Source organism: Saccopteryx bilineata, chromosome 3 (genome assembly GCF_036850765.1).
Source record: "Saccopteryx bilineata isolate mSacBil1 chromosome 3, mSacBil1_pri_phased_curated, whole genome shotgun sequence".
NCBI classification, from domain to species: Eukaryota; Metazoa; Chordata; class Mammalia; order Chiroptera; family Emballonuridae; genus Saccopteryx; species Saccopteryx bilineata.
Window position 1 is genome coordinate 158,312,990 of NC_089492.1, and position 72,089 is coordinate 158,385,078.

The 72,089-nt window shown below is 36.4% G+C and overlaps 1 protein-coding gene across 1 annotated transcript; it reads right to left on the minus strand.

Moving 5' to 3' along the window:
• Window positions 1-3,813: 3,813 nt before the first annotated feature.
• Window positions 3,814-58,576, minus strand: TMEM182 (transmembrane protein 182). Its single transcript, XM_066264865.1, has 5 exons — window positions 58,299-58,576; window positions 57,965-58,064; window positions 56,231-56,329; window positions 28,916-29,053; window positions 3,814-4,201 (listed from the first exon to the last, which is right to left on the minus strand). The coding sequence occupies exons 1-5, from the start codon at window positions 58,428-58,430 to the stop codon at window positions 3,981-3,983; spliced, it is 690 nt and encodes a 229-aa protein (XP_066120962.1). The 5' UTR covers window positions 58,431-58,576; the 3' UTR covers window positions 3,814-3,980.
• Window positions 58,577-72,089: the final 13,513 nt, after the last annotated feature.

A 72,089-nucleotide genomic window follows, 5' to 3' on the forward strand; every position in this document is an offset into this window, starting at 1 on the left:
CACTGAGGTTGCTGGTTCAAACCCCTGCACTTGTCCAGTCAAGGCGCATCTGAAAGTTGATGCTTCCTGCTCTTCCCCCCTTTCTCTCTCTCTCTGTCTCTCTCTGTCTCTCTCTCTCCTCTCCAAAATGAATAAATAAAAATGAAGTTTTTAAAAAAAATCTAATCATCTCAAATAAATTAATTTCCATCATTTACTTTCTATCTTTCTATCGGAACAACTTACAATTGTAAGACACACACACGCTAATACACATGTGTATTGATGATCGATGAAAAATAGATAAGTAGACAGATAATTACCAAACATTGACAACTCCTCCATACCATATACTCTTATAAATAGATTTAATCTTCAAATTTAATAAATATATTTCATAGATTAGTCATAAAAGTGATTAAATGAGCAGTAAGAGGAAACTTAATAGTATTTTTAAGTCTCATAACCCATCATTCAGTTTCTCAGTGTGGTGTTTTCAGCCAGTTTGAATGCATGTATGACCTGCTTCCCAACCAAACTAAATCCACTGAACATTTAAATACCATGTAGAAAGATCACAGCTGTCACCAAAGCCAAAGGCTTGATTCACGCCCTCTTGTTTCACTTCTACGATGGTTAAAAAAAATCTTATTTTTTAAATTAAAAATTTATGATGCAAAATTTACTCTCTTAAGGTTTAACACTTTGTTTGGAATCTTCTTAAAATTAATAAATACATCCAATACAGAAATAAAAAGAAACACACTATTCCAAATCAGATATAAGACTGTTATAAGAATATACTATTATGTTAAGTGAAATAAGCCAAGCAGAGAAAGAAAAATACCATATGACCTCACTCATTTGAGGAATCCAATGAACAATATGAACTGAAGAACAGAAGTGGGATCAAAGGGACCAGAGGGAAAGCGGTCAGAGGGAAAGGGGATGAGAGGATAAGATCAGAGAAGGGAAAGAGATTGGTGAAATTATATACACATAAAACAGTGTTATAGAGAGCAGAAAAGCTATTCGTGGAGGAAAAGGGGGGGGTGTTGGGGGGGCAAAGGAGATGTGGAGGGAACACAGGGGAGGGGAGATGCATTTGGGGGGACACTTGAATTTATATAAAAACAATAAATTTAAATCAATGAAAAAAGAATATACCATATGTATCTGCTATTTTTAAGTATACTTTACTCATGACAGCAAACACAACTCACTTTTCTTCCTTCCATGATTGCTGGTGGTAGATCAGGAGATGCACTGGATTTAATGTGACTGACACATTACAACCACAAAATACTTCCACAGTGTATATCTGTGTAAAAGTGTCATGCACATGAGATATTCAGCCAATTACCTTGTGATAAATAGACAGTAGCCATATAAGTACATTAGAAAGCGAGGGTAACCATTTGGAATTCATAAATATTCAAATCTTTACTGAAAGCAGCTTGTATGTGAAATTTAAATGACATATAATATACCAGAAAAAGGCTTCATTTCAAACTTCTACAAAAAAAGAAACTGAATTTACAGATGACATGAACTAATCAAATACATCTATCATTGTCTAGATAACTTAATGGTGTGCCATAATTTAATATCATACTCTATATGCATAGCAGAATTGTTATTTTTCTAATCATCATGCCAAAAGTAAAATACTGAATGAAACAATACAAAAATGAAACAAAAAAAACATGAAATTACCACAAAATTGTTTACAATATGACTTGAGAAACCAATTAAACCCCTGAAACTGTTGTATTTTTGTTGTTTTCTATTTTTACTACACGCAAGTCCTAACTGTCCTAAATGGCACTAAAATGCCATTCATGATTCTATAGATACTTCAGACCCTTGTTATTCCTCTAGGAATCCCTCCCATTGAAACAAGCTTGATTGAAAATAGAAAATATGTGGAGAAGACTTGGACAATTTCTCCATCTTCATCACGGGACAGCTGGGTGTAAAGCACAGTCACGCTATTCCACAGCCTCTGCTCAGTGGTCACTCAAGTCTCCTTCAGTCTTGTCTCTGTATCCACAACAGCTGGCTGTGGAGTAGAATGCTGTCCCTGGGAAAAAAAGTTCACTACCATGCTCAGAGGTGGATTTAATGGCAGGCGTCCTGGGCCCTGACTTCTGAAGGGCTCCGCAAAACCTCAACTTTACACTTTTTTCTAAAGTAAGGGGCCCAATATTTTCTTCTGTACCTGAGACCTCAATGAACTTTAATCTGCCTCTGACCATGCTGTCCTCTGTTCCTTCATAAACACAAACTCCTCCCTCGTGGAGGTTTCAAAAATGCAAATATGATCTAGGCTTCTCTGATGTTTTGATTTCAATTAAAATTAGTGCCAAACAAACATCTTTGATATGCAAAATGTCTAAGCTAGTAAATAATGCAGAATTATTTCACTTCCCCACCTTTTGCAAAAACAAGCAAAAGTTTTCTTCAACCAGATTAAAGAAGATAGACAATCTGTAAATGCTAAAATACCTGTTGTAAAGATAAGGAAATTGAGGGACAATAATTAAGGGAAGCAAATGATCAGAAGAACTACATACAGCCCATGAAATCTTGCAAAACTTAATATTTCATAGTCTTTAATAAAGCGAAGCTGTTATATGGAAGTATTTTGTGCATGTTAAAAGCACATTTCAATAAGTTTTTATAAACTAAAAAATATTAGTAATATAATTTTAAATGGAAATTTTAAAATATCAAATATAATTATGCAGTAGGCTGATTCTTGGTTTTTACATATTTTTAACTATATTAAATATATAATTAACCCACTTCAAGTCTAAAAATTCAATCTACACTATATGTATTTGGTGTACAGATCTGCCATTTGTAAATATAGTTCAAGGTTTATATAAGCTGCACAATTAAGTGAATAAAATTAGAGAATCAAACTACTGTTGATAAGAAAGTAGAAAAGTGTATATTCTAGGCTTTGTTATTTTAACTGATAAGTTTGTGTGGCTCCTGCTACAATAAAAACTGCTATCTATTTTTAAATGAATAATTCGCTCACAGGAGTCAGTGAATGTAGATGTGGGTATGTAAGTGTGTAAAGAAGAAATGGAGTAAATTCTTTGCCATTTGTTTTCCATTCTTAATTATTCTCCAAAGATTATTTTATTTTATTTTTTCTAAAGATTTTATTTATTGATTTTAGAGAGAGGAGAGAGAGAGAGAAAGCAAAGAAGAGGAGTGGGAAGCATCAACTCATTGCTTCCTATGTGCCTTGACCAGGAAATCCCAGGATTTCAAATTGGCGACCTCAGCACTCCAGGTCGATGCTCCATCCACTGTGCCACCACATTTCAGGCTCCAAAGATTATTTTAAAGTTACAACAGAAGACTGCCAAGAAGGGGGCTTCAAATCAAATCTTGTATTGTTCCAGCTGATAGTATTATGCTATTATTATACCTCTCTCTATATATATTTACAGCCTGCAGGAACTCTAACAAGTGCAATGAAAGAGAGGCCATGTTACCTGCTCCCTAAAGAACTAGATTTTTTTTTTTTAAATTAGTTTTTTTTTTTTTTTAAGCTTGGTTGTTTTTTTGTTTTTGTTTTTGTTTTTATTTATTTATTCATTTTAGAGAGGAGAGGAAGAGACAGAGAGAGAGAAGGGAGGGAGGAGCTGGAAGCATCAACTCCCATATGTGCCTTGACCAGGCAAGCTCAGGGTTTTGAACCGGCGACCTCAGCACTTCCAGGTCAATGCTTTATCCCGCTGCGCCACCACAGGTCAGGCAAGAACTAGATTTTTTTATAGCACTTAAATAGATAGAAACATGTTTGTGTCTGGAGATATTCTAGAACCTTTTTATTAGAGAAAATCACAAGTAAAATAGTGAGTTCAAATAGCAACTGAAGAGTTATATCAATTAATTCCACACTAGGATCCCTCAAACACATATAAATAAAATATGATGTTTTAAAATCTCTCAAGAAAACCCTGGTGGCAACAATGTAATTAGTGATGTATCTGAATATGCCTTCCAACAACTAGAAATAGCAATCCAGAGAACAAAGAGAAAAATATTCCTGCTGGGGCCAGAAAAAATGACCAGCCATACAGAACAGAAGGTGTGAAATCCAAGCAGTCTTTCATTTTCATGGTTTTGTAGCTCTCCATGTCAGCCACCACCTGGACCCAAATGACATACAGCATCACCACCAGTGAGAACAGGATGCCTGAGAAGGACAAAACAAAAGACCTTTAGCCTTTCTGAAAATGTTTTCCCAAGAACTCTTACCAACCATTTAATGTCTCAAATTATAATTCTAGCTAAATCCCCTACTTTGTGTCAGATCCTTCATTCTGTACCTCATATGCACATCATTTGTGTTTAATTTTCAAAGCATTGAGATGAGGGTTATAGCAGCCTAAGAACCATGACAAGGCAACAGTTGATATATATTTATTGAGTACTTACTGTATGCCAGGCACTGTATTACAAGTTTACAAACACTACGAGTCAAAAATCCTGGCCTAGTGGAATTTATTTTAACATTTATTCATTTCTACTGATGCCTGGTTTGGGATGAGCACTGTAATTCATCATTTCTTTTGTTATGTATAATACAATGGCAAAATAGGTACGATTAATCCCAGTTTTAAATATGTGCAAACATAGCTAATAGTTTTCAGAGCTGATTTTCAGCTCAGGTCTTTCTATTCTTATATTATTATGACACAGGTAATTAGTGCTACAGTTAAATACGGCCATGAAAATAAAAGCCAAGACAAGAAAGAGATGAGAGCACTAAACTAATGTAAAAGAATATAAATAAATCTTTAAAATTTAAATACATATGTTGAAGATTGATTACAAGATAAATAAACACTGCCTTGAAAGAATGAGGGAGAGGACTGGGGAAAAAAATCTGTGGAACATAGAACCATAGGTTAAAGATTAATAACTTATTAAACAAAGAGAAGGATAAGTGAAGCAAAGAAGAAGGAAGGAAGGAAGGAAGGAAGGAAGGAAGGAAGGAAGGAAGGAAGGAAGGAAGGAAGGAAGGGAGGGAGGGAGGGAGGGAGGGAGGGAGGGAGGGAGGAAGGAAGGAAGGAAGGAAGGAAGGAAGGAAGGAAGGAAGGAAGGAAGGAAGGAAGGAAAAGAGGAAGGCAGGGAGGGAGAGAGGGAGGGAAAGAGAAAGAGGAAGGGGGAAGAAAGGAAGGGAGAGGAGGAAGAGGGGAAGAAGAGGGGAAGAAAGGGAGGGAGAGAGGAAGAAGGGAGGGAGAGAGGGAAGGAGGGAAGAAGGGAGAGGGGAAGTAAGGAAGGAAAATGCTTAATCATTAACTAGAAGACAACATCACAATTTATCAACAATTTTAATGTAACTGTAATCCACCTCTTTAAAATGTTGAAATTTTAAGAATAGAGAAAATATTTTAGTATTGGACAGTGGATTGTAACAAGAAGTATGACAGAAAATCTTCATACATGCTAAAATTTGAGAATAGCACTAAGCATATACTTTTCCATGTGACAGTGACTGTAATAACAGAAAGTAGCAACAGGACCATGCTGAGTTGCAAACTCAGGAGCATCAGCTAAGCTGATTTCACTTGTGAGTGAGCGACATGTCCCACACACTAACCATAAGTCCTGAAGCATTTGATTATGTCCTAAAGCAAAATACACTTAAAGTCACTTACTATTTGTCCAAAAGTTCAATCAAGACATGTCAAAGATGGTTTATTCTTTGATTTAAGGAACTGATCCACCAGGTATAAAAACTCCATACTCTAAATGCAACTCTGTGACTAGGAGCCGAGACTGAGGCATATTGGGCAAGAGAGGGTCATTTTGAAGAGCCTAGCCATCAATCGTCCCTCTTGAGCTAATTGTGTGCTTAAAGTATTCAAGATGTCTTTTCTCTCTGGGGCCATCAATTTCATAAACAACCTTAACAAGTAAACGTGAAAGAATAAGGGCTCATAAATATGAGAAGGTGTGTCCATATCGAAACTTAAACTTTCTCACAACCATGATTCAAGCTATAGAGCAATGTGGAATCAACATAGATGCGTCACTAACAAGAAACATTCTTCACAATGTTGTCTGTAATATAAATGCAAATACTAGAGAGCAGAATAGAGCAATTTAACCACTGAACAACAACTATATCACGGGGAAATATTAAAGTCATAGCCTGCGAGCAAGCTCCTAAAAGCCGTAGCTCAGATTTTGACAACAATATGGCAATGTCGTGTGTTGTCTAGCAACTTTGCCTTTCAATCCTTTTTTTTATTCGCAAATATGTAGACAGTGTTCTTTGCTAATGTAAGGGTTTGACTTAGTGATTTGCATACTATTTGCAATACAAGCACATTGCAAACTTTGTTATTAGTTGTTAATATGTTTTTTTTAATCTTCCTTGCATGATGTGAATCTCTTATGCTTGCAGATATTTTTATTAAAAAATTAATAAAATTGCTTCTGTAAAAACTGGTAGTCTGATAAACATTTTTTTTTCAAAAGTTGCAAAACCTACTTCAGAATTTAGAGTATTTAAAATATGTTTTGTTGCTAATCAAGTAGATGTTAGTTAATAAGGAAGAATGAACTGATATTTAAATGTTGGTGTTATTTGAAGAGCAATTACATCTTGTAAGTAAGAAATAATAGGCATTTTATCACTATAATAGTTAACTTGTTCACTAATTGAAGATATAGTCCATTTGATTCATTTCTGATCAGTTTATGAGTGTAGCTTACCCATGGATTAAAATAGTGTTTCCCTGTTTATTAAATTGCCAATGTTTTATATGTATGTGTGTGTGTGCATGCACAGACAGAGATGGAGAGAAGGAAAATGAACTTACAAATACAGGGAAATATTTATAATAAAGGCAAATAGTTTCACTGATGGAGCAGCAGCAAAAATTCATGACAGGGTCCTGCATAAAGAATGTGGTCAAAACAACAGTCAGGAAACTGTAAAGTACTGGTGGACTGATCAAATAAATAATTATATAGAGGTTAATTGAAGCCATGTTCTTCACTTCCTGAAAGGTAGTTACAAATTTGTTTTTGTTTTTGTTTGTCTTTTTAGAGAGACAGAGAGAGGGATAGATAGGGACAGACAGGGATGGAGAGAGATGAGAAGCAACAATCATCAGTTTTTTGTTGTGACACCTTAGTTGTTCATTGATTACTTTCTCATATGTGCCTTGACCATGGGGCTACAGCAGACTGAGTGACCCCTTGCTCAAGCCAGCGACCTTGGGTCCAAGCTGGTGAGCTTTTGCTCAAACCAGATGAGCCCGTGCTCAAGCTGGCGACCTTGGGGTCTTGAACCTGGATCCTCCACACCCCAGTCCGATGCTCTATCCACTGCGCCACCACCTGGTCAGGCAGTAGTTACAAATTTAAAATGAAGAAAGCGAGAATGAACTGCATGATGTTTGTTTGTAATTGGATGTATCAGTGTGAATTTATGGAGAGAGAGAAAAAAGTAAAAGTATGTGTGTGTGTGTGTGTGTCTGTGTGTTAAAATATACCTGTATGTATATGCATAGATATACTTCCTAACTCTGTTTCTCAAGAAGATTTGGGATCAACAACATCCTGGTAGCATGGTGCACATTAAATGTCTATCTCTTGGCTTCTAAATAGCAAGAACCAGGGCATCTCAAAGAAATAGATGAATTCAGATTGAAACAAAGTACAAGATGAGTGTGGAAAGTCTTGTTATACCAAAAATTAAGATGGGCTCAAAGAATGATGGAGTTACTTCAAAAGACTGATTGATAGGGCTTCTCCTAGCCAATTCTGAGACATCTGATTATAAAGTAAATAATGATACTGGCAAATTATTTATCATTGAATAAAATAGAAATCCATGTGTTCACAATGATATAAATAAAAGAGTGAATAAATAAGTAGGAGAAGGGAAAGCTTTTTAAAAATGAAATGCTAACTTATAAATGTAGAAAGAATAATTGACTAAGAAATCACCATTTGGCATTCATTTAAGCAATAATTCAGGCAACAAACTAAAATGGATACTAAAAGTGGTGGATGAAATTTAGATGAGTAACAAATATTTACACAGGGTCCAAGTTCCTTTCCACAAAACACTTAATAATTGTAAAGAAAAAAACAGTAACTTTATACTAAAGAAATGTAGCAAATACCACTCAGTCAAGTAATAAAAGTTATCATCACCAGTGACATAAGAACTTGATGTCATTTAACACCCTATAAGATGCAATTTGAACATAATATTGCTGATATGAGCATGGTACAATATTCGTAAATCAATCAATGTGATTCATCACATAAACAAAAAGGAGAAAAACCATATGATAATTTCAATAGATGCAGAAAAAGCATTTGATAAAATCCAGCACCCATTCATGATAAAAACTCTCAGCAAAGTGGGAATATAGGGAACATACCTCAACATGATAAAAGCCATCTATGAGAAACCCACAGCCAACATCATACTCAATGGGCAAAAATTAAAAGCAATACCCTTAAGATCAGGAATAAGATCAGGGTGCCCCCTTTCACCACTCTTATCTAACATGGTCCTGGAAGTCCTAGCCACAGCAATCAGACAAGAAGAAGAAATAAAAGGAATTCAAGTTGGAAAAGAAGAAGTAAAACTATCATTATTTGCAGATGATATGATTTGTATACAGAAAACCCCAAAGTCTCAGTCAAAAAACTACTGGACCTGATAAATGAATTCAGCAAAGTGGCAGGATATAAAATCAATACTCAGAAATCAGAGGCATTTTTATACACCAACAATGAACAGTCAGAAAGAGAAATTAAGGAAACAATCCCCTTCACAATTACAACCAAAAAAATAAAGTACCTAGGAATAAACTTAACCAAGGAGACTAAAGACTTGTACTCGGAAAATTACAAAGCATTGATAAAAGAAATCAAGGAAGATACAAACAAGTGGAAGCATATACCATGCTCATGGTTAGGAAGAATAAACATCATTAAAATGTCTATATTACCCAAAGCAATCTATAAATTCAATGCAATACCAATTAAAATACCAATGACATACTTCAAAGATATAGAACACATATTCCAAAAATTTATATGGAACCAAAAGAGGACACGAATAGCCTCAGCAATCTTAAAAAAGAAGAATAAAGTGGGAGGTATCACACTTCCTGATATCAAGTTATACTACAAGGCCGTTGTACTCAAAACAGCCTGGTACTGGCATAAGAACAGGCATATAGATCAATGGAATAGAACAGAGAACCCAGAAATAAACCCACAGTTCTATGGACAACTGATATTTGACAAAGGAGGCAAGGAAATACAATGGAGTAAAGACAGCCTCTTTAACAAATGGTGTTGGGAAAATTGGACAGCTACCTGCAAAAAAATGAAACTAGATCACCAGCTTACACCACTCACAAAAATAATCTCAAAATGGACAAAAGACTTAAATGTAGGCCGTGAAACCATAAGCATCTTAGAAGAAAACATAGGCAGTAAGCTCTCAGACATCTCTCGGAGCAATATATTTGCTGATTTATCTCCACAGGGAAGTGAAATAAAAGACAGGATAAACAAATGGGACTATATCAAACTAAAAAGCTTTTGCACAGCTAAAGACAAGAACAGAATAAAAATAGAAACTACACAATGGGAGAACATATTTGACAATACGTCTGATAAGGGGTTAATAACCAAAATTTATAAAGAACTCATAAATCTCAACACCAGGAAGACAAACAATCCAATCCAAAAATTGGCAAAAGAGATGAATAGACACTTCTCCAAAGAGGACATACAGATGGCCAACAGGCATATGAAAAAATGCTCAACATCACTAATCATTAGAGAAATGCAAATTAAAACCACAATGAGATATCACCTTACACCAGTCAGAATGGCGCTCATCAACAAAACAACACAGAATAAGTGCTGGCAAGGATGTGAAGAAAAAGGAACCATCCTGCACTGCTGGTGGGAATGCAGACTGGTGCAGCCTCTGTGGAAAACAGTATGGAGATTCCTCAAAAAATTGAAAATCGAACTGCCTTTTGACCCAGCCATCCCACTTTTAGGAATATACCCCAAGGACACCATAGAAGGGTTCCAGAAGGAGAAATGCACCCCCATGTTTATAGCAGCATTGTTCACAATAGCGAAGATCTGGAAACAGCCCAAGTGTCCGTCAGAGGACGAGTGGATTAAAAAGCTTTGGTACATATATACTACTCAGCCATAAGAAATGATGATATCGGATCATTTACAATGACATGGATGGACCTTGATAACATTATACAGAGTGAAATAAGTAAATCAGAAAAAAAAACTAAGAACTATATGAATCCATACATAGAAGGGACATAAAAATGAGACTCAGAGACAAGAACAGGGGTGGAGGGTGGAGGGAGGCGGGATAGGGTGAAGGAGAGAGGGGTTGGGGGAGGGGAGGGGCACAAAGAAAACCAGATAGAAGGTGACAGAAGACAATTTAACTTTGGGGGAGGGGTATACAGCACAATCAAATGTCAAAATAATCTAGAGATGTTCTCTCTCAACATATGTACCCTGATTTATCAATGTCACTGCATTAAATTTAATAAATAAATTAAAAAATATATTGCTGATATGACACTACAACTAAAACAAAGAATCTAAATTCAACCACAAGGAAGTATTAGACAAATTAATTCAAGAACATTTGAGAAAATCACAGGCTTCTACTTTTCAGAAGAGTCAAGATCATGAAGGTCAAAGAAGGACTTATACTGGTCTGATGGAGAACCAAATGACACAACTAAATGCAATTCATGTTCCAGTGCTGGATCCTTTTGTGATAAAAGACATTGTTGGGACAGCTAGTGAAACAAATGAGTTTAGGTAAAGAGACTTGCAACTTCTATGCAATTAGAAAATATTTCCAAAAAACAAAACACAACTCAATAAATAAGTAAACTAATGAAAAATAAATAAATAAGGCCCTGGCCGATTGGCTCGGTGGTAGAGTGTCGGCCTGGCATGCAAGAGTCCTGGGTTCGATTCCCAGCCAGGGCACACAGGAGAAGTGCCCATCTGCTTCTCCACCCCTCCCCCTCTCCTTCCTCTCTGTCTCTCTCTTCCCCTCCTGCAGCCAAGGCTCCATTGGAGCAAAGTTGGCCTGGGCACTGAGGATGGCTCTATGGCCTCTACTTCAGGCACTAGAATGGCTCTGGTTGCAACAGAGCAATGGCTCAGAAGGGCAGAGCATCGCCCCCTGGTGGGCATGCCGGGTGGATCCCGGTCATGCGCATGCGAGAGTCTGTCTGTCTGCCTCCCGGTTTCCAACTTCAGAAAAATATAAATAAATAAATAAATAAACAAACAAACAAACAAACAAATAAGTGTGGCATATGTTGGGGAACGGGAAGAAATCCTGTGTGTTCCTAATCTAGAAAGATGCAACTTCTTTTGGTGGAATATTGTGACTACTAATGAACACTAATATTATTGATTTTGGCCCACCTGCCAGATGTAGAGTCTCTTCTGAGGCAACTTAATACTATGAAAAATATTAATTTATTATTATCCCAATAAATCTTCACAAGATAGATCACTGAAGACATAATCAAAATGTGGCCTCAAATCCCATGAAGACCTGTGATCACTAAAAAGCCACAGAGATATGGGTAAGCCACACAAAGAGAGTGCTAGGGCTTTTCTTATCAGCAGTGTGGAAAAGCCACTCAAAACTTGTAACTGTACATGGATTTTCATACAGAGTTTAAAACTTTTCCCTCTGAATATCATGCATTCAATTTGGAAGTCATTTTCTTTTCTGAAACAAGGTGATGTAAAACTCATTCACAAATGGCCATTAGGAATGCAATTGTTAAAGATAAACAATATAGAAAAAATCACAATATGAAAACGAAAAGAATATAACTTCTTCAATGCCAAATCAGACTGAGGAATAAAACTGCATGGCCTCAACATTTTATAGAACAAGAATGGGAAAAGAAGGTACTATATAAATCCTTTATACTTTAGTTTAAAAGAACAAATTTAAAAATGTGTTCCTAGGGAAAGCTTCAGAAATGAAAATTTTCTTCAAAAATAGAGTCAAATATCAAATATATTCTTGCCTAAAAGTATATATACACCTGTATTAAAAATCAAAAACTTTTGAAGTTACTGAAAAGCAATAAACTGGATCTTTAATTGCTTAGAAGTAAATGAATTGCCTTTGAAATATACTTTACAACTTGAATCATGGCCAGTTACTAGGAAATGACCCTAAATTCAAGAGGATTCATCAGTCTATCTTAGTCATGCTTTCACAGAAATTCAGAGGAAACTCATTTCAGCTTTCAGTGGGTGTAGAAAAGGCCAAAGAATTCTATAATAAAAAAATGCATTATGAAGGAAGTTAAAGTGCATAGAAATTAGAATCAGAAAAAAATTGTCTTTTCTTTCTCTGGAGGAAACACATACTGCAGAGATAGGGCGCTTCAGAAACAGCATGTAGATAGAACTAGAAAGTGAGACTCATAAACTTTTAGGGATGATAGTATCAGCTTACTCATGTGTCTATTTCCAGAAGAAGAAAATGAGACCTGCAGGAGTTTGTCTATCAAGGTCAAAAGATTTAGACATAACTCAAACTAAAACTCTGATAACAGGTGTAACATATTAGACCTGAAGACATTCAAAAACATCTTACAACAGAGAAAATATGCCAAAGAGGTGGTAGGAGACTAGTTTGCTTCTCCAGGTGGAGCTTCCCGGAAGGCAAGGGGAGAACTCATGCTAACTGTAGAAATAAAGACCAAGTCTGGAGCTAGAATAAGAATGCCAAAGATGGTGGCACTAATGAAATGGCAAGCTTATATCTGATGTGCCAAAAGAAAGAACAGAAAAGAAACTTGATAAACTATTTACTATTATTTTCTTTTAAAAAAATTGCAATTCCTCAAGAAATACGTAATTATTTTCTTTTGCAGATCTGCACATGAACACTGAAGAGCGAAACTGACAACATCCCCTCAAGAGGCTTTTGCAGAAGATACAAAAATAGTCTTCAAAATCTTTTTACAAAATATAATTGTATATCAAACTGATAACGTGGTGCTGCGCCTGCCAGTGCCATGGAAGTGACCTGAGACACAGCTCCTCAAGCTAACCTCTGACACTTATGCAGCCTTACTAAAGCATAGTTAATTAAATAAAATATTAAAAACTGCCTTATATTATCTTCCTCACACATCAATTTGTCCAAAAAACTTCTAACAGCCTTTCAATAGTGCTCACTGAGCAATTAAATTCTCCAGGTGCTTAGGGCATAAGGATTTCTTGTGATTGCTTATTTTTAATAGCAAGACTATGCCCCTTGACAGGAAGAAGAAACTATAGAGGCTAAGACCTCAATCCATTTACCTTTGTAAGATTACCAAGGTACAGAGTTTTGAAGGAGAGAATTATTACTGGAGACAGAGAGCAATGGGGAGTCTCTGCCATTGGTCAACATGGGGAGGTTCTTACACCGAGTGTGACAAAAGCTAGCAATATAACTGGGTAGAATAAAATAAAAAAATATAAAATGCCCTCCATTTCCTATCCCTATTATAACTGCAGGTGTGAGCAAGAAGGGGAAATGGTCTTTGACAGGACAGTCCACTATTCTCCTAGGTCACGTCACGAAACCTGAATATACCTCTTTTCTTTTGCACCAGCACCTGACTCGCAGTTTTGACTTTTGTTGAGATAGGCAGCCAGCTGCACCTGTGTTTGCATATTTGGTACAACTACAATAAAACATTGTTTTACCCATAGAGCTTTAAATAAGTGAAATCATAGCAGCATCCTGTCTTTCTCTGGCTGCGTTTACTCAACATGACTGAGAAATCGTCCACATTGTAGCATATGCGAAGTAACAGTACTCCTTTTCGCCCCTGAGCAGTATTTCATTGTATGAATATACCACAATCTGTTTATCTATTTGTTTGTGAACATTTGGGCTCTTTCTAGGTTTTGGCTGTTATGAATTAAGCTACTATGAATAGTTTTGTTTGTAATTTTCTAACTCAAATATAGAGTCTGGAAATTATACTTTTCCTTAGAAAAATGCTTTTGAAAAAAATGGCAACAAAATCTTTTTACAAAATATAATTGTATATCAAACTGATAATGTGGTGCTGCGCTTGCCAGTGCCATGGAAATGACCTGAGACACAGCTCCTCAAGCTAACCTCTGACACTTATGCAGCCTTACTAAAGCATAGTTAATTAAATAAAATATAAACTGCCTTATATTATCTTCCTCACACATCAATTTGTCCAAAAAACTGACAGCCATTCAGTAATGCTCACTGAGCAATTAAATTCTCCCACGTGCTTAGGGCATAAGGATTTTTTGTGACTGCTTATTTTTAATTCTTTAATCATTTTTTCAAACTTTATTATGTATTATTTGAAGCACCTAAAATATGACATATAAATGAATGTTATGAACTCTTATGAAATGAACCCCCAACCTAAGAACCAGAATTCAACCCTGGACCCAGTTTCTTTTTGTAATTCCTTTAGAAAGAGAGTTGTCCCTCAGATATTCAGGAAGCATCTCTAAGCTCTGAATTATAGCACAAAATTTAGGGGCCTAAATGAGCTAGACTCTTTCTGAGAATTAGCAAGAGATCTGACATCTTGATATGGAATGAATGATACTCCCCCTCAAGTTATGGATTACATTGGAGTTCATTAGAACTATTTGATTTGAGCCCTGAATTCATACAAGACTTTGGAAAATATCTGCAAATTAAGTTATCTATAGGGTCATTACCTTCATGTAGTAGTTTTAAAACACAGAACATTAATGTATTAAATGGAAACACTTGAAAGTGCCACAATATTTACAAACAGTTTTGACATGTATTAACTTTTAATATAATAAGAATCTTAAAAATGGCAGTATTTGAGATGTTTCTCAACTTCAAAGGAGCCTTGTGTGTCATGCCAGAGGGGGAGCATGAGCATAGTGCAGGATGGATTCCCACAGGTCTGTTTCAGAAGCTAAAATATATAAGAGGGAGAAAGAAAAATTTGTCAATTCTACATTTTCTAAAGAATAACATTTGTCATTATATTGTAATGTACTTTCAAGGTAGCCTTATTTCTTTCATTAAAAATTAGTTTCTCTGGGAAAATAAGCCAGAACATCTTAAAGATAAAATTGTGTTTTTGTAATAGTTCTTTCTTCTTTAAATTAATAAGCTTTTGCTTTTTATTATAATTAAATTATGCTCAGTTTTATGTATCATATTTCAGAAATTGTAAAACTAATGCGTAATGATAACCATAAGAATTCTCAGTTTATCTCCACTCTTCATTTTACCCGAATCTCTTTTCTACTAATTTCCCCCCAATTTTCTTAAGATAGCCTGAGTAGTTTATATAGTTATAATTTCATGACTGTATGTTATCTTTACATCTATCTGATTCTCAAAAATCCACTGCTGCCCATACTTTGTCATACTACTTTTCCCATACACCAAATATCTCTTCCCTTTCATTTTCTGGTTTCATGTTTTTAGTCACCAAACATGTGTAATGTTTATCGGATTTCTCAAATATTCATTATTTTCATACAATGGTGTAATAATTTTAGATGTAAAATATCGTATTTATAGAGAATGATCACGAGGGTTTATCCATTTCTACAAATAATTAGGGATTTAATCTGAAAAGCAGGGTTTTGTTAATGCCAAGAGTTTACTCACAACAACTGCATTTCAGAAAGTAGGAACCTGTTGGAGATAACAGGCCTGGATTTTGACCGCCCTGCTTATAGGTTCACTGTCTAGAAAGCTTGACACTACTAGCTAAACAACCTTAAGCAAATTTTTTACTTCTATCTCAGCTTTTTCATTGGAAAGTAGAGGTAATGCGGTGCCTATGACAAAAAGCAGTCCTGAGGAATTAATGGAGGTAAAGCACTTCCCAGGTCTTTGGAATCTGGCGAGCATATGATAAACATTGGCTTGTATTATTATCATGGTTATTATTAAGCTTTGGCATAAGATCCTGCTAATGGCTTGCAAATAGAATTCCCTAAAATATTTTAAAGCATTAGAGCTTCTCACTTGAATGGCTTATTTCAGGACTGGCCTACTGGTAAGAGAATAAACTTGGCACTCTGTCTTCCAGTTCTGAGATTTCGAAAGGGAAATAAGGGGAAATATGCTTCAACAGCTTCTGCATTGTCTTATTGGAGTTCTCCACCAGGTGGCACCAGTCGCCTCACAGTCTCTTTACTGAACAAGCGGGAAGGGATAACATCAGGTGAATCCAGAGTTGTGCTTATTTATGACAGGGACATTTTTTTGCAAATCTCCTGCCCCTCCCCAACAGCCCTTTAGTTGTAGGGAGTACACATTCTTTCTGGGGATCAGCATATGTTCGTTTGATAATTCAGATGAATCTATACCTATGTGTTTCTCTTTCTACACAAGAGAATGTAAAGAAAAAAAAGTCCTAAGAAACGGCATAACAAAATTTAGTAGGGAAACTAATATGCTTTAGCCACTCACTGATAACCATTTTTGTGCAAAGCAATTATTTGGAGGAAAGGTGTGGAATGAAATAGATTATTTACAAAGAAATGAAATCAATAGTAGCTATTAATGATACACATACTTTGGAAAAGGAAAATTAAGTAAATAGAAACTTATTCTGCCTTTCTACTAGGGACAAACCTAATCCCAAACCAGAGATCCCATTCATAGGTCAGGAAGAATTTGTGACCCAACACACCTGAAAACTCCATAATAAAATGGCACTTGAGTAAAAAACATTCATTTGCCAGGCCTGTCACTATAGTTCTCAAAAGAACAGCACAGATACATTTTTTCAAGAGAGAGTAGTAGGGAGCATTCAAGAGGAAATTCAAGTTTTTCCAGAGAAGTTCCACCAGAGCTGTTACTGAGCTGGCTTCTCACTCGCTAGATCTATCAAGGCAGGAGCTAGACAGTAACTCCAGAACACCTTCAGCAATGACACGTGAGCCAAGCTCAGGCAAGGTGGAGACTTAGAAGCAGGCAGCAGCTCTCTCCAGAGAAATTGCTCTGGGTCTCCTCATTCTTTCTTCAAATCTCCCTCCCTTTCAAAGCCTTCATCTGGCTGGGATGCTGGAGACTCAAAGAACAGAGTTGAAGTGCTCTCTTTTCATTATTCCTCTGAGTCCTATCTCCTCATTTTAGCATCATGCCTTTGCCATATTGGTGCCCCAGTCAAAACCAAGTCAAAATAGGCTTGAGTCTAACACATTTCAACTGATAAGCATTATGAGGAAAAATAAACTTACAAAGATGTATCTGATTAAGAAAAATTAGGGAATATTTTATTGCTTCATATGCATTTTGAAATATCCCCTAATTTTTGTGAGCTATATTGCTTTAAAATATATCTGTGAATAAAAACTCTTTACAGTTTCTTCCTATTTAATATTAACCAAGGTCGACTTATTCTACACTTGAATTTCAGGTGAGGGATATTAAGATCCCACATCAAAAGCTGAAGGAAGGCCTTCCCACATAATAATTGAACAGCATGCAAAACAATAATTTTCCAAAACAAATTCCCAAATATGACAGTGAAGGCACAAAGTAAGGGTGCAAGGCAGGCAGTTTAGAAACACAATAGTGGCTTACTCCCTTAGTCCTGCTTAGAGAGCAGACCTAGTATATTTCAAAGCCTCTTGATTGAGCAAAAGGGACATCCAAGCCACTATTCTACAGCTCACAAAATCAGAGACACTAGTTCTGCTACAAGAAGTATATCTGCTGATATATAACTACCCATAGTTTTTTATTAATCACTGTTTTCTTTCCATTTCCCATCTCTAACAAGCTAGAGCTTTGAATAAAATATTCAGTCCTGGACTTTGGGGAAATGTTCTGCTTCATACTGGGAAATTATGCTTGAGATGTTCTCAGGAAAACCTACTTCCTGCACACAAAGAAAGACACAGAAGTTTTAGAAAAGCCATTCTGGCAAAAATGCTACTGGTCATCTTGGCCTATTGTCCTTTTCCAAACGGGTAAGTGGCTGTTTATGGCCAGGGTCTTTCACTATATCAACAGGGAGACAGCAGGTGCGAGCAGGGAGTTGTGTGGGCCTGTAAGTTTAGAACCCCTGCCTCTCCATCAGCAGTTCTTTCCTAACCCCTTCCTGCTCTGGGCCTGTGTTTCCTGTGCACACTTTTCCCTGGCTCCCACTGCTGGATGTTCTGTATTATCTGGAGGGAGATGTGAGGAGCTAGGCATGACCTGGAGCACCTCCTGTGAGCCATGTGCTCATTCTTGGCAAGAGGAAGATGAAGGTCTGAAAGATGTATTTCTCTATAGCCGGGGGATGGGGTGAGGAGTGGTCTCTTTTGGAATGCATCCATCCTTTCTGTCTTATCTTGTGCAGAAATAAATGTGGTTTACTGATGAGCTGCTACAAATTTCATGAATCTTTTGAATAAGAAAGGAAAACAAGCCACAAATTTGATTGACTTCTGAGTCAGCATTACCTGTTAGATATGAGAATTTTATTTTATTTTATTTTTTTATTTTTCTGAAGTTGGAAACGGGGAGGCAGTCAGACAGACTCCCTCATGCACCCGACCAGGATCCATCTGGCATGCCCACCAGCAGGCGATGCTCTGCCCATCTGGGGCATTGCCCTATTGCAACCAGGGCCATTCTAGCACCTGAGGCAGAGGCCATGGAGCCATCCTCAGCACCCGGGCCAACTTTGCTCCAATGGAGCCTTAGCTGCGGGAGGGGAAGAGAGAGACAGAGAGGAAGGAGAGGGAGAGGGGTGAAGAAGCAGATGTGTGCCCTGGCCGGGAATCAAACCCGGGACTCCTGCATGCCAGGCCGATGCTCTACCACTGAGCCAACCAGCCAGGGCTGGAGATATGAGAATTTTATATGCCTTTCAGAGCCATTCGCCTTTCCTACATGACTTTTTTATGAAGGTTCATGTCTTTTTTTTTTTTTTTTAATAAATTTTTATTAATGGTAATGGGATGACATTAATAAATCAGGGTACATATATTCAAAGAAAACATGTCTAGGTTATTTTGTCATCAAATTATGTTGCAAACCCCTCGCCCAAAGTCAGATTGTCCTCCGTCACCCTCTATCTAGTTCTCTGTGCCCCTCCCCCTCCCCCTAACTCTCTCCCTCCCTCCCTCCCATGTCCTCCCTCCCCCCCCACCCTTGGTAACCACCACACTCTTGTCCATGTCTCTTAGTCTCATTTTTATGTTCCACCAATGTATGGAATCATGTAGTTCTTGTTTTTTTCTGATTTACTTATTTCACTCCTTATAATGTTATCAAGATCCCACCATTTTGCTGTAAATGATCTGATGTCATCATTTCTTATGGCTGAGTAGTATTCCATAGAGTATATGTGCCACATCTTCTTTATCCAGTCTTCTATTGAAGGGCTTTTTGGTTGTTTCCATGTCTTGGCCACTGTGAACAGTGCTGCAATGAACATGGGGCTACATGTGTCTTCACGTATCAATGTTTCTGAGGTTTTGGGGTATATACCCAGTAGAGGGATTGCTGGGTCATAAGGTAGTTCTATTTGCAGTTTTTTGAGGAACCACCATACTTTCCTCCATAATGGTTGTACTACTTTACAGTCCCACCAACAGTGAATGAGGGTTCCTTTTTCTCCACAGCCTCTCCAACATTTGCTATTACCCGTCTTGTTGATAATAGCTAATCTAACAGGAGTGAGGTGGTATCTCATTGTAGTTTTGATTTGCATTTCTCTAATAACTAATGAAGCTGAGCATCTTTTCATATATCTGTTGGCCATTTGTATCTCTTCCTGGGAGAAGTGTCTGTTCATGTCCTCTTCCCATTTTTTTATTGGATTGTTTGTTTGTTTGTTGTTGAGTTTTATGAGTTCTTTGTAAATTTTGGATATTATGCCCTTATCTGAGCTGTCATTTGAAAATATCAGTTCCCATATAGTTGGCTGTCTGTTTATTTTGATATCAGTTTCTCTTGCTGAGCAAAAACTTTTAATTCTGATGTAGTCCCATTCATTTATCTTTGCCTTCACTTCTCTTGCCATTGGAGTCAAGTTCATAAAATGTTCTTTAAAACCCAGGTCCATGATTTTAGTACCTATGTCTTCTTCTATGTACTTTATTGTTTCAGGTCTTATATTTAGGTCTTTGATCCATTTTGAATTAATTTTAGTACACGGGGACAGGCTGTAGTCGAGTTTCATTCTTTTGCATGTGGCTTTCCAGTTTTCCCAACACCATTTGTTGAAGAGGTTTTCTTTTCTCCATTGTGTGTTGTTGGCCCCTTTATCAAAGATTATTTGACCATATATATGTGGTTTTATTTCTGGGCTTTCTATTCTGTTCCATTGGTCTGAGTGTCTATTTTTTTGCCAATACCATGCTGTTTTGATTATCGTGGCCCTATAATATAGTTTAAAGTCAGGTATTGTAATGCCCCCAGCTTCATTCTTTTTCCTTAGGATTGTTTTGGCTATTCGGGGTTTTTTATAGTTCCATATAAATCTGATGATTTTTTGTTCCATTTCTTTAAAAAATCTCATAGGGATTTTGATGGGAATTGCATTAAATTTGTATATTGCTTTGGGTAATATGGCCATTTTGATTATATTTATTCTTCCTATCCAAGAACAAGGAATATTTTTCCATCTCATTGTATCTTTTTCGATTTCCCTTAACAATGCTTTGTAATTTTCATTATATAGGTCCTTTACGTTCTTTGTTATATTTATTCCTAGGTATTTTATTTTTTTTGTTGCAATCGTGAAGGGGATTATTTTTTTGAGTTCGTTTTCTAATATTTCATTGTTGGCATAGAGAAAGGCTATGGACTTTTGTATGTTAATTTTGTATCCTGCGACCTTACTGTATTGGTTTATTGTTTCTAATAATCTTTTTGTGGAGTCCTTCGGGTTTTCGATGTATAGGATCATATCATCAGCAAAAAGTGATAACTTTACTTCTTCTTTTCCGATATGGATGCCTTTTATTTCTTTGTCTTGTCTGATTGCTCTGGCCAGAACTTCTAGCACCACGTTGAATAAGAATGGAGAGAGTGGACAACCCTGTCTTGTTCCTGATTTAAGGTAGAAAGTCCTCAGTTTTATGCCGTTTAATATGATGTTGGCTGATGGTTTATCATATATGGCCTTTATCATGTTGAGATATTTTCCTTCTATACCCATTTTGTTGAGAGTCTTAAACATAAAATTGTGTTGTATTTTATCAAAAGCCTTTTCTGCATCTATTGATAAGATCATGTGGTTTTTGTTCTTTGTTTTGTTGATATATTGTATTACATTAACCGTTTTGCGTATGTTGAACCATCCTTGAGATTCTGGGATGAATCCCACTTGATCATGATGTATTATTTTTTTAATATGTTGTTGTATTCGGTTTGCTAGTATTTTGTTTAGTATTTTAGCATCTGTATTCATTAGAGATATTGGTCTGTAGTTTTCTTTCTTTGTGCCATCCTTGCCAGGTTTTGGTATGAGGGTTATGTTGGCCTCATAAAATGTGTTTGGAAGTATTGCTTCTTCTTCAATTTTTTGGAAGACTTTGAGTAGAATAGGAACCAAGTCTTCTTTGAATGTTTGATAGAATTCACTAGTATAACCGTCTGGGTCTGGACTTTTATTTTTGGGGAGATTTTTAATAGTTTTTTCTATTTCCTCCCTGCTGATTGGTCTGTTTAGGCTTTCTGCTTCTTCATGACTCAGTCTAGGAAGGTTGTATTGTTCTAGGAATTTATCCATTTCTTCTGGATTGTTGTATTTGGTGGCATATAATTTTTCATAGTATTCTACAATAATTCTTTGTATTTCTATGATGTCTGTGGTGATCTCTCCTCTTTCATTTTGGATTTTATTTATTTGAGTCCTGTGTCTTTTTTCCTTGGTGAGTCTTGCCAAGGGTTTGTCAATTTTGTTGATCTTTTCAAAGAACCAGCTCCTTGTTTTATTGATTTTTTCTATAGTTTTTCTGTTCTGTATTTCATTTATTTCTGCTCTGATTTTTATTATCTCCTTTCTTCGGCTGGTTTTGGGTTGTCTTTGTTCTTCTTTTTCTAGTTCCTTAAGGTGTGAAGTTAAGTGGTTTACTTCGGCTCTCTCTTGTTTGTTCATATAGGCCTGAAGTGATATGAACTTTCCTCTTATTACTGCTTTTGCTGCATCCCAGAGATTCTGATATGTCGTATTTTCATTTTCATTTGTCTGTATATATCTTTTGATCTCTGCGCTTATTTCTTCTTTGACCCATTCATTTTTTAGAAGTATGTTGTTTAGTTTCCACATTTTTGTGGGTTTTTCCCCCTCTTTTTTGCAGTTGAATTCTAGTTTCAAGGCTTTATGATCAGAAAATATGCTTGGTACAATTTCAATTTTTCTAAATTTGCTGATATTGTCTTTGTGGCCCAACATATGGTCAATTCTTGAGAATGTTCCATGTACACTAGAGAAAAATGTATACTCTGTCGCTTTGGGATGAAGTGTCCTGTAGATGTCTATCATATCCAGGTGTTCTAGTATTTCGTTTAAGGCCACTATATCTTTATTGTTTCTCTGTTTGGATGACCGATCTAGAGCCGTCAGTGGTGTATTGAGGTCTCCAAGTATGATTGTATTTTTGTTAGTTTTTGTTTTAAGGTCAATAAGTAGCTGTCTTATATATTTTGGTGCTCCTTGGTTTGGTGCATATATATTAAGGATTGTTATGTCTTCTTGATTCAACTTCCCCTTAATCATTATGAAATGACCATTTTTGTCTCTGAGTACTTTTTCTGTCTTGTAGTCAGCATTATTAGATATGAGTATTGCTACACCTGCTTTTTTTTGGGTGTTGTTTGCTTGGAGTATTGTTTTCCAGCCTTTCACTTTGAATTTGTTTTTATCCTTGTTGCTTAGATGTGTTTCTTGTAGGCAGCATATAGTTGGATTTTCTTTTTTAATCCATTCTGCTACTCTGTGTCTTTTTATTGGTAAGTTTAATCCATTTACATTTAGTGTAATTATTGACACTTGTGGGTTCCCTACTGCCATTTTATAAATTGCTTTCTGTTAGTTTTGTATCTAGTTTGATTCTTCTCTTTTGTTTTTCTATCATTTGTTTTTGTTTGTTTGTGTTCCATACTTCTTTCCTCTGTTGCTAGAAGGTTCATGTATTTACACATTTACAAAGCACTGTCCTCCAGGCCAGAAGGAAGCAGCAGTAGCCATAGAAGGATGTGTTTCAGGCTGTTTGTCCCACATGGAGAGGACTACACTATTCACCCTGCACACTCATATCATGTCCCTGGTGACCCACAATAGCTTGGGAAACAGCTGTCAGGCAAGGAGCACACACCCTACAGGCACAGATGGCCTGAGTCAAATCACAACTTTGCCTCCACTGCATTCCAAAGGACTGATTCACCACAGATTCCTTTCCTCCCACTCATGCACCTTGGGCCTGGAATAAGGGCTGCGGTGTTCCCTGACTTACAAGATGTTTAGGCAGCCTCACCAACTTGAAGCAAGGGATTCAGCCTAAGTTCAGGCACCTCTTTCCAGATGAGACTCTGTTAAGCTCTACATTCAGCAGAAAAGTATAATTCCAGTTTGCCATTCAGGAAAACATGATTTCAGTTGTGGGACAAAAATCTTCCTACCTTGATATGCTGATAAAATAACAATTTCTAGTGTTTGTGGCTTATCACCAATGCCAGTGTTCCAAGCATCCAGATCAGGTCATAATTCTTTCTTGAACACTTAGAAGACTTAATGATAAATAGCAATTTCTACATTGATGCCTCTTTGCAAAGGCATTATAAATATTCAACTTTATAATAATTTTCTCCACATACCTCTCTTTGTAGTGCCATGCCTACCCACTCTATTTCTGCATATTTCCTATCACCTCCAATATCGCAGGGTTAGGAGAAGATAAGAGTCACCCCCTTTGTACCTGAGAGTTATCCGGAAGTCCACATTAAAATAAATTTCAGGGTAAAGGGGAAATAAATGGAGATGAAAAAATACTTGACTTGAGGTAGTGAACACAAAATATACAGAAGATGCAGAATTTAAAAACATTACAAATGCAAACACAGTTGACCAATTGATTAGGTATTGTGGAGGTGTGTGGTAAGACTGACTGAAAGGCATATTTAGCATATGTCGGAATGCCCTGACAATCGTCACCCTCTTGGTCCAGAACTGAACTTCCCTGAGGAACACATGGCCTAGCCTGCCTGGAAGGTATCTGCCCAGGTGCAGGGAGTGGCCACACACACCGTCCAAGCCTTGTTCTGAGCTGTTGCTAGAACAAGAGAAATACCATGGACGCCACCCCTTACAGCAGGGGTCCCCAAACTACGGCCCCCAGGCTGCATGCAGCCCCTTGAGACCATTTATCCGGCCCCCGCCACACTTCCAGAAGGGGCACCTCTTTCATTGGTGGTCAGTGAGAGGAGCATAGTTCCCATTGAAATACTGGTCAGTTTGTTGATTTAAATTTACTTGTTCTTTATTTTAAATATTGTATTTGTTCCTGTTTTGTTTTTTTACTTTAAAATAAGATATGTACAGTGTGCGTAGGGATTTGCTCATAGTTTTTTTTATAGTCCAGCCCTCCAACGGTTTGAGGGACAGTGAACTGGCCCCCTGTGTAAAAAGTTTGGAGACCCCTGCCTTACAGCAACCGCAATAACACAGCATGTCCAACCATGCATGGAATGCCCCAAAACAATGTGTTTGCTGATGCCAAAGAGTTGTTCTCTGTGTGCACACTCATCAATGGTCATTTGGAATTTGGTTTTCCCTGTCTTCAGGCCATCTGTCTAAATAAAGAGGGAGTGCCCAATCTTGTTTGTGGCGTTGATAAAGGAGCCACAGCAATCGTGGCCCAAGCTGCGCCTGATTCCAACTGCCTCTTAGAGCACAGCGGTCAACACAGGGAAGCATGGGAAACTCAGTTAGAAATGATGGAATAAGGTCAAAAACCAAAGAAATTTTGGAAGACTAGGTTCATGGAATGAAGCCTCTTTATTTTTAAAATATAAAATCTGACCAAAGAGAGCATTATAAATGATTTTAACTCAGTAAATGACTATATACATGTTTCTGTATTAAATGTGGTACAGACACAACTTGGCTGAGCAACAAACCTAGTGTTTATTTCATATTTTCCTCACCTTTGTGTAGCATAAAATTTAAGTTTCCTTCTTCAACTTCAAAAACATAAGTTGCCTATTCATGTTATCTGGGAATGTTAATTATAGAGAATTGAACGATTCTAAAAAGTCTTCTGTCAACAATTATTCAAGTTTAAGGATGAATTCTTGGCCCCATTATTGCTTAAAAGATTGTGTTTCATGGTGGAAATTGCTACTAGACAGTAAACTTTAGTTATTCCTGAGAACATCATTTTTCCTGCCTGAACTGATAAGATAAACAGTAATATTTTATCTTGTTCAACAGAATACTTCTCTGTTCCTGGGAAACAAATAGTCCGAAATAAGCAATAAAGAATTGTGCCATAAAGGAAATTAAGTCAAATTTTAAAGAAAAGTGTCTTCATAATTATCTAGTCCGATGGCTTTCAGAATGGGCTCCCAGAACACCTTCGACACCTCTCACCTCCCAGGGTCTTTTCTATAAAGAGTTGAACAAGGAGGTTCTCAGCCCTATACCCACATGCAATGAAAGATTCGCTGAAAAAAGAAAACTTCACTTGTCACAGGCAGATGAGTATGTATCAAATGCTTTATCATTCTACAAGGTTCTTGTCCAAATTTAATTCTTTTAAAAAAATTTTTATTAAAATAATTTGGCACACAATATTACATTAGTTACAGATGTAAAATATAGTGATTCAACATTTACATACCTTATAAAGTGACACCCTAAAATGTCTAGTTGGATATATTAATTTCTCACACATTATAAAATGATTACATTTTTTCCAAGGCACTGAACATAAACACACACACACACACACACACACACACACACACCCTGAAGACCAAACTCAAGATCAAAATGTCTGAGTTTAAATCAATTGTGCTGCTCATGATACGTTAGTGCTAAACTACTCATATTACACATTACCTTTATTGACACAGATTTAAAAACAAAATTAAGAAGTGAGAAAAAACAAACATTTATTTATTTTAGCAGGGAGCTATTATTTCTGGGAAGACCAGCATAAAATACCTTTGAATAAAATGAATGTAGAATATGGTTTGGGGGAGAAAGAATACACAGTAAAAAACATGCTCAGTTTTAAGTCATGAGGAGTTCGGTCTTATGAAATTAAAAATTAAAGAAAAGAGATGATAAATTATGAGATCCAAGTTTTGGGGTTAGATTGGTACATAAAGACACATGCACCCCTATGTTCATCACAGCATTATTCACAGTGGCCAAGACATGAAAACAACCACAGTGTCCCTCTGTAGAGTATTGGATAAAGAAAATGTGGTAGCCTAACTAGGCGGTAGCACAGTGGATAGAGCATAGGACTGGGATGCAGAGGACCCAAGTTCAAAACCCCGAGGTTGTTGGCTTGAGCGCGGGCTCATCTGGTTTGAGCAAAACTCACCAGCTTGAACCCAAGATAGCTGGCTTGAGCAAGGGATTACTTGCTCTTCTGTATCTCCCCCCCCCAATCAAGGCACATATAAGAAAGAAATCAATGAACAACTAAAGTGCCACAACAAAGAATTGATGCTTCTCATCTCTCTCCCTTCCTGTCTGTCCCTATCTGTCCATCTCTCTGTCTCTCTCTCTCTCTCTGTGCATCACACACACACAAAAGAAGATGTGGTACATATATGCAATAGAATACTACTCAGCCATAAGAAAAGAGGAAATACTGCCATTTGTGATAATATGGGTAGATCTTGAGAACGTTATACTGAATGAACTAAGTAAATCAGAAAAAGCTAAGAACTCTATGATTTCACACATAGGTGGAATATAAAACTGAGACTCATGGACGTACATAAAAAGTGAAATGGTTTCCAGGGGGAAGGGGATGAGGGGAAGGAAAGGGTGCAGGGAAGGGTGCACAGAGGGACAAATATAAGGTGATGAAAAATGATTTGACTTTGGGAGATGGATACACAACATAATCAACAGTTCAAATGGTATAGAAATGTTTACCTGAAACCTATGTACTCTTATTGATCAATGTCACCCTGTTAGTTTTCTAAATAAAAATTAAAAATAAACTATGAGATCCAAGTGAAAGAAACTAATCACAAAAGGCTACATATTGTGAATCCATTTACATGAAATATTCAGAAATAGCAAATCTATATAGACAAAAAGTAGACCAGTGAGTCCTGGGCATTGGGAGCAGCAGAGGAGAGGATGAGGTGATAAAAAATACCCCTGAATAAGATACTGATGATATTTGAGCCACTTTGTAAAATACCAAATACACTACATTGTACACTTAATTTTTTTATTTTTGATTGATTGGTTTTAGAAAGAGAAGAAGGGAAAGAGAGAGAAACGCTGATTTCTTCTTCTGCATTCATTGGTTGATTCTTGTTTGCACCCTGACCAGGGATCAAACCCACAACCTTGGTGTGTTGGGATGATGCTTCAACCAACTGAGCTACCTGGCCAGAGCTGTACTATACACTTTAAAATGGTGAATTTTGCAGTATGTGAATTATATCTTAATTTTTATAATGTTATTTTAACACTTTTTTTTTTAAAAAAATAGGAGCTCAAATGTATAAATGTGGGCTCTTGATAAAAACCTTTGAAAACCCAGAGAAGAAAAGAGTTAAAATAAAAGACAAAGGACAAAATAAGTTAAACAGGAATCTTGTTCTCAGAGCATTTTTTTTAGCTCCATAAACCGAGTATCTGTATCTGATTATTCTTTTTATTTCTGCTGTAGAATTAAGCACAATAATATGTAAAATGTGTACTTAAAGAAACTATTTGTTAACTAGCTACTTATTAACATTAACTCATGCTGGCAACATCTTGAGCTGTGTTTGCAGTGGTGATAAAGTTGTCCATGCTATTCGTTCTGTTCCTGCCCTTTGCTGCCACTACTATCCCATGCAGAAATGCTTTGTCCTTCTGATCTGATGATACAATACAGCATAGTCATGTGAAATTTTGTCTGAGTCAAACTGAAGTTTGTCTAATTTTTCAGAATTGTTATCTTTACAAATAATCTTAGGCTTATGTTTTCAAGCAAGTTAGTGTTCTGGCCTTTACTTCCCAATGAAATGGAAAGACTTAAAATTCACCAGACTCACCTGTTCAGTTAATTTTTATTTGTACTATGGTCATTTTAGTAAGACTTAGAAATACAAGTTAGAAAACTGGCTTAAATAACTTTAGATTTTATAATAAATAGAACGTATTTAGATAATTCATGTGAACCACAATTATGGAAACTAAATGTAGGAAGAATGTGTTTTACCGATAGGTAAACAAATTATGAGAGTTTTTAGCATTAATCATAAGGCTATCCTTTTCAGAACACACAGAAAAGTTCACCTATAATGGGATGTAACAGAGAGACATCTTATGATCCTATTTCATATACAGAAAAATAATAGAGTAGGAGATGTGAAAAGACCCTCCGAGCAGAGATTTTCCCTCCAGTGTCCTCTTTCATATAATGTGGATACAATGAGCAAAAACTGTTGTAGTGATTGTGTTAGCACATGCAAAATTCAAAGTCCCTGGAAAAGTGCCTGAAGTATAATTAACATTCAAGAAATATTATACATGAATATAATTGTATTTGTACTGCTAGAAGCTTGATACTTGAAACTATAAATGAAAAGTATAATGATAAGGAAAATATCCATGGCTAGCAAGCACACCCTTAGCATTGTACATACCTGCAGCAATATATGAGCTTCCTCCGGCTTTATAGAGAATATGGCTGGCAAAAGGGGCTGCACAGATTATCAAAAAGCTCGCAGTCACCACAGCGACCACTCCCAGGAGCATCAAGACTACCCAGAAGCCACGGTAAACTGGAGACCCGAGGGTAAAAAAAAAGAAAAGAAAAACACACTTAGATTGTGAACACAACAGATTGTAAACAGTGAGTTTCTTTTCTCTTCAGTTTTCCAATTTCATCCATAGCACTGCCAAGTGGAATCCCAGGCTATGGGTCTTGCCTTATTTTTAAATGAAAACCTTACCAGATGACTTCAGTTCATGCTCAGTACTGGCACCATGCACTTGTTTAATATACTTTGGGAGTTCAGTTTTTCTGACCAGAATTCCATTTTAGAAGTGCGAACAACTACAGTGTTAAAAGAAAGATTTCTCTTGAGTAAGTACCCATGGGGTCACATATAGATGTTTCATACAAAATGTGCAAAAGATATGAAAGAAGTTTACATTTACAAACATTGTTAATTACTTCCTGCAAAGATAATGTTTATAATAAAAATGGCAAGCAAAGTAAAAAAGGAAATGTTTGTAATCAGACTGAGATTTTAAATTAGATATATCTAAGGTTAATTGCTTTCTATTAATATTTGTTATTTAAAAGATTCAGAATGAGAAGTAATCTCTTATTTAAATTAATAGATGCAACTGGTGATAAACAGATGTGGGTTTAGTGTGATGTTCATAGTAACCAAATAATGATCAATGTTGAACAGTATAATCACCAATATATTAAACAAATTTATCATTTCCCAAAGGCTAAAACACTAAACTAAATTTCTTTTGGTTTAAACAAGGGAAAGCTTAGTGAACCAAATTAAAATTATACTTTTTATGTAAATATAAAAACTTTATAATAAAGCAAAGAATATTTTTTCTCAACACGCCCACTTAGCAAAGAAAAAGTATGTCACTCTATTGGTATCTGAGAGAAAAAGGAATGAGAAGATGGGAATTTGAAGAGTCACTGCAGTTGAATGGGGAAGGAAGACTGGGATTTGTGCATGATTAACTCAATTTTGAAGACAGGACTAAAAGGTCAGCATTTACCTCACATACCAATGCTGCTGATTTTCAGTAACTTCATTTACTTCATTGTCTATCACTTGACAGTTTCTATGGGAAGTGCAGAGAGTAAAAATATTAACAAGAGGCAGCCCAGGGAGTAAGGAGCCCATTCTGCCACTTTCTTGATCACACCAAAACTGGACAAATATCCCCAACAACTGGCTGAGGACTCAGTAAAGTAAACAATAACAACAAATGGATTAAGGAGATGGTGGTGGAGGGAGAGTTGACTTGGGGTGGTGAACACACAGTGCAACACACAGATGATGTATGATAGAATTATGCAACTGAAACCTGTATAATTTTATTAACCAAAGTCCCCTCAATAAATTCAACATTTTTTTTCTTTAAATAGGATCAACTCAGCTACAAAGACTTCTGAGTTTTTTCCTTTTTTTCTCCCCCTGGTTTTGACCTGAAGGCAAGCCATGTAGGAAACTTTGTAAAAGGTGCAAGTAGGAAAAAACAAAACAAAACACAAGATTTAGTTAAGGCATCATTCTGCTCATAGAGAAGATAAAGAGCCCTCCAAGCCAATGTATGGGGAAAAGCCCTGAGTTTACTTTTCCCTTTTTATTCTCTCAGTCCTGTCTCAAGGCTAACTTTAAAAGCAGGTAGACCTGTGCTGCCATCTCAGTTGAGGCATGGACATTTATTATCTTAAATGATGAGTCGGTCTTTTGGGTAGGAGAATTTGACCCCTGTTGTGTGGCTTTGCACTGCAGTGTAATCGCATGGAACTGTGCCACAACAAAGAAAAGCAAAACTCTGAAAAAAGCCCAAACCATCTTAACAGAAACACTGGGTTAAGGCATGGATCTTAGAAGCCAGAGAATGTGGGGGAAATCCCATAGACAAGAGAGAGCTGGAGAAGAGAATCTCTAACTTTGAGTTCTAACCTACACAAGTAATGAGGTTACTCCTCAAGTTGCTCACGAGGAGAAAATATCCAAAGAAGTATAACAAAAGCTTTAAGAACTGAATTACAGTTTTGGGCTGAAAAAAATCACCTAAATACCAGAGCAAACCTTGAGTGGTGTGTACTCCAACAGACCCAAATAGCATAGAATCTACTGAAAATTGAACTGCCACAGAAGAACAGATCATATAGATTGATTACCTGTTCAAACAACAAATTAATATTTGCTAGAGAATTTTAACAGTATGCAGAGTCTGATAGTGTAATCTTCAAAATGTCCAAAATACAATCCAAAATTAATTGATGTACTAGCAGTCATGAAAATCTGACCAATCCTCAGAGGAAGAAGCAATCAATAGATGTCAGCTCAAAGTTTCAGATGTGTGAATTAGTAAACAGACTTTAAAAGCAGCTATTAGAACCACTTTCCATAAACTAAGGTGAACACTCTTGAAATGAACAGAAATTCTTAGCAGAGAAATAGAGTCTACAAAAAAAAAAAGAACTAAATTGAATTTTAGAGTTGAAAACTATAATATCTGAAATTAAAAATCCATTAGACCAGCTCATTGGCAGAATGGATATGGCAGAGGAAAAAGCAAATGAACTTGAAGAATGAGTATCTTCCAAGGGATATTGGAAAAGGCCCCTGCTAGCTTGCTTGTGAATGGGCACATTGCTGACCACCAGAAGCCATTTAATTTAGCAAATGTATCTTGATATCATTCTAGGTGCCAGGCACCAAAAACTGCTACAGTAAGACATCATTTTTTCCCTCATAAGTTCAGTCCAGCCAGGGGAAAGCAATTATAAACCACAAAAGCACTCTAACCCTAACAGAGGATCATGGAGCCCAATGGCTGTTGCACAGAGGCCACTACTTCAGGGCAGAAGGGGAGGGACAAGAGCTGGATCTTAGTGTCCGCCTAGTATTTAATTGGACAGAAGTAAGGAAGAAGGTCATTTCAATCAGAGGAATGAGTTCTATGGTTGGGGGAAAAACAGTAGCTCCCCACAACTGTTACCCAGGTAGATGAGGAGAAGAGAAAATGAGGAACCTAAAAAGGTAGTCAAGGCCTTTTATGCCACACTCTTATCATTCAAGTCCTCTGGATATCTTGAAGGTCAATAATCAGAAATTATAGCCAAACCAATCATAGCCACATTTGTATCAGAATATCAGTCTTGCACCTGTAGAGAGAATGAACTGGCAGGAACAAGGACAGATGAAGGAAAATGAGTTAGGTAGTTACTATGACATCCACTTGGAGCCTGTAGCTAAGCAGTCCAGAGAGAGGTGAAATAACTTTTGGTGAATTCAGCAAGAATAAAGGCTGTCTTGGTAGGTTTTCATTTGTACAACAAACAGTTTGTTCTGTTAAGATATGAACAAATCTCTTAATTTCATAATATTATACAATAAACCCTCTTTCACGGAGAGTATAGTGGGGAAAAATTCAACCCACATGATCACAATTTCAAATTTATAGTTTTTTGATAAATTATTTTTTGTATATATAAAATGTAAATATTGTATTTGTGGTTTAAAGAAAAACCTGTTATTCATTTTTCAAAACTTGCTACCTTGCCTCAGACACCGCACAAAACTAGTTCATAGAGCCATTTCTATGTTTAAACACATCCTCAAGCACATACAGTGTGAAGTGCTATAAAATGTTCTAAATAAAGCCAAAATAAAACTCACCACCCTCTCGGCACCCTCACCACAAGTGAGAGCCTGATCATACGCTGCTTTAGCTTTATGAGAGATGCTCTTCATATAGGCCTCTCCATACAGTGCTTGTCTTGGCAGAGCTGGGCAGGTCTAAAAATATGGTCATGCCAAACCAAAGCAGAAGGAAAGGCTGTACAGTGTGTCCGTGTCTGAGCTCATGACGTGAACCTGCCAAGTCGGGTCACGTGCTCCTCAGAGTCCGCTGATTTTTCGGGATGAAAATAATATGGAGAAACAGGATGGCATTTATTTATCCCCTACTATCAACACCAGCAGTGAAAGCAGTAACTGAGACAGAGGAGGTGCCTTGGGGCAGCGGCAGAGCCTTCAACTTTCCCTGCTGGCTGTGACCTTGGGAAAGTCCCTGGAGCAGGGAAGGAGGGGTTTCTTTAGGAGGGTAGAGTTTTCCGGGTGTAGGAGGAAATGCACGGTCATTATCTCATTTGCTCCACCTTATAATTTTGAAGGCTGGGAAGGGAGGCTCGCCAGTGCTGGGCAGGTGTCCTCCCAGTACCAGAGGCAGAAGAGGTGGCCGCTGCCCTGCTGGTTGTCACAGCTGGACAGCAGCAACAGCCACCACACCCTCGTGGCCACAGCAGTGAGGCAAACAGGTCCTTAGAGTGAAATGAGGTTGGTCAGAATATGCCGATCCAACACATGCCACTGTAGCATAAGAAATTCTTTAATCCACTACAAAAATAATTATAGCAAATCAGAGTCAACACATCAAGAAAGAAACCTTCTAGGAGTTTTCCTTAACTAAGCAAAAGCAGAAACATCTGAGAAGCGAGGACTGTCATAAATTTCCTCTATCAGAGGAGTTTATAGCCATCCAGAAAACCAAGTTGGGTCTGCAAATAAACAAATTTTACTAAAATAACCCTTATCATATATTACTTTCCCTATATATTCCTTAGTCAGCTTCTCATAATTTACCACTCCTAAACCAAACTTCTTTTCCCTTTGTCCTGTCACATCTCCACGTTTATAGCTTTTTTGTGGGGTTTCTGTTGTTAAAAAACATGTAAAAAAACCCCTCAGGCCTATCTGCTTTCTTGAGTCTTTACTTTCCCATGAAGTCCTCCGGATGTACAAGTAATAATAAATTTTTGTACGTTAATATGTCTTTTTATAGTCTAATCTTCAGGGCCCCAGGCACTTGAATCTAAAAGGGCAGAGGAAAAAGTACTTCCTTCCTTACAGGGGTTTACAAAGCTATTCAGATCCAGACCCATTGGGCATGGTGAGCACCTAGCTTTTAACCTCCAGCTGCTAGGTCTCCCCATAACTCCTGCTGCCTCCGAGGGTCTGGACTGCTGGCTGCTCCCTCTGTCAACCTCAGATACACTTGAAGGGCTTTAACACCACACTCAAACCAGGATTGCAAACCAGGCCATCTGAGTGAGAATCTCTGGGAGTGGGCACAACAACCATACTGTTTATTTCCCTCTGAGAGAGTGCAAGGGGCAGCCAGGTCAAGAACCATTGCACCTTTGGGTCTCCCCGGAGTTCCCGATTTTATTGAGAAGGTGCCATACCTGTGTAGCACTTCAGCCTTCACAGGGACTCTGTCCTTTGCCTTCACAGCAACCCCTCACATGTATTTCACAAATGAGGCAGAGACAGGTTCCATTCCAAATATTAAACACTCAGTAAATGGCAAGGGCAAAATTTGAACTCAGGGCTGTCTGTACTCAGTCTCAGACACCATTAATGTCTATGTTTTGCTGTGATTTTCAAATACATTTTTACTGCTCCATCTAATCCCCTCTTGTTCCTTTTACATCATCCTTCAGAAATGCTGAAATTATGCTGAGATGTCCTAAGAGGAATGCTATCATCTTGTTTCTAGCCTTTTTGCAGTACTGTTTCCCCTAGTGGAATAAACAGCCTTCTTACTTGTGCTTCGAAGTCCAATCAAGTATACTTTCCTCCTTGAAGGGACATAGTTCAGCTACCTCCTCATTGCCACCAAAAGGCAGCAGAGAGTAGAATCAGTAGGAAAATGTACTCAAGAGCTAGAATACTTCTTACCAGGTATGTGAACTTTGGTGAGTTACTTAGCTATCCATGCCTCACTTTAACCTTCCTTAAAATATGATAATAATACCTATCTTATAGTGTCAAGAGGATCAAAAGAGTTAATGCAGGTCAGCACTGAGCAGAGTACCCGGTCTTCAGACTCAATCAGTGTTCCTAACACATGTTAGCCACTGGTTCTAACACACTGTATTGTCTTTCCTTCCTTACATAGCTACTTCCACTTCTTGACTTGAATTTTTTTTTGACAGAGACAGAGAGAGAATCAGAGAGAGGGACAGATAGGGACAGACAGGGAGAGAGAGAGATGAGAAACATCAATTTTTTGTTGCGGCACCTTAGTTGTTCATTGATTGCTTTCTCATATGTGCCTTGGCCGTGATGCTAGAGCAGACCGAGTAACCCCTTGCTCAAGTCAGTGACCTTGAGATCCAGCTGGTGAGCTTTGCTCAAACCAGATGAACCCGTGTTCAAGCTGGGGACCTCTTGAACCTGGGTCCTGCACATCCCAGTCCAACGGTCTATTCACTGCACCACCACCTGCTCAGATTTGACTTGAATTTCTTAAGGTAATGACTCAATCTCATTCATCTGTCTAAACCCAAAAGAATTTTATGCCGGGCATGTAATAGATGCTCAATAAAGTGCAAATGAGTGAATAATCAATAATTTATCATTCAGTTCTCACTGAAATCTCAAGGTAGATAGCCACAGTTGGTGGAATATTTAATAGTCATGGAGCAAAATGAAGCTAACTCATTCAAAACAGAAATTAATTCATGGTCTTGACTTTATTATCATAATAGCTAGAGAGTCTTTACCACTTAAATCCCTACTAGGAGAAAGTAGGCCTCAGAAGAGAGAAGGTGAGGAATTAAATGATGGATGTACTAAGTAAGAGCATTAAGGACTGCCCATGCTCTGAATACCAGTGCATTAAAATGAATCAAGAGTTTCTGTAAGTATTTATGCCCAACTCTAAAAATGCCAGAAGAGAGAAATATTTCTTCACTTACCAAGTCCCTCTTTGTAAGAAAAAAAATCATTTTGAGAACCACTTTATTCATATATTTCTTTAATATTAAAGTTGAACCTGCTTATCCAAATCTTTTTTATAGACCGTTGAAAATAATTATAGCAAAATCTTGCTCTCTTAGTTGTAAGTGTTCTATTGCAAGTATTCAAGGTCCCTGAGTCTTCATTTTTGTATCATTCAAATTATTTGTCTTTATAAATTTCTAATACCCTAGAAATCACATTTCTCTAGGTAATTTCATAGTGTTTTATGGCAATTACACATCCAGGAGCCTCCCTAGGAACAGGACCAAAAGTAGTTTCTACTGTTTATGTATCAGAAGAGTTAGTTTAGGAATTCCACAGCACTGAAAAGATTTGGTATTTCCCCCTCTATTTATCATAAAATACCCAACAAAAGAATGATTAACAATTAAGTTGAATTCTAATCTTTCATCCAGTGATGCTCAAATTGGCAGTTGATTGAAAATAATCTACCTGTGCCATACATTCTGCTAGGTGAGCACTAACAGGTGACATGACATGGAAAAAGTACAATGTACACCATCAAACAGTCTAATAGAAGAGAAGTAAATACACAACCAGATGACTATCCACTATGTCAAGTGCAAGAAGAAACATCTATCATACATTACACAAGTATAGAGAAAGGGTATTTAACCCAATCCTGGCATACTACAAAAGGCTTTTTGGAGGAAGTGATTTTTTTAAGTAAGAGGAGAGGAGATAGATACAGACTCCCGTATGCACCCTCACTGGGATCAGCCAGCAACCCCATCTGTGGTCAACACTCGGACCAATTGAGCCAGTGGCTGTGAGAAGGGAAGAGAAAGGGAAGAGGTAGAGGGAAAGGGAGAGAAATAGATGGTTGTGTCTCTTGTACGTCCTGACTGGGGATTGCACTTGGAATGTCCGCATTCCGGGCCAACTTTCTATCCACTGAGCCAACTGCTCAGGGCCAGGAAGAAGTGACTCTTAACAGAAAGAGCAGAAATGCAGGAAATGGAGGCAGAGAGTAGAAAGCACAGCACAGGAAACCAAGGAGGGAAGCAGGTGTATGCAGTAGTTTAGTGTGAAGACACAGAGAGTGAAAGCTTTAATGTTAAAGGAAGCAGTGAGAGAGAAGACAGGAATCAGAGCATGATGGAATTGTAGATTGTTTCCTATTGGAACATCTCACCTACATTGTATGAAACTTTCCCTATAAATTATATGAAAAAAATCACCGAACAACTTAAGTTAATATTGACTTTATATTCACATTGAGCATCAATCTATCAATAGTCAAATGATTGACAAAGTGCAGTGTAGTTTTTGGGAGGGGAGAGTATTTTCAATGAAAAAAAAATAGAGATAAAAAGCAGAAAAATACATATTTCTTTTTCTCTTGTAAAAATTTTATTTTCTTAATATATTTTTTAAGGCATAAAATATTATGAGATAAAGCCAGCAAAAAAAATCTGACAGCACTTCACAGTAATTAGCCTTACTTGTAGGGAAAGTGAAATGGAAGAAAACATTATCAAAGACTTGGAATAAAAAAGAAAGGGACCAAAAAAGTTTCTAGAAGGTAAATAAAGGTTTAAAGATGAAAGTAGCCATTGGTTTCTAGGGTGAGAGGTTTATACAGACGAGTAATGGCCTGTCCCTGAGGACAAATGCCTTAGGCTTAGAAGAATACTTGGGACTCAGAATAAGGACCTGCGTAATCTGGGATGTGAACTATGCACACAAGGAGGACCAGCACAGCGGGTGTAAAATGAGTGCCTGTGGGGACAGACAAGGGAGCTGGAACCCAGCTGGCATCTGACAGGGCAAGCATGCTTCGTTGACTCCACAACAAACATTCGCACTTTGCTTATTCACAAACACATTGAGAATCACATTTTCCTGCTTAGCAGGAAACGTGATCTTTGGTGTTCAAATTCAGTGTTCACTAAATACAGTGCCTAGACCCTTCTTGGGCATTTTCTATTAACGTGGCCTCTTCCAGGAATCAATCTGAAAAAAAGAGGTGGCCAAAATGCCTTCTAGCAGCCTTGAGTTTTCACTGACCTTCCAACAATTTGTGTGTGTTCTCTAAAAACAAATCATTTAAATAACCTCCCTGGTTTTCTGTTTGTTTCATAGTAATAATAATAATAATAATAATAATAATAAAAGTAACTGCTAATTCTTCTGATTACATTCACAGCAGTGGATGGTCAATATTTCCCTTTGATAATGAACTAAATTTCCAAGTTTCTAATCAAAAGGACCAGCCTTCTAACATTGCCCATTTTAAGCAGAAAAATCATTGGAAAGGTCAAATATAGCATCCCCATGCTTGCTGTGTACATGGTCTAGTGGGTGATTTGTTTTTATTTATTTATTTGCAGTGATAGAATACCTCTTTGGAAGACTTCCCTTTCTAACTACTCAACATAACAAGGCGTTACTGCAAATACCTGCTACATATTGCATAACAACAGTTGTTGCTCTGGAAAAAGCTAACACTTTGCTTTCCATAAAATGTTTCACAATACTTAACCAATACTTTACTAATGTGAATATAGCTTTGGTCACTCAAAGACTTGAAGCAATAAATTTAAGTACTAGAAAAAAAACACTATAAAATTTTATCATACTGTATTTTAAAATAACTATATTTAAAAGTCACTTTAATTTTATTTCTATACCTTGAAGCTTGTTTGTAAATAGTAATCAATAGTGAAAGAAAAATTGATATTGACTAATCTTACCAAAACTAAAAAGTAAAACAATAGAGTTTACAAATTCTTCCCTACTTAATAAAGGGATTTTGTTTTAAAGTATATATTGTTTGCTAGGTACGTGGAACAATTTTCCATATAGTATTATTCAAAAGATATTATGGAAATGCAGATAACTCACTGCAGAACATGATCTTAGTATTGAGAAACCTAAACAAGCTCAAATTCATTGGCTTTGAAATGGCAGCAATAAATTCTACCTCACAGTGCTGTCTACAGAATCCAAGGAGGTCATCCATGCAAAGTATAGTATAGTAGGTGAGCCAGTACAATGACAGCACAAAATAAGAGCCTCACATATGTTCTTATCAATACATTTTATTTGTAATAAGAAATGAAATAAGCCACTTTGTTGTGATATTAGTGATTTTGTAAGATAAAAAGTAAAATGTCTCTTTATTATACATTTGCCAATAGATTAGTAGGTTTCAATAGCATAAATAATTATATAATCAATAGCTTTGAGGAAATTGTGATGGTGCCTCTGAGCAATTTATGGCTCCAATTATTGATGAATTTACTGGTTTTAATTTCTCATGTAATTTACCAGGCAGTACTTCTATTTATCATTAGATATTATCATTTACAGATGTAAAAAAAAATGAGATTACAGAAAATGTGATCTGGTAACAGGGAAATAGTGGTAGTGAGCCTGAGAAGGAAGAAATCCAGGTTGCAAAACATGAGATCAAATCGTTGTAGACAGCATCTTAAATCCAAGGATCAGATCTCAGTCTATGCTTTACTCTACTTTTTGGCAGCATTTAACCAAGCTTACCACTCTCTCCTCTGAGGAATACCTTCTCTGTCTGGTTTATAGAACACCACACTCCCTTAGTTTTTTTTTCCTGCCTCCCCACTGTCCACCCTGTCTCTTTTGTAGGTCATTCCTCTTTCCCCTAACCCAGGGTTTAGGAACATATGGCTCACGAGCCAGATACGGCTCTTTTGATGGCTGCATCTGGCTCACAGACAAGTGTTTAATAAAAAAGTAATAATGTTAAAAATATAAAACATTCTTGTGTATTACAATCCATTCATTTCCTACCACTCAAGTTCATAGTTGCAGGTGGCTGGAGCCAATCACAGCTGTCCTCCAGGACACCACCAAATTTTTATTGGATAATGCATAACGTACATGGGTCATTGTATGGCTCTCATGGAATTACATTTTAAAATATGTGGCATTCATGGCTCTCTCAGCCAAAAAGATTCCCAACTCCTGCCCTAACCTCTAATGCATGGAACATCTGGGGGTTAAGTCCTTGATAGACTTCCTTTCTATCTACACTCCCAAAAGGTCTCTTGCCCCATCACTTTAAATATACCTCCATGCAATGACTCCTGAATATACAATCCTTGCCCAGAGCTCCACCTTTACTCTAGACTCTGTGATCCAAATGCCTACATACCATATCCACTATGCAACTTCAACTTAACATGTCCAAAATCTGCCAAAGCTTCCTCTTTGAAAACAGCCTTACCCATCTGTAATTATAGCAACTTTATCCTTCCAGTCAGTAAGTACAAAAAAGGGTCATCATTGACTAATTTTCCTCACAGCACACATTCAGTCCATTAGCAAATCCAGTCAATTGTTCCTTCAGAATATAACTGGATATAGTGAACTTCTGCTTTAAGGAAGATAAAGCAGACATACTTTTCCTTTTTATTTATTTTATTTACAACTAAAATCTCTTGAGACTATCTATGAAATAAACAGAAGATTCAGAAAGATGAAGAGAGGAAGCAGACCACCTAGGGACCCATGAAATGACATAGTAGTAACCTGGATTTTCTTTCTTTTTTTATGGAAATTTTATTGGGGTAACACTGGTTAACATAAAAATACAGGTTTCAGATGCTGAATTCTATAATACATCTCTGTACACCATATTGTATGTTTTCTTTTGCCCTTATTCACCTCATATTTTAAGCTAGAGTAGTCAATCAAGCACCACTGGTACTGGTCTGTCTAGACAAAGTACCAAGAAAGGGGCGGCATATCAAGAGAAAAAGATATTATATAATAGCTGCACAACTTCAGTCAAAAACCAGAGTAGAAAACTTCAACAAAGTCTGCGTGGAGTGTCTAGATTCAGGTACCCCTAGCAGACACGCCCAGCCCACCTTCCCCTGCTGGGTGGTGTCAAAGAAGGAAGGGATGTGGCAATGTCCAATCCCTATTCCTTGCTGCCAATGGAGATGAAAAAGCCAGCAACCAAGAAATGCTGACAATCACAGACAAAAAATCCCAACAAAACTATTTATCTAAAAGACCAAGTAAGGGGCCACCTAGCAAGGCAGGAACCTTTTAGAAAATAACCACTCTATACCAGTCAAACATACTAGAATAAAGCATTTTTTAAATTTATTTTTATTTTATTTATTCATTTTAGAAAGGAGAGAGAGAGAGAGAGAAAGAGGAGAGAGAGAGAGAGACAGAGAGAGGAGCAGGAAGCATCAACTCCCATATGTGCCTTGACCAGGCAAGCCCAGGGTTTCAAACCGGCAACCTCAGCATTTCCAGGTCGACGCTTTATCCACTGCACCACCACAGGTCTGACAGAATAAAGCATTTTTGGCCTTCGGTCACACTCTGATCAGCAAAGACCAAGAGGGGAGCCTAACCTTGAACCCTTGACAGGCTGTAACAAGATACCCCAACTACCCCCTACCCTACCATCACCACATATGCACACAAGGATGGAGCAGAAAAGGCTGAATAAGTAGTTAGGACTTTCATCTCTGCAGAGGTAATAAAGCCTCCAATCATTGAGACAGGAGATCATAGTGGAAATGAGTCATCCTTCCTCCATAGGGTGTTATCAGAGGCCTAGTGGAGAGTCAGTACCTTTAACACCACCCAGTAGTAATGAGGCCACCCCTGCATACCCACCATGTCAGTGGAAGCCATGGTAGAAACCGTGATAATCCAAATCTGGCCCTCCTGGCCAGGATGGCATTAATGGAACTAGAATAGGAAGCTAGAATTCTCATTATTGCGCAGTAGTATCAAGCATGACTCCTCCTTATGTCAACATAGACTAAGTCAGGAATCTGGACCTTCATTCCCACCATATTTTTATTGAGGCAATGTCTATTTTTTCTATAATCAATATAAAAAAGCCAACAAAAACAGAAAATCCAGAGTCTCATATATAATACCCCCAAAATCCAGGTTATAATTTTTTTAAAATGACTTTTCATACAAAGAATGATGAAAATCTTAACTTCAGTGAAAAATATCATGCAAGAAATGCTGACAGAATAGAAGTTTTAATATTATTTAACAAAGGTTATAAATAAACCATGACAAAAATGTCTCAAAGAGAAAGATGGGCATACTTGAACCACACTGAAGAAAAAAAAAAGGTTTTGGCAAGTAAATAGAAGATATAAACTGAAAGGAAATTTCAGAAATGAAAAAATATAACTAAAAACAAAAACTCAGTTGATGTTTTGAATAGTGGAATGAAGTAGAGAAAAAAGATATACTCAAAATCAGTAGATAAATCAAAATGAAATGGAATTCTAAAAAAAAATCAAGTAACGTATTGTAATGAAGGAGAAAAAACACAGAGAATTAAAAACAGAACAGAAAGAAAATAAATAAATTCACAAGGTCAAGTCCTAACATATCAATAATGGCATTAAATATAAATGGTATAAATATATTCATTAAAGAACAGTTTTTTCTTTAATGCATATGTGCCTAAAAAGGGAGTATCAAACTACATGAGGCAAAAACTGGTAGAACTGAAAGGAGACAAGAATGGATTCACTATCCCAGTTGAAGATTTCAACACCTCTCTATCAGAAATGGGCAGATCCTACCAGCAAAAAAATCAATAAGAATGTAACTGGACTCAAATTGGTAGTATATATTTACAAAAACACTACAACTAATATTATACTAAATGATAAGAAACTCGAAGCTTTTCCACTAAGATCAGAAATGAGGGAAGGATGTTTCTGAGCATTCCTTTTCAACATCACACTGGAAGACCTTGCTAATACAATTAGACAAGGAAATAAAATAAAAGCTATATGAATTGTGATTAAATAAAACTGTCATTTTTCATTTGATGACATGATCATTTATGTAAAAAATTTTTAAGAATCAATGCAAAAAACTCAGGAACTAACAATAGCAAGGTTGTAGAATGCAAGATTATTAGACAAAAGTCAATTAATTTTTAATATATCATCATTGAACAAACAGAATTTGAAATTAAAAGCACAATACCATTTACATGAACATCCCACCAAAATAAAATGTTTAGGTCTAAACCTAACAAAATATGTAAAGATCTACATGAGGAAAACCACAAAAGTCTGATAAACAAAAACAAAGAATATATAAATAGAGAAATTTTTCTAAGTTTTTGAGTAAAAAGATTCAATATTTTACAAGATATAGCTTCTACCTAACTTGATCTATAGACTTCGTACAATCGCAATAAAAATCCCAGCAAGTTATTTTGTGGATATCAACAAATTGGTAATCAAGTTTATATGAAGACCTGGAAATAGCTAACATAATATGAAAGGAAAATAACAAGGTTGGAAGACTGATATTACTTGCCTTTAAGACTTCCTAGACAGCTGCAGTCACCATAACAGTATGGTATTGGTAATTAATAGAAAATATAGACCAATTTAACACAACAGAGAGCCAAGAAAGAGATGCATGTAAATATAGTCAACTGATTTTTGACAGAGGAGCACAGACAATAAAATGGAGCACAAAGAATGCTGCTGCAACAAGTGGATATCTGCATGGAATAAACTGAGTCTAGATATAGACCTTATACCCTTCATGAAAATTAACTCAAAGTAGATCACAGACCTAAAAGTAAAACACAAAATTAAAAACTCCTAGAAAGTAATATAATCCAGAAAACCTCGATGTCCACGGATATGTGATGACTTTTTAGATACAACTGTAAAGAAACAATCCATGAAGGAAATAACTGATAAACTGGGCTTTATTAACATTAAAAAATTCTTTGCAGAAGACAATGTCAAAGGGAATAAGAATATTTGCAAAAGATACATCTGATAAAGGACTGTGATTCAAAATTTGAAAAGAACAAGGCAAGAATATCTGTTCTCACTGATGCTATTCAAAGTGGTACTGGTAGTTATAGTATTTGCAGTAAGTCAAGGAAATAAAGTAAAAGCCATATAAAAAAAGCAAAGAAATAAAAAGTTCTCTCTATGCCAATGGTATGACTATCTATGTAGAAATGCCATGTAATCTACAAAATAAATATCTTCCTAGAACTACTAAGTGAATCCAACAAGGTCTCATAACACAAGATACAAGTCAGTTATATTTCCACAATCAGTAAACACATTCAAGCCACAATTAAAAATACAATTGCTCAAAATGATATAATTAGATGTAAATCTAAGGAAGCATATTTGGCTTTACATACTAAAAATTACAAAATGCTGATGAAAGAAAATAAATAAGATCTAAATAAACTGAAGGATAAATTCACATATTGGAAAACTCAACATAATAAAAATATTACCTCTCCCTAAATTGATGTACAGATAATTTTATCATCTAAGAAAGATACCATATAAAATAGGGGGAAAAATGGATCCAGGATTGATATTGTAAGGCATATAGGAGCCAGAACAGAAGTGTTTTTTGTTTTATTGTCTTGTGTTACAGGTGTTGTCCATTTTATAATTTTCTTACTGATTGTTAAATCATTTTAAAAGGACAATTCCAGAACCAGACAAACATTCCCATCCTAAGATTCTTATCTTAGTCCTCTAAAACAGTGGTCCCCAACCTTTTTTGGGCCACAGACCGGTTTAATGTCAGAAAATATTTTCATGGACCAGCCTTTAGGGTGGGACAGATAAATGCACAAAATAAAATTATGTGACCGGTGTAAAAACTGTGGTATTTTTTAAATATAATTGTTGAACTTATGAGACAAGCATCAAGAGTGAGTCTTAGACGGATATAACAGAGAGAATCTGGTCATTTTTAAAAAATAAAACATCGTTCAGACTTAAATATAAATAAAACAGAACTAATGTAAGTTATTTATTCTTTCTCTGCGGATGGGTACCAAATGGCCCACGGACCAGTACCGGTCCGTGGTCCGGAGGTTGGGGACCACTGCTCTAAAATATAGCAAACCACCTAGGCTCCTTGAGTCCTCCCTTGCCTTTCTGCAGTCTGTAAAGATTTTTGTGCAAGATAAATTAGCTCTTCCCTGATAGCCCCCTGCTCAATTCCACTCAGAGTAAAAGCCACAGTTCCTACATTGGCCCAACCTGTCCTGGCATCCTCTGTCTCTCCGACCATCTCCTCTACTCTCTCCTCACTCATTTTTCTGCTGTGCAGACTTCTTTAATGCTCTTTGCACACATCAAGTGTGTCCTAGCCTCGAGGCCTCTGAATCTGATGCTACTCCATCTGGAACACTCTCATTCTGGATATCATATAGCTTACTTCCTTACTTTCAAGTCTCCACGCAAATGTCACTTTCTAACCATATTATCAAATTTTTACTACACACACTGGTGTCCCCCAGATCCCTTAGTCTCCAGCCTCTTTTCATGTTTCATGTTTTAGTAGAGCACTTGTCATTTTTCAACATGCTATATAACTGACTGATTTTATATTGCTGTGTCTCTCTCCTCTCACTAAAATGTCATCTCTGCAAGGGCAGAGATGTCTTCTGTTTTGTTCACTGCTGTTCCCCAGAACCTAGAAAAGTATCTGGTGATAGTATGTTCTCAATAAATATTTGTTTAACAAATTTTAATAAATATTACCAGATAAATAGTGGTAAATCTTGGCCAAGACAGCTATATTAACTATCTTGCACTAGGTTGATGGTGATTATAATAAAGATAATGACCATTATTTATGAGGCTCTGACGTTTTGCTAGAAATTCTGCTAAACACTTGATCTGACTGCACATGTGTACACATTTCGCAGAGCAGGAAGTGTTTCACTAGGAAGAAACTCTGAGAAACTCATGTGCCCTGCTGATGACTTATTCTCAGTGTTCTATATTGGTATGTTGTCAAAAAATTGTGGACATTCACTGAATACCAATTACATGGCAACCACCCTGCTAAGCCTTTGTATTATTTTTTCTTTAAATTTTAAAACGATGTGAAATTGATAACTATACTTACCTTCCTCTGATAAATGAGAAAAGGAAAGCAAATTTCATGGAGATCAGGACACTAAAACCAGAAGGTGGTGGTCCTAGGTAGTGAGCATAGACACATCGACTGAAAGTGCCACTTATAACACCTATGGAACCCTTACAATGACCCAGGCCTTGTGCTAAGCTCTGTCTGCACGGCATCCATCTGGTCCCAAGAAAAGAAATCGGGCAACTATGACAGCTTAGATCAGCAATTTTCAACATTTTTCACCTCATGGCCCACATAGGTACAATTTTGATTCACTCACAGCAAACAGCTATTGTGTTGGCTGTTGTAATTTTTAAAATTTGACAATCTAAAGAAAAAGAGGTCAGTGCCCTTGACTAAATAGTCAGGTATTGCTGGTTTTAAAAATTCTTGTGGCATACCACTTGAAAATCACTGGCTTAGCTGAATGGCAGAGACCCATTTAAACCAGGGCTGGCCAACTCAAAACGAACATTTTCTTCTCTATGAGGCCTTCTTGGTGACCCTATTTAATAGTGGCATTCTCTCCACACACACTTCATCCTTTTATATTTCTCTATTTTACTTTCTGCCTCCCTACCACCATGAAAATTCAATTAGGGCAAGAATTTAGAGCTAAAAAACAGTGCACAGCATATAGTAGATATTCAATATTTTCATTGAATCTAATTAATACTCTCTTTTTAAAAAAGATCCGAAGCTTGAAGCAAAAGCATTAATATTTCAAGATGAGAGGGGCTCAGACCAGCTCCTTTTTGAACATTCTGCATGAAGAGAGGCAGAAGGAAACTAACCATTATTAATGTGCTTCACGTCCCAGAACTGGAGGTGGGCACACAGTTAGGCAGTATAAGTCTGAAGAAGAGCTTGGATCCTGGGTCAGAAGTACTAGGAATAAATGTTTAGAATGCCCCAGTGGTTCTTCTCATAGGTGAATTTGTGCCCACTCACCCCAGGAGATGTTTTTTTATTTTTATGACTGACAGGTGTTACTGGCATCTATTAGGAGGAAGTCAGGGATGCTGCTAAATATCCTACAATGCAGAGGACAGTCCCTCAACATACAATTGTCCTAAACATCAATACTACTGAGGTTGAGAAACCCTGGTCTGGAGTACCAAGAGGTGCCCTATCATTAGAGGAAATTTTTCCTTCTGAATGTGGCCAACATTTTCACAGGTATCACCAGAAGTCTCAGTAGAGGCTGGGGCCTGTCGTCCATGAAGGGAAGTGAAGACACACTATTATAAATAACCACACAGTCTTGTATACAGAATGCAATCACCTCCTTTATTGGAAGGATTTTACATAAAAGCCAACCAATCCTTAGATGTCCATTAATAAACTATAGAAAACACAAATTAATTCCCTCTGAATAACAGATTTTTAACTACAACTTTAATGTGGAGCTTCAGAACTGAAAAGTCAGTTAATTGTACTCTCCTGAAATGCAGCAGCAGGAGGCTGAGCAAGCTGCCCGGTGAGCCAGGCTTTAACCTGATGTGAGGGAGCCCGTGCTTGAGACACAGGTGAAAAGCCAGTTAGAAGGCAGGATTTGCATCCAGCTTGTAAAATCATGCTGTGTCTAGCCATAGTTATGTGGTTCAAATGTCTGAACAAATAGTAAGAAATTAAGTAGATGGTAAGGTATTTTTAAATATCTAGGTACATGACATTTATTACTCCTTAAGAAAGCCTGAATTATATTTTCTATTACATTTTGCAATGTAGTATTTTTTACACACAACTGAAGCTGAGTGGAATAAAGTATTTAAAACTATTTGGTAAATTTAAGACAATGTCCAGATTGTCTGAATATCTGAACATGAGAAAAAATGATAAATAAGACCCAGCTCACCAGTGTAACTGACTTGGAAACAACAGGCCAGCCTACCAAAATCAGATGTCTCCTCAATTATTTAAATAGTTATATTAACTGTAGACTCAAATCTTAATTTATTTCTGTGCTGTTTGAAACTGTTAAATATAGCCCAGACTGGTTTGTTCAGTGGTACAGCATCAACTCAGCATATGGAAGTTCTGGGTTCAATTCCCAGTCAGAGCACACAGGAGCTTCGCCACTCCTCCCCCTCCCTTTCTCTCTCTATCTCTTTCCCATGGCTTGATTGGTTCCCTGGGTGCTGAGGATGGCTTCATGGTGCCTCCACCTTAGGTGCTAAAAATAGCTCAGTTGCAAGCATCAGCTCCAGATGGGCAGAGCATTGGGCCCAGACAGGGGTTGCCAAGTGGATCCCAGTTGGGGTGCATGCAAGGGTCTGTCTCACTATCTTTCCTCTCACTTAAAAAAAACTGTTAAATATAATTTATTTTTATATTGGATCTTATTTTGCCTCGTTTAGTAAAGTAAGATGTTGTTTGTGCACATATGTGACTATTTTATAAGGACTTTACAATGCTGTGTTCCTTTCATAGCTATTCCAAATCCAAATGTTGGTTAACTGCAAAGGTCTCAACTTCCTCACAGCCCACTCCCTAAGCATCCCATTGTGAGGTTTCACATTCCCAGCATTCTGGTGTTCCACCCCTTTAAGTTCACTGCTTTCTGATCCTTCCTCTTGGAAGAAGAGAAGGAAGAGAAAGCCTGGAATAAGGCTTGGCTCTCAGGAGGATCCTTAGGTGACAGAACGTGCAGGAAAATAGAATGGTTTTCTGGGGAAGGAAGGGTATTATCAAAAAAGAGGGCAGAGCCCTCCAGTCCAGTCCAAGAAATTGGCAGTGAGTATGAGTTAGATACAGAGTAGACATCTGGTAGTCTCAGGTCGAACTAGCAGTGTATTGGGTTTAGGTATACAAGGAGGCACCTGGAGAGAACTGCCTCTACGGCCCCTGCAGCTGACTGAGCCTTTTGTTGGAGGGAGCTATCAGGAACCCCAGAACTTCTGCATTATCATTATGTCATCCAATTTCTTCCTATTCCTTTGTCATTTTCATTCACTCTGCATTTGTCAATGAGGACCAGCATCCCTTTTCCGAGACTCTCCCTTCTACTCTCCCTATGACAACAGACCAGGCTGCTCATTGGCTTGCTTCTCAATGCTTCTCTTTCTCTTCTGTGGGCTGTCCTTATGTCTTCCCCTCTCCCACTAACCACTATTGATCTTTTACTGCCTTCTTTCTTATTTTTTTTCTTAAAGATTTTACGTAGTATCAAACACCACCTCTGAAATTCTTTATCAGTATCTGCTGTGTAATTAGTCTTTCAGGAAATTCAGTTTTGCACATCAAGATATTTGCTAAATAATTTCAAATTGGTATTTCACCATCAACCCATATTTAATATACTTAAATCCAAGCTAAATATCCATCCTACACTTCAAAACTACTCCCCTCCTTTTGATTCTCATGTTTCTGTCCTTTCTACCAAATTGCTCAGTTGGAGTAATCCACAGCTCTGTGCCGTTTGACAAACAAGTTGGTGCTATGGCACAGTAACAACAAAATCCATTTCTATCTTTTGATTCACCATTCACACATCTGTAAATATATAATCCAAAGAATTAATACAAATCATGAAAAATGTTCCATGCATGAATTATTTTTAATGTGGAGGTAACATCTAATATATTCAAAATTTAAGAAACCATTAGGTAAAAATCTGAAGAGATGTATGCTGTCTTAAAAATAGAAAAATGAGATATATATTTTATTCCCAATGATTAAAACTATGTACAATATGCATATAAAAAGGACTGGAAGGAAATATACTAAAATAATATTTGTTTGGAAAGTGACCCTTTCATTGTATATTGTTTAAATGGAATTTCACCTTCTTCAAAAGGAAATATCTTCACCATGCAAGAATCCTCCAGATTTCTATTATTTGTCTATTAAGTGTTATATATTAGCTCATTAAGTATCATTTACATTTATTATTTTACTTTAACCTTTGTCGTTTCACCCTCATTGAAGCCCTGATAGGATTCCCTGAGGATGATCCTCACTACCAGACCTTCTCCCCTTTCTTGCTTGACAATAGTGGTTAGAAAGACAACAATTCCATGCCCAGCTTAGCAGACTCATGTGGCACAGTTCTGATGAGGAAAGTATTGTGTAAAGACAGTAGCCACGGGCACCACCACAGCCACCTGGCCCATGCAGGTTCGCATTAGATTCTGATAGACGGTAATGAAACGATGAAGCCAGGAACTGGTGGGTCATCATCTCTATCCTAGCTTGCACCCAGCAGGAAAGAAATGCACGCAGTGGGAAAACACTTCCCTTTCCATTCAGGGCTCCCAAAGCCACTGACTTATCTGAGTTTCCTAGGATCAAAGGTTTCTAACTCACCAGCCTTATTCACCTCTGTTCCCATCTCCTTCTCTCTGCACTAACTCTAAATTAACTGGCTTCTCTTTTAGCACTTCACCATCTTGGCTTCCTCTCCTTGCCTCCACGTGGCCTTTCTCTGCTCTCCACTCTAATGCTAATCTCAGGAACCGAGAGAGCAAGCTCCCGATCTGCCCCCATTTTATAGTGTATAAATCAAAACCTTTAATTCAATATACAAATAAGGAAGTCTCTGTTACAAAGTCACTTATCTGAGGCATAATGAGATTCCTCATGAGAGTGTACCACCCCACATCATGCAATCAATCAAGGGTGTAAGGAAAAGCTTAGTCTTAAAACTAAGCCTTAGGCTATAACAACCCGGCCTGCTTACAGCCTGTCCCCCACACCCAATACAAACTATAAGTGAGCAAACATATATATTATATTTACAAACATATTTGACAAACACATTGATAAGAACCTACTGACAGATTCTAGGGACACTCTTCTAAAAATGGAAGAACATGATGGTGATTGCCCACCTACTAAGGATGGTGGAAGAAAAAGCTGAAAGGGCCTGGGTCCCTGATAGTAACATTATGACAGTTACCTCTGAACTTTGTATTGTGGGAGAAAAAGAGCCCTTATATTGTAGCTTCTGTCTGTTTTCTGTTACTTAGAGCTTAATGTGCTGTTGGTAAATATCTTGCCTAGTTGCATTCCTGACTCTAGTCTTACATCATTCACTTCATCCTGTTTTTATTGTATAAGGATGAGGGAAAAAAGGACCAGAACACAACAGTAAATAAATAAACACTGACAATAAAAGCAAGACAGTTAACATGTGAAAACAACTTCGAAGACCTATAAACTACAAAATGTATGAACAAAAAATTTTTTCTGTGACAGAGACAGAGAGAGGGTTAGATGGGAACAGACAGACAGGAAGGGAGAGAGATAAGAAGCATCAATTCTTCATTGTGGCAACTTAGTTGTTCATTGATTGCTTTCTCATATGTGCCTTGATGGGGGGGAGGTTTACAGCAGACCAAGTGACCTCTTGCTCAAGCCAGAGACCTTGGGCTCAAGCTGGTGGGCCTTGCTCAAACCAGATGAGTTCGCGCTCAAGCCCACGAACTCGGAGTTTCAAACCTGAGTCCTCTGCATCCCAGTCTGACGCTCTATCCACTGTGCCACCACTTCATCAAGCTGAATAAAAATTTTGAAGAGTAATCTAAGTCCATTTAGTAAAGTTTAAAAAAATTCCTGCATACATCAATAGTTACTTAGGGCATTACTCTTCGTACCACAGTACAGGAAAATAATGAAGACTAACAAGAAATAGTCATTCTACAAATAATATTCAATCTACCTTGGACACAATGGTGAGCCAAACATAAGATTTCTCTGTAGGAGCTTAGAGTTGAGTTGGGGGAAAAGTACATGAACAAAATAATTACACAGTAAATAATTAAAGTTTTGGCTGTAAATTATCAAATTGAAGCATGAGTTTTATACAGGAGAACCTGGTCTAGTACAAGTATTAATGAGTATGGGGCTGCCAGCACGAAAGGCTTCCTTTGAAAACTGAGGATAAACCTTCTCTGTTAGAGAAATGAATGGACGAGGGGTGCAAGAGAGAGAAACAGCACTTGGGGAAACAGATAGCACCTACAGAGGCCTTGGGGTAGGAGGACACAGGCTATTCCTGGGGAACCCAAAGGAGGCCCTGTGGCTAGGCTGCTGAATGTGTTTGTTCCAACTCCTCCAGAAAAGAGGAAATTATGTTCAATATATTCTGCTCAATAGAAAAGCTAAGTAGGAAACTGGTTTTAAAAACAGTTCACTTCAAAAAAAAATAAAATTAAAATAGTTAACTGCTGAAAATATTATCTATAATTTTTTTTTTCAAATATTTAAGCATCTACTAAGAAGTATCAGGTACTATACTAAGTTCTGGTAATATAAATGAGTAGGTTACAGTCTGTACCTTTAGGGAACTGCCATAAATAATGAAGAAACTGAGGTAACAAAGAGTTATAGTTAAGGAGAGGGAGCACTTTCATGCAGGTGTGGTCAAGGGCTAGGGAGCTTAAAACATAACTGATTAGTTTACTAAGGAATTGAATTACCTTTAAAATTAATTTATGTTCAGCACATTATTATCAAATGATGCTAAATAAATATACTGTGACTGAGTTTAAGGATGAGACAAACTAAAAAATATAAATTCCAGCAGATATCAGAAGGTAATAGAATTGTTTAATAGACTTCACAGTACATAATCCTATGTCAAAAAACAATACTTAGAATTAGATCACTCCCTATAAGCTTGGGCAACCATTCATTGAGACTTGAGCATAGTTAAATTTTAGATAATATATTTGAGATTAAAGAAAATAAAGGAAACATGGAATTAGACCTGACTATATACAGGTCAGGACCAAATAGAAAGGTAGATAAAAACCAACATGAGTTTAATTTGTTCTTTCATTGAGATTCAATTAAAAGACTTACACTTAAAATTTTCCATTTTAAGCACTAAAATTAGTCTTTTCATTCACTGTAGTTTATAAGATTATCAATAAAGAGAACCCAAAGACTTGAACCTTTGCATGACTTCTGGCAATGACCATTTTTGTCAAGACAAAGTCGCATGGTTTTTCTGAGTCTTAGTCTTAGTCTCCATATTCTGAAATAGAATGATTTCATCAGTAACATCCAATAATTCTAAAACGGTCCTTCCATAAAAATAATACACTACTATGTTATGTACACTGACTTCATTCAATATTGGCTAACTGTAATTGTAAAAACTCAAGAGAATACCATGCCATTTACTAATAGTTTGCCAGGGCAGGATACATCAGGTTTGACAAACAATACTTTGAATTTACCCAAGATAAATTGGTAAATGTATCTTGAATTTACCCAAGATAAATTGCCTGATAATTATGAAGCTACATGAAAGTAAGGAGTAGCTCTGTAGTCTAGTGAAGACCCTGTGGCCCTTTGACAAGGTAACACACACTTTCAGTCAGGTAGAACCCCTTTGATGAAATCTGTGCTCTTGTCTTAGATGAAGGAAATAATTTTTAAAAAAATCACCCATATATAATGTCAGATATTATTGTATAATATCATGAAGACAAGTAGAATGTAGATATACTGTCTCTTTTGTAAGGCATACCTCTTCACACCTCAGTCATTTTTATTTAAAGTATTTGATAAAGTTGCTTAAAGTGAATGAGCCAAAGAGGAGTTTTATAATTTAAAAATAAAACTTGAATATGGTTTTGTCATTAGATAAAAAAATGACATAGTCATTGGAATATAGTTTTGTCAGTAGATTCAAAAACTAACACAGTAATTATATACAGTGCTACATAACAATTCTAATTGTAATTGCAGTATAATTATTTTGACATGCATCTAATATCCATCTCCATAGTAATTATTATGCATATATTATGTTACTTTGTTTTTCAGGTTCTTCGCTATCTCAAGGAGGTGCAGACTTTTCAAATATGCAGATTCACTTTAAAACATATGGTGCCTACAATACCTATGTCATTACAGGACTTCAACATATGAATATCAACAATATTAATATTTATGTTCTAGAAAGCCAAACTTATACTATGTCATAGTTTATTTTATAAAAGTAAGAATTCAAGGAAGAAACACCTTTTTTGTAACTTTTTGTAATATAAAATGGTTTGTTTTACTCTTTCCTATGCCATCTCTTCTCTTAGCAGTGAGAATGTCCATGTCATGCATGATGCAGGAAGTTTTGACAAATGTGAATGAGATTCCTCATGCAGTTTTTTAAAATTATTTTAGTGAGAAGAAGGGAGGCAGAGGTCCTGCATGTACCCCAACTGGGATCCACTCAGCAAGCCCACTAGGGGACAATGCTCTACCCATCTGGGGCATTGCTCCATTGCTCAGCAACAGAGCCATTTTTTTAGTGCCAGAGGCAGAAGCCAACTTTGCTCAAACTAATTGAGCCATGGCTGTGGGAGGAGAATATATATATATATACACAGTGGTACCTTGAGATATAAATTTAATTCTTTCTGTAACTGAACTCGTAAGTCAGTCAACTCATATATCAAACTGCCGATACTGGACCCGTGCGCCAGTGTGCCAACTAGCGTCAGCTTATTAAATCACGACTCATATCTCGGAATTTCACTCGGATCTCGAACAAAATACAGATCGAGTCACAGTTCGTATCTTAAAAAGAGTATGTTGGTCTGTTCATATCTCAAGGTACCACGTGTGTGTGTGTGTGTGTGTGTGTGTGTGTGTGTGTGTGTGTGTGTGTAGAGAGAGAGAGAGAGAGAGAGAGAGAGAGAGAAGGAAGGGGGATAGTGGAGAAAAAGATGGTTTCTTCTCTTGTGTGTTCTGATGGGAAAGGAACTTGGGACATCCACACACCAGTCCCATGCTCTACCACTGAGCCAAACAGCCAGGTCATCTCATGCAGTTTTTAGTAGGAAAGAGTAGGTTACATGTTTGCAAGAGTAAGCACACATGTTTGCAGCACCAACAGTCACAATTCTTTTGACTGTGTTGTGACAAGCAACCCTGGTGAACAAGCACAGTGGTAGAACAGATCACCTATTTTCCTATGCAAACCCTATTCCATTCCATAAAATGTCATGTTAATGTTGTGATATAAGTAAATGCTGCAACCTTTGACAAACTTAAAACAAAACTATAATGAATGGAAATACATCCTTTTACAGAAAGATAAAAACAATAGATGAATAATGAAGGTTCTGTCATAGTTAATTTTATTTGTCAACTTGGTTAGACTATGATGTCCAGTTGTTTGGTCAAACACTTGTTGAGATGTTACTGTAAAGGTGCTGGATAGATGTGATTACCATTTATTTAGACTACAAGTAAAGCAGATAATCCTCCATAATGAGGGTAGGCCTCATCCAATTAGTTCAAGGTTTAAGAACAGAGACTGAGACTTTGTGAAGAAGGACTGGATCATAAAAATTTTACCCGAGTTTCCAGCCTTCAGACTCAAGACTGCAATATTGACTCCTCTGAATCTTACAGATTTTAGACTTGCCACCTTCCACAATGACATAAGCCAATTCCTTAAAGTCTCTTCTTCAGTATCTCTTTTTTATATGTCTCCTACTGATTCTCTGGAGAATCCTGACTAATATAAGTTCTTTATATTATAATATAATCTGGACTAATATAAATTCTTTATGCATTCTCTTTGAAATACAAATATTTTTTGGCTGTTTATGACATTGGAAGATTCTGTACCAACTCTTCATTTTTTTTTCAACTTGGGAAACATTTGTTTACTTTCCAACATCATCAATTATAAATATGAGTAGTTAAATCTTTTGTCTCTTCAGGAAAATACAGCAGTACTGAGTGACAATATCATTCTAAGGGGAACTTCAATGTTTGATCACAGTGTTAAGAGCTCCTGATTTTGGTTCCACAGCTTCTCTTTGATATGACCTATCAATCCTTAGTCTTAAGATTAAGATAAATACTCTTTATTTAAAACTTCATGAAACCAGCTGAGAATAAAGTTGACATACTGATCTCATGTACTTTCTATAAAACTAGATGTACATACTACATATTATGTACCTTCCAGAAAAACTATGTTTACATACTTTCTATAGAACAAATAGTATAAAAATACAAAAAGAAGAAAAAGAAAGCTAATAAACATGGCTCCCAGTTAATGACATCTGACTACTCTTCTTTAGTAGGTTATCACATATAAACAAGTTCAGTCATTTTGTAGGAATAAAGCAACAAAATAAGATTCTTATGTGTAACAATTGCAAAAAGAGCATTCCAAAAGCATGGTGTATACTACAATAGTTTCTATTGTAAGACTAGTTGTAGGTTAGTTAAACCCTTAAGAAACAATTCTTCCTAATGAACATCAATCACTATTTCTATATCAGAAAACACACTTTTGAAAATTTATCTTTATAAATGGCAAGTCAGTTTTAGACCAAAGTTATAGTCTATTAAAATTATAAATTGTATGTTAAAATGATATCTTATTCTTTTATATATCACAGATTGATATAAGAGTTAATGTTGAAATAATAGATGTTAAATATATTTTTTATAGCCCACAACAGTTTGTAGTGGGCATTTTTCAGAAAGCCATGTTTTTCTCAGAGACATTCTGTAAATAGAAGTACTTACTAACTGCAGAGTCATAGGAGGTAGAATTGTGCTCGCCTTTCATGAAAGGATATGGCGACAGATAAGCATGTGTGCAGTTCTTGGATGCTGGCTGATTGGCTAGGAAGGAGACCAAAACAATGGTATTTGTTATTGAGCAACTGAGTAAAGATTTATTCCTAATTGATGAGAAATAAGTAGTCTGGGGCTATACAAGTTAAATAAAACTGTAGGATTGATCAACAAATTCACATAATTGTTGAGTGAAAGGAGAAGACTTTCTAAAAATCTCATATTGAAAAACACAAGGAACCTAACTCATGACATAATTCATTACAGAGAATGCCTTTCTGATATCACCTTAAAATTCCTCAATTTCATTTATTTTCACAATCATATTCTTCAGTTCTTAACAATGCCTGCCACATAGTAAGTATTCAAAAATAATGATAATTGCTTTGAAAATCTAATAAGCTTGCATTTAACCTTGATCAATTCTAATTAATATAAAATTTCTTCTTTGACCTATATTTAGGGAAAAGATGGATCATATGACCTAATAATTCAAATACATTTTTGGAATTTGAAGAAACCACAAGAAATAATTTTTATGTTATTTAAAAACTTGAAGATTTCATTTTATACATTGTAAAGGGGAGTGAAATATTCTTTCTTTCTCTAAGTCCTTGGCAAAATCTTCCTCTTGTATAGTCTTATTTACTCCACTATACCAAAGTCTATATAATTTTTGACACATCACATGCTTATTTTTCTACCTGAAAAGCCTATAAGATCATCTATAAAATATCCTTCTCCAAATGCCACTTTATCATTACTTTGTCCAGAAACTTGCTTAAGTCATCTGCGATCTCATATTTTTATTACATATTTCATAATCTTGACTGTTGTGTAAATATCATACTTTGATTTATCACAGGAGTGATAAATTATCATAGGGAGAATAAATAATTTTAACCCACAATAAGCTTTAGGGTAACAAACAGTTCTTTTCTTTGTTGGATGTAATAAGATAAGGTTATTTTCAATAAATTGATTTTCAAAGATTAATAACATATAAGTAATACAGTTGAAAGAATGCATCATATTTTTAAGAAGTTGTTCAACCTCAAAAAAAGAACTTAAAGTTTCTATGAGAGAATTCAAAGATCAAAAACAAGACATTTTGTGCTATTGCCCACAAACTTGGTTGAAGCTCAAAAAGAGCAAGCTTTCATCTGCCAGAGGTGGTAATTAAATTTCATTATAAAAAAGAGGTATTTTTTAACTTTGAAGTCATGTATAGAGATAATAAATTGCTATTTCTGGATTTTAAAAAGATAAAAAATCATTTATTTGCAATGTAACAATAATAGAGACTCTGAAAAATACTAAAAATAATACCTGTTTGTTTATTAGGATTAGTTTATTTTGAATATGAACAAGTAAACAGCAGATAATTCAGTTTTCCAATAAATATCCAAACTCCTATTTATATGTTAAAATAAAATAGTTATTGCTAAAGCCATTTTTACTTACTGAACAGCAATCACTTCATGAACCTTTTGAAGAAACCCTATTGAGATTCTACAATTAAGCCTGACTAGGCGGTGGCGCAGTGAATAGAGTGTCGGACTGGGATGCCGAGATTCTACAATTAAGAGCTCAATTCTACTTTGTAAATGATATGATCTAAAAAAAACCTGCTGACTTTTTATTTTAAAGACAAAGGAAAAAATAAAGCAAAAGTGCACTTACTGTACCAGAACTTCCAGATATTTGAATTATTTTCTTCCACAATCCCATTAAACCAACATCTCCAGAAGAATCCTTCATGGTGAAAAGTGACATTCTCTTTCTGTACAGAACACAAATAAAGTATCTTGTCAACACAAAAAGCATAATCTCAATTATTACATCCAGGAAACGTTTAAAGTAATGTATTTTATTCTAATAGTAATGATCAGTAGCTTTCTATATATCTCTTCTATGAAGAAACAGACACCCCACTACTATTCTCTGATTTTAAGAGGATACAAAGGCTATCCTCACCACCTACAAGTACAACAATAGTTTGGAAAAAAAAACGCACATTCTGTTCACCTGAACACTTCCCCACTTCAGTCACAAGAAGCCAATAGTCTGATCCAAAAGCCACCAAAAAGAGTAAAACCCCTAAAGCACCAAAGAAAGCTCCAAAGAAAATAGCAATGTTTAGTCTCATATTCAATTCTCTTTAAATAAAATAAGAAAATTTAAAATGGCAGACACCTAGCTTTTCACAAAAAAAGAATAAAAATTTTTGAGTAGGCAGAATTGTCTCAAGAAGGCTCTCCTAGCTCATGTTCTAGTGGCTTCTCACCACCAAGCAGCCAGTAGATTGTATTCCCTTTGCTCATCCCTGGAGGGACTCCAGCCCAGCAGCTGAGAATGGCTAGCTATTTTAGGAAACTGACTGAGGAGCCTTCTTTCTCCCATGGGGATCAAAAAATAGCTGACCTTCCCCTAGTTGTAGAAAGGAGTATCAAGAGCCAGCTGAAATGATTATTATTACTGTTGAGTAATCCACAGAAGTGGAAAGCTGATGGAATGGTACAAAGTTATTGAGAGAACTGGCCCATTCTGTGTCTGGACAAGCTCCTTTTAGTCTATCATTACAACCCCAAGGACCCTTAAGACTCTTTGAAGACAGATAAATCACAGCTATAAAGAACCACAGAGACTTCTCTTGAATGCAGTTGAAGTTGTAACTAATTTAATTCCATTTGGACATTTGGGGATAGAAAATAATTTGTGTATCAAATGGCCTAAGATAAAACTGAATATAGTTCAGGTTTATAACCTAGACATTCAGCTGTGTACTTAAAAGGTCCATTACTATGGTAACAAACTATTTAAAGTATTAAAATGTACTTTTATGTTGCATACACTATTGACATAAAAACAGCACTTTCTACAGCAGCTCCCAGATCATTCCAAATAATAAGTCACTCCAAATAGTCATTTCGAAAATAGACTGATGAAAAAAATTTTCAAAAATTTATTGTATTCTGGATTATGAAAAATAATATCTGGTTCATTCTTTGGTTATGAGTATCAATTTCCTCACAGTATGAGTTGTACTTAATACCCACAAAAATCGCCTGATAGCAATGAATCTACACTGTCTTCATGCTTTGTTTCTACGATTTGTTTGTTTTCTTTTCATGTCTGAATATGCCAGAGAATATTTTTAAGTATCAGTATCATATTTTAAAACTTGTACTGTCCCTATGGTTATTGGTTTTATATTCTCAATAATAATTAGTCACTGCATCTTCTAAGAGGCCTCTGAACTCTATCAGCTTCCTTCACCACTTCTTTTGTTTGGCTTCTTTTAAATGTATATTTGGTAAGAAAAATGATGGCTCTTCAGTAAGAATGTAGGGCCTTGGTCAACTCTAGCTATATGCAGTTAGAGGTGCTGAAAGGTCATGATTGGAATTCTAAATCAGAATCAATGACTGTGAAGCTTAAATGAAATTTGAGAGTTCATCTCACCTGACCCCTCATTTAATGCTCAACCCACCTCATCAAACCACGCCATTTCCAGCTTATTGAATTTAAGGACATCAGTAATGTTCATATAGCTCTGCCTTAATTTCTGCCAAGAGCTGCTTCCCTAAAGTTAATTCATTCTATTCTGTCTTCAGATTGCATATATGACAGTACTTTTTGATATTTTTAGGAAATAATCACCTCATGCCTCCTCAAAGCACAACCACATTTGATCCCTAAATATGGGTCTTCTTTTCTTCTAAGATAAACATCCTACTTCTTTAAACATCCCTTAGATCGACACAACTCCAAATGTCCTTGCTGTTCTGGTTCCTTGCTCCAAAGTTCAAGATGAAGCCTGGTAAAATATGCTGGGTGTAATCTAAGAAATTAACATCACCACTTTTACTGAGATGCTGTGTGATAGCCTTCAGAAGCATTCAAACTGCAATCCTACACAAGTTCATATCATTTGTAAATATGTCACCTTACATGGCAATATCTTGGACCATACATACAGTTAGGCCCAGTCTAATCACATTAATCCTTAAAAGAAGTGATTCTTTTTAGACAGAGTGGTCAGAGAAAGAAATGCAATCAGAAAAAGGGTTAGAGAGTTTCTGGTTTGAAGATGAAGAAAGGAAGCCACAGCCAAGGAATGTGGGTATCTTTGAGAAGCTGGAGGAGAAAAGAAAAAAGACTTTCCCTGAAAGCCTTCAGGAAAAATGTAACCCTACCAACACCTTCATTTGGGAGAGTTCTAACATTTGTACTTGTAAGGTCATAAATTTGTGTTGTTATAAGCCACTATCTTTGTGTTAATTTGATATGACAGAAAATATAAACTAATATAAATATTATTCTATAATTAGTACAATATCATCATTAAGGTTCCAGGCATTTTATCAGATATTGAGGTTACAATACATAGTCCCTGACCTTGAGGAGTTCATGAGCTAAGTGAAAAAAAAATATATTTCTTAGAATGAAGGACATAAAGGCTGTAATAATAGACTTCTGGCCACCCTAAATACATTCTCATACTCACCAGTACACCTGTTCCCAGGATTATTGTGACTGTGGTTGTGGTTGTGCAGTCATGGTTGTAGGTGACAATATTATTATTTGGAAAGGGAGAAGAATCTTTTTGTAAGGTTTTTATTTATTTTATTTGTATCTGAATGGTTTGTGGTAAAAATCTATTCATTATTATGAAATTTTTAATATACTCATGCACACATACAAATTACTAGATTTTTAAAATAAGTAGAAAGAGTGTAAAATTTTTCTATTATAACAATTCCTGTTAATTTCTGTCTTTGTCACACAAAAAAGAGCTACTGGACTACACCTATCAACTACTAAGATTTTCTTACTGTATCCAAAAATGTATAGGCACCATTACAAAAATATATATTTGTTAAACCAGTTATTAATGTGAGCTATCTAATTATTTCCAACCATTCAATTGTGTGCTTCTTTTTGAGAAAAATATCATACAGCTTTAACACCATAAAACTGAAATCCTTTTGCTCAATTATTCTCAATGCTTATTATAGTGTTTGATGATATCCATTATGAAATCTTACCATTTGTGACAACATGGATGGAACTAAAAGGTATTGTGCTAAGTGAAATAATTCAGACAGAGAAAGACAAATACCATATTATTATATATGTGAAATTTGAAAAACAAAATAAAGAAACAAAACAGAAACAAACTCATAGGTGTTCAAAATAAACTGATAGTACCAGGTGGTAGCACCAAATTTATTGGGGCATCACATTGTAAATTACATAAATATCTAACTGCTATGCTATATACCATGAACTAATATTGTAATGTCAACTGTAATTCTAAATGGTTTTAAAAATTAAAAGAAAAAAAAGGCCAGAGGTAAGCAAAGAAAGATTTTCATGGGGTCTCACTGCCAAAAGTAATTTACAATAATTTGTGGGTTATGATTCTACGTTGATATCCTAAATGTCACCACCATAGCTTTGCTACCTTTCAACCTTGAATTCTCTATATCCTCATAGCTAACTGAAGAGGCAAGGTGCTGAATGGGGACTTGGGAGTGATCCTCCAGGATACAGTGAACCTGGGCCAAGAACAGGAGCGCATGTACCTTGCCCACATTCACCCTCGCAGACTCTCTTTTGGAATGAGAATTTAATTGAATTAAGAAGAGTGATTTAAGGACATGATAAATTATACACAGGGTTGTACTGGTATTATTGACATTCAGATTCTAATTTAAACACATTTGTTGTATATTTAATTGTACATTTGTTATTGCTTTCTGTATGATAATAGTATTATGTTTTTTTACTGTAGTTCTTATCTTTTAGAGCTATATCTAAAATATGTAGAGATTTAGAACATTAATAAAAATGAGAGTGAGGGTTTTCTTTCTAAATGAGTGATCTTGGGCAAATTGTTCAACTTTGTGAGTCTTTTTTTTGTAGGGAAAATGGGAACAATGCATCAGAAAATGATTTGGGCTATTAGGTAATATGAAGTGGATACAGCATTGTGTCAATTAAGTTGGTGTATTATACATTAGGATTCTTTCTATCCTGCCTTTAGCTGAAGACCATTCTTGATAAAAAAAAATTTTAAAGAATAAAATAAAATAAAATTCTTTATGCTAGCATTCAAGATCTGACTCAGGTTCAGTTCATTTCTTTTTCCTTTTTTTTATTTTAAAAAAAATTTTATTCAGAGAGAGGAAGGGAGGCAGAGACAGACTCCTACAAGCACCCTGACCAGAATCCACCCAACAAGCCCACTAGGGGAGATGCTCTGCCCATCTGGGGCATTGCTCTGTTGCTCAGCAACCAAGCTCTTCTTAGTGCCTGAGACAGAGGCCATAGAGCCACCCTCAGCATCTGGGGCCAACTCGCATTTTATGAAATCAGATATTAGAAGCCATGTACCCAGCTGAGAATCCTGGCTTCATTTCGTCTTTCCATTCTGAAAGTTTCTTGAATTCTTTGGTCATCCTTACTTTTTTCCTCCTCATTCTGCCTATTTGTACTGTCACAATCTCATTTGGAGATTCTCCTGACTTCCTGAAAACTTCTTCCTTTTTTTATTTTTATTTTTTTGAGTTTCCTGTCACTTAGAAAAGTTGTGGAAAAAATATTTTTAATTTTTTCATTAAAATAAAGTTTAAAAATTAATGTTTTAAAAGTTAAAGTTTATGAACATCATTAGCATTTCAAGATAGTGTGGTAAATTCCCTCTTCATTTTTTACAAGTTAAATAATACTTGACAAACAAAGGCTGAATTATGTAAATAATGAAAGACATTGCCTACATTTTATTTTATTAACTGTGTGTATGTGTTTTTCCCCTCTAATGTCATAATATCTGATCCTGATATTGCAGTATGAAAATATCTAGTGAAAATATTTAAACATCCTCAAAACAAAATTAATTTCAGTTCACTTCAGCTTAAAAAGATGTATTAGAGCCTGACCAGGTGGTGGCACAGTGGATAGAGCATTGGACTGGGATGTGAAGGACCCAGGTTCAAAGTCCCAAGGTCGCTGGCTTGTGTGCAGGCTCATCTGGTTTGAGCAAGGCTCACTACCTTGAACCCAAGGTCGCTGGCTTGAGCAAGGGGTCACTCGGTCTGATGTAACCCCCCCGAGTCAAGGCACATATGAGAAAGCAATCAATGAACAACTAAGGTGCCACAACGAAGAACTGATGCTTCTCATCTCTCTCCCTTCCTGTCTGTCTGTCCCTATCTGTCCCTCTCTCTGTCTCTCTGTCACAAAAAAAAAATAAAATTAAAAAATATACATATTAGAGCACCCAAATGATGAACAAATTTGTAAACAAATGTAAAAATCAGATTCTCAAGACTTAACAAAGTTGGAATTATTTTCCAGAAAAAGAATGGGCTTTTGGAGATTTTAAGATTGATTCTTTTTTGTCATGAAATATTATAGATCCACAATATTTATTTGCCATTCCAACATCTACAATCTCTAAAAACCAAAGGTTTAGGCAAAACATACCTGATTGGCATAAGTATGTATATAAACAATAATGTGAATTTTCATGTATTTGATTGTTTACATATATTTGCTCACAGGGTTCCCCAAGTTCTACTGGGAGTGTAAGCAATGTACAGTATATTCCTATTGTTACTTTTTATGATTTCCCAAAATTCTGAGTTTTCAATATATCTGGCCCTAATGATTACAGGTGAGGGATTGTAGTTCCTTACTCCTGGATATAAGACAATAGACTGAATAATGACCCTAATATTGTTTCCCTCTGGTCATTCTTGAAACAGACTTTGAACAATCACCATATGTCTCTACCACTCTAATGAAAATTTTAATCTCTGTTTTGTGTTATAGTTCTTGGTTCTTGTGAATCATCCTCTCTGCTTCTTCCCTCCTGAATATGACAATAGGACCACACAATGTACAATGTTAAGAGATTATTCACAAGCCTTCTCATCTTACACATAGTACAAGAACAACAAATAACCTCTATAGGGGCAAGAAACTCTAAGAAATTCTGTTTTTGTTTATGGCTACGTGACACCTAGCACAATGCTTTAGGTAGGTGCTCAGTAAAATACTTTGCTGACCAAATAGTATTCTTAGTAATATGAATTTAATTGGGCTGAACACTGCCATCTGCTGGCCATAGATGGAATTTGTATTCCATGGTATACTAGGATTCAGCTGTGAAGTCTCTGCAGGTCCCATTAAAGGAGATTTGTATCAACTTGCTTTTGTTTTGCTTTGTTTTGTTTCATTTGTTTGTTTTTAACAAAACCTACCATATGCTACAGAGTATACTGGGGAAAATCTTGAGAATTATCTTTCATCTCGGTATTGATTGGGGGAGCAGAAAAGTTGTCACTGCTAAACTCTACCCACCTATGTCCCCTTTGGAACAAAAGCCTTAATCTGTATAGTGAAAAGCAACAAAATTTTCACATGATGGAAACCTTTTGCATTTAAGTAAGACAAGAAGCTAGAAGAGAGAGGGGAGGGGGAAGAAGGAACTTTCCCTCTCTGAGAGAGAAGCAGAAATACATATAAAGCATCTAGAACTTTAAAGCAGTAAAACTATTCTTTATGACACCACAATGGTGAATACATGTCATTATACATTTGTCCAAGCTCACAGATGTGCAACACCAGGAGTGAAACCTAATATAAACTAGGGATTTTGTTGATCATAAAGGGCTATACATGTGTAGATGCAGGGGTAATATGAAAATTCTACTTCATGCTCAATTTTTCTGTGAAATTCAAGCTCTAAAAAACTGAATTGTATTAAACAAAGAAACAAACAAACAGAAACAAAACAAAACAAACAAAACCCTCTCTACCTAAGAAAGGAACTGGAATATCTGATGCTACAACTGAAACAGGGATGGGAGCACTTGTTAAGGCCACAGCCTCAAGAATCAGGCTCACAGTGCCTGTCTAAGTCCCTTTCTAAGACTATATCTGGCTGATCAAGAATGTTCTCTTCTCTCAACATGCTAACGTGTGTCAAGTAGAAATAACAATGGAATATACCTAGAACTGCAAGAGAAAGACTGTCTCTGATTCACAGTGTGGAGTGATAACCCAAAGCCAAAAGGGGAGTTCTTATAATGACACATGCTCTAACAAAGTCTCTGATACCTTAAACACAAGGTAGCACCAGAGCAGTGTTTCTTAACTTCAGTACTACAGATACTGTGTAAAGGGTAATTCTCTGTTGTGGGGGCTAGGTTGTTGTTTTGTGAATAGAAATTGTGTAGCACTACCTCTAATATCTACTCAATAGATCAAGGATCGAGAGCCTTTTTGGCTGAGAGAGCCATGAAAAGGACATATTTTAAAATATAATTTTGTGCGAGCCATACAATATGTTTAACACTAAATACAAGTAAATGTGTGCATTTTATGTAAGACCAACACATTTAAAGTACAGTAGGTCTCTGAACTGTTTTTAAAATGTTGTTATGCTGTTGCTAACCAATGATGAATAAAGTACTTCTTACCATTAATGTGACTTCTGGTGCTACATGGTTTTGCTGATGGCTTTGTAGTCTGGTTAATACATGGTGAAGTTAAGCTTCTTGCAGACGTTGAGACTTCCATCCGTTAAATATGATCGTAGGTTGGTCTTAACGTTCTTTAGATGTGAGAAAGACTCCTCACATGCATACGTAGAGCCAAACATTGTCAGTACAGCAATACTCACACGCTGCAGTGTGTGGTATGTGACGGGAGCATGTTCCAAGTTTTGACAATCATCTGGTCCACAGGTTGAAGTTTTTTTCATTTCTCCCCACTTGTGTTTGCTCGCCAACTCTGCTTGCTGTCGTACAAGTCTTTCCAAATCTTCATTCAGTGACTTGAACTTATTCAATCACATGTCTGAGGCCTTCAGGTCAGCAGTTTGTAGCTCAAAATCTCTGACGAAGTCACCGAGGATGTAACTCAGATCGGCGCTGACCACTGCACACTCGTGTGGATGGGTGATAAACTTAAAAGGATGAGTGTGCTCACAAAATTCTCCAAAGCGTGCTTTGAATGACTGCAGATTAGATGTGAAGCCCGCTAGCTGCTGGAGATCAAGATGTTAGCAGGGCCACTTGCTGTGCATGCATCTTTAAACTCTCCCAGTTTTTCAAAGTATATAGTAAATGACCTGTTTCAATGTCAGCGATGAAGAGTTCCAGCTTGTTTTCAAATGCAAAACTGCTTGTTGAAGGGATAAGACTGTATTTCCAATGCCTTGCATTTTCACATTGAGCTGGTTCAGATGGCAGTCATGTCCACGAGATAGTAGAACTTCAGGAGCTACTCAGTGTTAGCTAACTCAGGATGCTCAACATTTTTCATTTCTTTTTTTTTTTTTTAATAAATTTTTATTAATGGTAATGGGATGACATTAATAAATCAGGGTACATATATTCAAAGAAAACATGTCTAGGTTATTTTGTCTTCAAATTATGTTGAAAACCCCTCGCCCAAAGTCAGATTGTCCTCCGCCACCCTCTATCTAGTTCTCTGTGCCCCTCCCCCTCCCCCTAACTCTCTCCCTCCCTCCCTCCCATGTCCTCCCTCCCCCCGCCCCTGGTAACCACCACACTCTTCTCCATGTCTCTTAGTCTCATTTTGATGTTCCACCAATGTATGGAATCATGTAGTTCTTGTTTTTTTCTGATTTACTTATTTCACTCCTTATAATGTTATCAAAATCCCACCATTTTGCTGTAAATGATCTGATGTCATCATTTCTTATGGCTGAGTAGTATTCCATAGTGTATATGTGCCACATCTTCTTTATCCAGTCTTCTATTGAAGGGCTTTTTGGTTGTTTCCATGTCTTGGCCACTGTGAACAGTGCTGCAATGAACATGGGGCTACATGTGTCTTCACGTATCAATGTTTCTGAGGTTTTGGGGTATATACCCAGTAGAGGGATTGCTGGGTCATAAGGTAGTTCTATTTGCAGTTTTTTGAGGAACCACCATACTTTCTTCCATAATGGTTGTACTACTTTACAGTCCCACCAACAGTGAATGAGGGTTCCTTTTTCTCCACAGCCTCTCCAACATTTGCTATTACCCGTCTTGTTGATAATAGCTAATCTAACAGGAGTGAGGTGGTATCTCATTGTAGTTTTGATTTGCATTTCTCTAATAACTAATGAAGCTGAGCATCTTTTCATATATCTGTTGGCCATTTGTATCTCTTCCTGGCAGAAGTGTCTGTTCATGTCCTCTTCCCATTTTTTTATTGGATTGTTTGTTTGTTGTTGAGTTTTATGAGTTCTTTGTAAATTTTGGATATTAGGCCCTTATCTGAGCTGTCGTTTGAAAATATCAGTTCCCATATAGTTGGCTGTCTGTTTATTTTGATATCAGTTTCTCTTGCTGAGCAAAAACTTTTAATTCTGATGTAGTCCCATTCATTTATCTTTGCCTTCACTTCTCTTGCCATTGGAGTCAAGTTCATAAAATGTTCTTTAAAACCCAGGTCCATGATTTTAGTACCTATGTCTTCTTCTATGTACTTTATTGTTTCAGGTCTTATATTTAGGTCTTTGATCCATTTTGAATTAATTTTAGTACATGGGGACAGGCTGTAGTCGAGTTTCATTCTTTTGCATGTGGCTTTCCAGTTTTCCCAACACCATTTGTTGAAGAGGCTTTCTTTTCTCCATTGTGTGTTGTTGGCCCCTTTATCAAAGATTATTTGACCATATATATGTGGTTTTATTTCTGGGCTTTCTATTCTGTTCCATTGGTCTGAGTGTCTATTTTTTTGCCAATACCATGCTGTTTTGATTATCGTGGCCCTATAATATAGTTTAAAGTCAGGTATTGTAATGCCCCCAGCTTCATTCTTTTTCCTTAGGATTGTTTTGGCTATTCGGGGTTTTTTATAGTTCCATATAAATCTGATGATTTTTTGTTCTATTTCTTTAAAAAATCTCATAGGGATTTTGATGGGAATTGCATTAAATTTGTATATTGCTTTGGGTAATATGGCCATTTTGATTATATTTATTCTTCCTATCCAAGAACAAGGAATATTTTTCCATCTCATTGTATCTTTTTCGATTTCCCTTAACAATGCTTTGTAATTTTCATTATATAGGTCCTTTACATTCTTTGTTATGTTTATTCCTAGGTATTTTATTTTTTTTGTTGCAATCGTGAAGGGGATTATTTTTTTGAGTTCGTTTTCTAATATTTCATTGTTGGCATAGAGAAAGGCTATGGACTTTTGTATGTTAATTTTGTATCCTGCGACCTTACTGTATTGGTTTATTGTTTCTAATAATCTTTTTGTGGAGTCCTTCGGGTTTTTGATGTATAGGATCATATCATCAGCAAAAAGTGATAGCTTTACTTCTTCTTTTCCGATATGGATGCCTTTTATTTCTTTGTCTTGTCTGATTGCTCTGGCCAGAACTTCTAGCACCACGTTGAATAAGAGTGGAGAGAGTGGACAACCCTGTCTTGTTCCTGATTTAAGGTAGAAAGTCCTCAGTTTTATGCCGTTTAATATGATGTTGGCTGATGGTTTATCATATATGGCCTTTATCATGTTGAGATACTTTCCTTCTATACTCATTTTGTTGAGAGTCTTAAACATAAAATTGTGTTGTATTTTATCGAAAGCCTTTTCTGCATCTATTGATAAGATCATGTGGTTTTTGTTCTTTGTTTTGTTGATATGGTGTATTACGTTAACCGTTTTGCGTATGTTGAACCATCCTTGAGATTCTGGGATGAATCCCACTTGATCATGATGTATTATTTTTTTAATATGTTGTTGTATTCCGTTTGCCAGTATTTTGTTTAGTATTTTAGCATCTGTATTCATTAGAGATATTGGTCTGTAGTTTTCTTTCTTTGTGCCATCCTTGCCAGGTTTTGGTATGAGGGTTATGTTGGCCTCATAAAATGTGTTTGGAAGTATTGCTTCTTCTTCAATTTTTTGGAAGACTTTGAGTAGAATAGGAACCAAGTCTTCTTTGAATGTTTGATAGAATTCACTAGTATAACCGTCTGGGCCTGGACTTTTATTTTTGGGGAGATTTTTAATAGTTTTTTCTATTTCCTCCCTGCTGATTGGTCTGTTTAGGCTTTCTGCTTCTTCATGACTCAGTCTAGGAAGGTTGTATTGTTCTAGGAATTTATCCATTTCTTCTGGACTGTTGTATTTGGTGGCATATATTTTTCATAGTATTCTACAATAATTCTTTGTATTTCTATGATGTCTGTGGTGATCTCTCCTCTTTCATTTTGGATTTTATTTATTTGAGTCCTGTGTCTTTTTTCCTTGGTGAGTCTTGCCAAGGGTTTGTCAATTTTGTTGATCTTTTCAAAGAACCAGCTCCTTGTTTTATTGATTTTTTCTATAGTTTTTCTGTTCTGTATTTCATTTATTTCTGCTCTGATTTTTATTATCTCCTTTCTTCGGCTGGTTTTGGGTTGTCTTTGTTCTTCTTTTTCTAGTTCCTTAAGGTGTGAAGTTAAGTGGTTTACTTCGGCTCTCTCTTGTTTGTTCATATAGGTCTGAAGTGATATGAACTTTCCTCTTATTACTGCTTTTGCTGCATCCCAGAGATTCTGATATGTCGTATTTTCATTTTCATTTGTCTGTATATATCTTTTGATTTCTGCGCTTATTTCTTCTTTGACCCATTCATTTTTTAGAAGTATGTTGTTTAGTTTTCCACATTTTTGTGGGTTTTTCCCCCTCTTTTTTGCAGTTGAATTCTAGTTTCAAGGCTTTATGATCAGAAAATATGCTTGGTACAATTTCAATTTTTCTAAATTTGCTGATATTGTCTTTGTGGCCCAACATATGGTCAATTCTTGAGAATGTTCCATGTACACTAGAGAAAAATGTATACTCTGTCGCTTTGGGATGAAGTGTCCTGTAGATGTCTATCATATCCAGGTGTTCTAGTATTTCGTTTAAGGCCACTATATCTTTATTGTTTCTCTGTTTGGATGACCGATCTAGAGCCGTCAGCGGTGTATTGAGGTCTCCAAGTATGATTGTATTTTTGTTAGTTTTTGTTTTAAGGTCAATAAGTAGCTGTCTTATATATTTTGGTGCTCCTTGGTTTGGTGCATATATATTAAGGATTGTTACGTCTTCTTGATTCAACTTCCCCTTAATCATTATGAAATGACCATTTTTGTCTCTGAGTACTTTTTCTGCCTTGTAGTCAGCATTATTAGATATGAGTATTGCTACACCTGCTTTTTTTTGGGTGTTGTTTGCTTGGAGTATTGTTTTCCAGCCTTTCACTTTGAATTTGTTTTTATCCTTGTTGCTTAGATGTGTTTCTTGTAGGCAGCATATAGTTGGATTTTCTTTTTTAATCCATTCTGCTACTCTGTGTCTTTTTATTGGTAAGTTTAATCCATTTACATTTAGTGTAATTATTGACACTTGTGGGTTCCCTACTGCCATTTTATAAATTGCTTTCTGTTAGTTTTGTATCTAGTTTGATTCTTCTCTTTTGTTTTTTTATCATTTGTTTTTGTTTGTTTGTGTTCCATACTTCTTTCCTCTGTTGCTACCTTTTTTAAGTCAAGTGTTTTTGTGGTGGTTTTTTTAAGGGTGGTTACCATTAAGTAATGAAAAGGGTACCTATCATATTCATTGTAGTACCCTATCTTATAAGTATTTCTGCACTTCATCATCCTTTGCTACTGTTAATCTCCATCCTCTCCCCCCTTTTTTTCCTTTGTTGTCACAGTTTAAGTTTGGTTTTATTGTGTTCTTGGTGGAGCTGTTACTTGTGGTGTTGTTTTCTTTTGTTCTTTGAATCTGGTTGGAAAACCCCCCTTAGTATTTCCTGGAGTGGGGGCTTTCTGTTGATAAATTCTTTCATCTTTTCTGTATTTGTGAATGTTTTTATATCTCCTTCATACTTGAAGGATAGCTTTGATGGGTATAGTATTCTTGGCTGAAAGTTCCTCTCTTTCAGGGCTTTAAATATTGGGGTCCACTCTCTTCTAGCTTGTAGAGTTTCTGCTGAGAAATCTGATGGTAATCTAATAGGCCTTCCTTTATATGTTGTACTCTTCTTTTCCCTGGCTGCCTTGAGAATTTTTTCTTTGTCATTGGTTTGTGTCATCTTTATTATGATGTGCCTTGGAGTGGGTTTGTTGGGGTTAAGAAAACTTGGTGTTCTGTTTGCTTCTTGAATTTGAGGCTTTAGTTCCTTCCACAGGCTTGGGAAGTTCTCATCTATTATTTGTTTGAGTATATTCTCCATTCCATTTTCTTTCTCTTCTCCCTCTGATATACCTATTATTCTTATGTTATTCTTTCTGATGGAGTCAGACAATTCCTGTAGGGCTTTCTCATTTTTTATTATTTTTGAGTCTCTTTCTTCTTCTCTCTGTTGTGCCTCAAGTTGTTTGTCTTCTATTTCACTAATCCTATCTTCAATCTGGGCTGTTCTGTTAGCTAAGCTTGTTACCTCGTTTTTCAGCTCGTGAATTGAGTTTTTCATTTCTGTTTGATTTGTTTTTATAGTTTCAATTTCCTTGGTAATATATTCTTTGTGTTCATTGAGTTGTTTTCTGATCTCCCTATATTGCCTTTCTGTGTTTTCTTGTATATCTCTGAGTATTTTTAAGATTTCTATTTTAAATTCTCTGTCATTTAACTCCAAGGCTTCCAATATGTTAAGTCTTTTCTCCATAGATTTTTCCACATCTATTTGAGTTACCTCTCTTTCTTTTGTATCCATAATATTCGATTTCCGCTTTCTTATCGGCATCTGAGGGTGGTCTTATTGATAGCACTAATTAGAATTAATAAAGAG

Excerpts from the sequence above, each read along its gene's own strand:
- TMEM182 (XM_066264865.1), bottom strand. The coding sequence starts at position 58,430 with ATGAGACTAAACATTGCTATTTTCTTTGGAGCTTTCTTTGGTGCTTTA. Across the intron at positions 58,065-58,298 it reads AGTGTTCAGGTGAACAGAAT|AAAGAGAATGTCACTTTTCA; the intron begins GTGCGTTTTTTT and ends TGTTCTGTACAG. Across the intron at positions 4,202-28,915 it reads AAGCTCATATATTGCTGCAG|GCATCCTGTTCTCACTGGTG; the intron begins GTATGTACAATG and ends TGTCCTTCTCAG.